The following is a 53,020-nucleotide window of genomic DNA, read 5'->3' on the forward strand; positions in this document are numbered from 1 at the left end:
TAATTTGCTCTCTGCTTGCTTTATATGTTATATCAACATATAAACAAACTAAAAGTGTGCATACATTTTCAGTATGTTTTCAACTGTTTTTGGTTTAATGTCATTATCCATAAATCCGTTGCTTTACCACACCGAGCACTATCAGAGTCTTCCTCACCATGACGCGTTGGACTCGAGCTTTGACAAACTCTACGTTCATCTCCCACTGCAGTGGCAGCAGCAACCAGATACCAGACTGAGGATCCCAGAACCTGCAAATGTTCACCCTTTCCTGCAAAACCCCAAAACGGAGGACAGATTGAAATCCTTCTAATGAAATGTAGCTCTAATGTAGCACTACTATATCAGCAGGTCAGTTTTTCGCTTATCTCTGCATCAGCATGGGTTGGTAGAGAGTTACCAGCAGGCTGGCATTTGTGGTTCTTATTGGAAAACATCAATAACTGCATGATGCACAGCAAGGCAATTTCCTGCTGCCACTCATGCTGTGTGTAGACTTTGAACTTTGTCTTTGGCTTTACTATCCTAAATTCTGCTTCACCTCAAACATGTAGGTCATGACGGTTCCTTTGCCTTGGATGTAGATGCTCCCGGTGCGGTCATCCTCCCTGACTGCTGACTGGCTGTTAGCTGGACTCTGCAGTTGACTGGAGCCCTGAAGGAAAGCTTTTTTACTCAGTGCACCTAAGCCAAGTGTCTCCAACAGTGGATAAAGGGCAGTTCCTGGTACTATATGATGACTGCTGTCACTCTTCTTCCTCCACTCTTCCATTTTTCAGCTGATCTTTATGGATTCATATACAGTGTGATCAAAGAATTTTTAACATCTTTGAATGACAGTAGCTGGACAACTTTACTGAATTTGTAGTGAACCTAATTCTCAACACAGACCTCATTGTTGGCGGTGATGAAGTGTCCTTGACTGTACCACTCATTTGGAAATGGCTGCAGCTTCTGGCAAAGACAGAACAGGTGGGTGTCACACATGAGAAATAAACCGGATTATATGCAGAAAACCCAGAATAAAAAAAATATACACAAACTTTGACCTCCATCAGTTGCCTAAACATAAATTAAATGACCAAAATCATATTTCCTAGAATGTGAAGTTATCTCTTGCTTGATTTAGATGTTGTACACTATCACCATGAATTTAGACTTCTGTGTGTGTTCTATTATCCTGTGTTGCAGTCATTTTAAAACGAGATATATTAAATGTAGTTATTCCTTGACTTTATGGCCAAGTTGGTTATAAGTGCCAGATATTAACCCTAACCCTAACACAGAAAAAATCATCTCCAGAAAATACATTAATCCCACCCAAGATAAGGAATAATGGATAATAACATATCTAAGTGGGTGGTGACTTGACAGTTGTGGATGGGAAACAAAGAAGCTAACTGGAAATGTCTGAGACAAGAGCAACCGATGGACCACCTCCAACCTGGTCTTGTTAATGGCACACCACACATTTAAAATAATGTTTTCAGTCAATCTAAAAGTGGAATGTTAAAAGTTATGTATAGTATGCGAAGAGGAGAGGACTGGTTCCTACCTGTGACTCATCCACGTAGACTCTGTTCCCATGATGACTGAAGCAGCTGTAGAGCGTCCCATTGTTGTGGAGGAAACTCTCAAAATCAAGAGACACCTCTTCACTCTCTGCCACAGTTTCCTGTTGACGCCATTTGTAGCACAAATTGTTGGAATTTATATAAAAGGTTGCCAAAGTTATAACACATATGGCACATAGATTAATGATGTTAAGATGCTGCTCACAGTCACAACCGGATTCTGAGCCAGCTGTGTTGTTTCTTCTTCTTCCTCCTCTTCTTTGCTATGTGTGTTGCTCTCTTCACTCTTCAGAGACTGCACGTCCACAGTGTGGCTGTCAGGTTTTGCCACCTTTAGGTCTGCCTGCAAACAGACACAGGTACGTTGTTCAAAGGAAAAGAACTAGTCTCCAACCCAGACTCTTATTAAAGTCTCAGTTAATGAGAAGACATTTAGGACATCCATACCTGCAGGGTCTCGTTGCTCCATCCCGCAGGTGTGGAGGCTCTTGCGACTTCGGGTTCAGCCTCCGCGGCCTCCAGCCTGCGGGGTTCTTCGCTGACAGACGCTCCGCTGCCCATCCCGACATCCACAGACAGACACAAAAAAATGTCCCGAGGGAGAGGAGAAGAAAGAGAGAGATGGGGGTGACGTCAGAAAGATAGGTGAGAAGATGTAATCTGACACAAAGAAGCTTAGGTTTCCCATTATTTGCCTGACATCTGAAAAGAGAGCTGAAATAAAGGTCCTTTTTGTCATATCTGCTCTAAATCTAACCAACCGTTTTGTCTGTGCTGACATATTTAAAGTTTTACGGATGTCTGAAGACTGTCAGTCATCTAGGTCATTGTAAATCTAAAAAAAAAAAACTGTATTTCTGGCACAACTTCAACTGTTACCAAGGTGCATGGAGGAGGAAAAGAAATTGTAGAGAGGCCAAGACTTCAGCAGCACTTGTAGTGTATGGAACCACTTTATTGGGCCTACGCGTTTCGGCTGAAACACGTCGGCCATGACCCAGATGAAGGCCACAAGTTGAAACATGTCGGTCTAATAAAGTTGTTCCATCGAGTCTGCTAGAGTCTTGACCTTTCTACACGGTATATCTAAAAACAAAGCCAAAACAAAGGCACCTGGTCTTGATTCTTCCTTTATTTCAAGTTGCTCACCTGAAACTCCCCTGTCACAGATTTGATGACTCTGAAGTAACCTAATTCATAAAATGACCGAACAGGACTAAACACTTAAGGGACTCATGTTGATATAGTTTACAGAATTTAGAGGTCTTTTGTTGCCAATAAAAGCGATCGTGCCGTTGCAGATAACTGGTAGCGATGACATTAGCCCAGTTTTGTAGCGTATATGATCATGATCTAGACTTGATTTTCAGCCTCATCTAAAAATAAGAGATTGCTGAAACTATCCCTTAAACAGCGTGTTCATGTTAAACGAGGAGATGCCTTCCTTGTGCCTCGTTCCTCATTGTTCCATTCAAGCGAACCATAAAGATGAGTTAACACGGTTATTACACGGACAGTTATCGAGGAAACATGAGCATGCCATGTAATAGTTTGGTGGTAAGAAGAGCGATGGTGTCACAGAGCTGAACACCAAAGGATGACGGTTGATTACTGATACTAATATGTGACCTTCTGATCTTAAGACAGCTACTCAGTGGACATAGCTGTCTGAAGGACAGATGATAACACAGGCCAGCAAGTGCACATTACGTATACCCACAGCTCTACATTCATGTTTATTTCTGCTTTGCAATCTCCCAAAGTCAATTAAAAAAATGAAAAGTTTAAAATCCCATAAATATAGCTTTAATCTCTGACCATACAACATTTTAATTGAATTGCTTTTAAAATTACTGTTGAAAAGTGAAGATGTAGAGTTAGAGTTAGGTTTTTTCTTTAAATTCTGTTTTTATTTGGAAGGCAGGAGTGAAATACAATATGTGTATAAAAGACTATTTCCCCTTCCATTTTTCAGGAATGAAATCCAAGGTGTGTGTCAGATCAGTCTCCAGGGTACATAGGGGGGCGAAAAATAGTCTATAGTCCAGTCCTCCTCTTAACTAAAACTAATGCTCCACATCCAGTGGGAATATGGTATTAATGGATCACTGTAAAATAACTATTTGTGACAAACTGTGTAAAGACTTCTAACACTGTCTCTAACAAATAAAACACGCTCCCTCTCTCTCCTGGGGCTGCATGTATGGCCTCACTCTAACTCTGCCACCACATGTGGCCTCTGGTCCTTCAGAAACAGCATGAAGGCATTCTTAGTAGATAATCGAAAGAGTGTGTGCAGCTACAAACAGAGACCCGACACCTGTGTTCACATGTGTGTTAGTTTTACTTACTACATCATCCACGCACAAACACACACAGAACAGGTGATTAGATGAGCTGCAGTGGTGTCATCTGACCACCGTGTGGCAGGATTTACCTTCTCTTCTAACTAGAGTGACCGGACCAACTGCTTTTGTGAACATGCTGAATGAAAGTAAAACATTTCTGGACAACCAGCGCCCAGGTAGAAAATCACATCAGTGGTGTTGAAAGTATGTATTTATGTGAAGGTCAGGTGACCACAGTGCAAAAAAAAGACATACAAACTGCAAATTCCAGTGGTGGAGTGGATTTTGTCAAACTACATTTTTGGATGCAAAATATTTTCATTCCACTAATCCACTAATCCAGCACCAATGGGTTCCTGCAGCAATGCGTCAATTCTGTCTAATTTTAAACTGTAATCAAGCTTGATACAGGATAACCTGATGTACACAGCTTTGTGTCTTTTATCCCTACAACTAAATGCATCTGGGTTACATGAGCGCAAACTCAAACATCTACTTCTATTGCTCTTGAATGTGCTATTTGAACTGAAACTGTTGGATCCAGCTGTCAGAGAGGCTGAGAATCGTTCTCCTGCAGTGATGCTACTGAACTTGCTGTCAGCTTGATGAAATTGTGAAGCGCGTGTGGTAAACCAGGGTCTTACTGGGTCTGGAGGAGCGGCAGCAGCAGGGAGATGGACTGCTGCTGATGTGGGGTCGAGATCCCTGCGCCACTGATTCTGTGGAGGGAGATGGAAGAGACGCACACACACGCACACACACACACACACACATGCACGCACTGTGTGTGTCTTTTTCAAACACAAAACTATTGTGATTTAATGGGCTGTCCAACGAACATCTCCACATGAATATATAATGTTTGGACAAATACTGTTTGCTTTATATTGTGTAGGAAAATTCCCCCATGAAGAAGAAAGTCATGACTATAAAAATCCTGTGTCAGGTCTTGTTATTTCCATGCTGGGTACTGAACATTTTATTCTACCTCATCCATCAGGTGTAGTTAGCTTACTACACCTGACTACACTAGTTACTCTGCAGACCTAGATATGTATGGTATGATCAGGGTATACACTACGATGCATTAATCTGCCCAGCAATTAATTGGTATTTAAATTGGTATTTGACCCCCAGCAGGATGCAGCCTGACACAGACACACACACAAAAACGCTTTAGGAACAACACAAAAAACATGAAGAACAGCACAAGGTGTTGACCTGGCCTCCAAATTCACTAGATCCCAAACTGATCAAGTATCTGTGGGATGATCCACAGAGGCCCCTCACCTCAAAGGCCCCCACCAACAACATCCTGTTACCAGACACCACAGGACACCCTCAGAAGGCCCATGTCCATTTTCTGATCAGTCACAACTGTTTTGGAGGCACAAGAGAGACCTACACAATAATAGGCTGGTGGTCATAATGTTATGCTTGACAGGTCTAGCTATAGGATGTTTATTTGTATAATGAAGTATTTCTACACTAACACTAGTGTTATCACATGTATTGAGTACATTTTAGAAGCAGGCATATTCAAGTATGCTAATTTCATTTTCTACTGTTACATACGTTTCAGATTTTTACCTTTTCCTTTAGCTAGACATTTATTAAACAGCAGATTTTACATGTAATATGAAGCACTCTAGCAGATTAATCAGCTATTGGGATAGTTACATGAAAGTATCAGTATACTATAACCCTAACCCTAATTTTAAAAAATATAGTGGATTTGTAAAATAAAACTGAAAAGGAGAGTACCTTTGGTTAAAATGTGGATTGTGGTTTTTCTGACCAGGAGAGGTCCACCATGCACTGGATGCATGAAATATGAAAGATGTGCTGACAAGTAGCAAAGCTCATGAAATTTACAAAAAGTTGACACACATCAGTGCTGAAAAAAATGTGTGCATCTTGATTACACAAAAACAAACAATGAAAACATTGTGTGCTTGTGTCAGATGCATTATACACTGCTCAGTTTAGGTCTAGTCTGAGAATTTTTGACAGGATTTGACAACTTTGGAGAGTTTAACTCTGTTAGACGCCCTTGCTGTGCAAACACAGTGGAGTCAGCATATTTCATTTACACAGTGCTAATGCCACTCAGACTATGCAGCATTATGGACAGTTTTGTCCATTTGAGCAAATCTTTCCTCTTCATCTGGCCATCATTTTTGGCTGTTAGTGGATATGGCACATTTCTTTGTAACAACATCTCTCTCTACACAAAGTTTGAAATTTGAAAAAAGAATTTCTAATAAGTCAACAGAACACTAAAAAATAGTACATTTTGAATCTGATGCTACATAAAAATCATAATGCATCAAAATGAATATTTTAGATAATCTTGGAACAACATTAGTTTTATGGAAAATAACTCACTTTTGTGTTTTGTTTTTCATAAATAACAACAGTGACTTCACATAATCAAACGGGCATTTAAAGGTTCAAAATCCTAAAAATGTTTGAATGTTTGGTAGTTTTGTAAAGTGCTGAAGTTGTTAAAGACTTTTTGGAAGTGGGCATTGTTGTCCTTAATGACTCAAGAGGGTAATAAATTAAACTGACCCTGAGGGTTAAGGTGTATCCATCCATCATACAGCACAGTGCATTTTGCCTTATGACTCATGGTGCTGTGAATAGTGCTGTATCACACTATAGAATATTCTTGAACAGAGACCTTTTCATTTTGGGGTGAAGCCTTTAAACAGGTTGAATGTATCATCTTTACCAGTTTACTGTATTTTCTGTTTTAAACTATCTGCATTAGGCTGCTCTTTACTGCTGCTCCTCCAGTATCCAAATGTTCTGTGCTTGTCATGAAATCTGTTTCCAGAACAGACTTCAGGTCACACAGACGTCTGAGCAGCTGGTGATACCCAGCAGATATGTTGCATCCCAGTCTGTCTGTGATGTGGGCATTCAGTTCTCAGTGATGCCCCCTTTTCTGTGGAACAAATATATTCTGTATAAATTATCCTTATATCATTTGGCACTCAAGAGTTGAATGACAGCGGGTCGCATTATGCCTCTGCTCAGGCTCCACAGCGGGCCAAATTAGAAACAAAACACAACAAAAAAGGAAAGGAAGCAGGTTTCCCCAGAGCACAGTCTGAGAAAATTCCACACCATTCACATAGACAGACAGTATACTGACAGAGCCATACACTCACTCACAGCCAATCAGCTTTTAGTTGCTTTTATCAAAGCGGTCTCAGAACATCTGCTGGTTCTCTGCTTCGGTCTCTGCTCCTCTGTCTGTCTTATTCTCTGTCTCTCTATTTCAGCTGTGTCTCTGCCAAGTCTTGATTAATCCAGGCTTGGCATCCACAGCTCCTTAAACACGGATGATGCTGTAACTCCGGTGGTGGCTAACTCATCCGTATATCTAATGACACGACTAATGTTTTTTTTGGCCCAGACATCATTAAAATGTTCAATTACATAATAATAATAATTCAGGGGCACAGCTTCACTGACTTTATTTTGGAGAAACTAATAAATGAAATAACATTAAAAAAGGACAAAAACTGAAAGTAAGATATGATACCTACACTTATGTGTTTAAGTCAGGTGAAAAGTCAAATTATTTTAAGATGAATGGTTACAGTTGCTACCACATGCAAGATGTGCTGGAAGAGGCATGCTATTAATACACAATTCCACATTATCATGTAGGCATGTGACGTCTTTTGCACATTTGGACCATTTCAGGATTGAGACACCGGAATCTGATATTGGCCACATTTAAAAAAAATTATGTAAACAGGAAAACAAAAGCATCAGATCTGAACAACAAATTCAAATTTGCTGCAACCAATTAGGATTGTATCACAGCACAATACGTATTATAATGCAATTTGGGTAGTTTGCCACTACCCAAATTGAGGCATATGTAGGCATGGCATAAAAATGAAAGGAAAACGCGCTTCTGAAAACATCAGCATGAGATATTTTGGGCCTTAAATTACACAAATAACCAAAGTAACCTATGATTACTGGAGCTGTGAAATGTATGAAGGATTTTTTAGGCTCTCTGATTAATACATTTCAATGTTCAGCCTGGTGACAATTGGGGAAATCGATGGTGTTTTTAAAATGCACTGGAGTGTTTGTTTACTGTTGACTTTTATGTGAAGTTTAATTCCCCGTCAGATTTAGATGAGTTGTCACGTACAGCAATGTATTAACATACGACAGTAACAGGAGATACTGTCAACAAAGCATTTTTCTTCTGTATGGTAAAACTAACCTGTCTCTTGTCCCAGTCTGTAGTGAGTCATTTTCCAAAGACATCTGGTATCTGCAACTATTGCTGATTATGTGCAGATACTGGACAAAATCAAAAGTAACATAAGTAAACAGTGATGCTTAGCTTAGCTTAGCTTAGCTTAGTTTAGCTTAGCTTAGCTTAAAGACTGAATCTGGTTCTGTCTTGACTTTAAAAATGACCACTAAAGCTCCCCAGTTAACTGATTTGTGAAGCAAACTGTAGCTCTCTCTGAAATACATTTTTTATTTTTTTTAACATTTGTGATTGCGATGAGACAATGATGTGCCATACTTACGTACAACCTGGCTCAAGGCTAGCAACAAAAAAGGAGACCGCACACAACATTAGAATACAAAAGGTAGTTTATTCATCTAAATATTCCTAACCATGAGGTGTATAAGCACAGAATTCAGTTGTCTGTGTAATGACTGGTGTAAGTATAATGCATTGTGTGTTGTATGGTGCAGCAAAGCAAGCAGTAAAAGGAGGTAGGTATGAGAGGAGGCCCAGAGAAAGAGAGAGCCCAGAAGGGCATCACGAACAGAAAGATCTTGTACAGAGAGTGTACAAACACAGCAGACAACAGTTTAAACTGCTGAGAGGCATACAGTATGCAAAAGATTTATGTGAGTACTTATAAGGTCGCTGAACAATCCACAAACAGCTGATAGATGTTTTAAGTAGTTCAGCTTTTAAATTCATTGAGCTCTACAGTCACAAAAACAGTTGTTTGTTCTTTGGTTGTCATACCATAGATTGCTTGGAACTGATCAAGATCATTTTTAAAAGTTTGTTTGTCAGCTTCCTCACCAGCCCAACCAACCTGCACTAACCGGACAGACCAACCAGATTCAGATTTAACTGAACCAAACTAGTTAGGTGTGAAAACCTCCTCAGATTCCCAGTCCAGGTTACCTGCCCTCTTGGCTGCTTTTCCAGAATGAGAAAATCATCATCACAATAGCTGGTGACTGAATCACTGAAAACGGTATGTGGTCTGGAATCTGGCGGGTGTGTGTGACATAGGGCTCTGTTCAGAACATTAACATCTAGCAATCCAGTCGCAAGTAGCCAGCCTTTAAGCACCCGTGTTCACATCTGGGATTAAAATGCCTCTCTGTGTGTCCCCTGTGTGTCCCCAGCCAATTCTCGATACTGATCTCAGTTTCGTTAAATTATTATTTATTATCTCTGCCCTGAGTTTTGAGACCTGCACATAGCTCTGATTATAACTAAATCCTGGAAGTTTCAACATGCACTGTTATCGCTGATAATGAAGGTAAATACAGACACTGGTGATTGAGGAAATACACTTAATGAGACTCCTTATACTGTACATCAACATGATAAATAACTACATGCTGTCTTTTAAACACACTCTGTTTACTCTTTCTTGAATAATTTCATTTCTTAATTCTGGTTTAAGTTTTCTTATTCTTTAGGTAGGTAATAGCTATAATGGCAAAATATTGTACAAGGCTCTCATTACTAATAACAGACATCCCTCACAGTGCTTTTACCTATTCTGGTGATCATTTATAATAGCAGTTGTGTGTTTTTTCCAAATGAATGAGGCAAAATGCACTTATGCAAGAGCAGCCCTGTTGAGTAGGTGATCTTTAATGTGACCCAGGGTCCATTGTGTGTTCACACTACCAAAGGAATGGGATCAAATGTGTCCCCAGACCACCTCCCAATGTGGTCTGAGACTGGATCAGTCAAATGCAAATCTTCCTGGGTGTGTTCACACCTGTGCTTGCCACTTGCGATTGGATTGCCCAGGATGGATGTTAACCCCTTGACGCCAAGTGTCGCGAATTTTACCATTCATGCCTGTTGTCTAATTTGCATCATACCTAAAATTATATCTAAACAAATTAACAATCTCTACTTAATTTAGCATCAGCTTGAAAGCAAAAACACAAATAATTAAATTGCAAATCAATTTAGGCGTTAAGGGGTTAATGCAAGGTCTGAACTAGGTGGTCTGAAAGTTAACAGCTCAAACCAGCTGTCAACACATTGAAGTTGGAAAGTTATGGCTAAGACTAAAACCTAAAACTACTGTATTCTTGTGTCAAGAGCCACAGAGAGAGTAGGGACGTCATGGGACTCATTGACAATAACAGGGAGATTTGTTGACAATAATAAAAATGTATAGACGGCATGTGCGTTGATCAGCAGTCACTTCTCCTCTTTATGCTCAGCTAAAGAAGTCTTTGGAAATGGCCTCCACAAAGTTGGGAGCGGACATTAGGATGCCGATGGTGCAGAGGATGGTGAAGAGGGAGAACGCCACCAGACAGAGCCGGTCGATCACTGCTGCCGCAAACTTCCACTCGCTGCAGACTGTCTCCTCCTCATCCTGGTTACGGAAGCGCCTTGCAATGTATCGCACCTCCTCCAGGATATGGCTCAACTCTGCCTCGAGTGTTGAGCCCCCAGCTGCTCCCCCTACTCTTCCTCCAGCTGCGCCACCCATTCTCAGCATGTCCTCTTCACCGCCAACAGCGCCTCCCAAGAGCCGCGAGCAAAGGAGCTCTGGTTCGGAAGGCGAGCCATAGTGCAGCCCCTCCACTCCCCGGAAGCCGACATAGAGGAGGTTTCCGCTGGTTACCTGTGGGTGATGTCGCAGTGAGCCCTGACTGACACTGAGCTCCAGGCTGGACAGGCTGCCACGCTGATGTTTGCCGGCATTGTGACACGCCAAATGAACCTTTGCTTTGCCAGGACATCGCATCCGCAGGAACCAGGCGCACCAGTTCAACAGAATCACACGGATCTGAGGAAGAAGACAGGGAACAAAGATAGTCAAAAGTTACACTGAGAGCGTATTTTCATGTATGCATATATAAAAAAAAAGACAAAGACACAGCAGTCTAGTAGCATAGCCATGTTGCGACAAACAGGAATACCCTGCCATTTAGATGTCTATATGGTCTCCAGGCCAGATGTCCAGACCAACTCATCTAGCTACTTTGAACCCACTAAGAGTAGTGGTTCTGCTGTCTCTAAATGTGAGGTCACAGATCCCACTGAAAGGACGCTTTTCACCTACATGTAACTCCAATGGCAAGACCCAGAGCCTTGTCACGTCCTTCAACTAGAGAAGGACTTTCTCCTCACCTGCTGGGGACAATATGAGCACCAGTGCTTCAGGTATGGAGGTGCTGATCTTCATGCCATATATACTGTAACCTGCCATTTTAATGTTCTTTCAGACCACAATACCACCATAGAATGCTTGAGAGGCAGATTAAAAATCTCTTTTCACGTGATCTTAGAACTAAAACTAAGGCTTTTATGGTTTTATGGCTTAAAAATGATCTTATGCTGAAAATACAAGCTTGTTTTCAAGTGAAATATACAAATACGATAATATACAAAAAGATGCTTCAATCCAACCAGCAGACCTGTGTTTATACAGAACAGATGTGCATGTACATGAGAGCTATATGGGCCCGTGTGTTTGTAGCGGTAGAGCAGTGATAAAATGATATGTGTGGCTCCTTCCTCTCAGAGGAAATCTTCTCCACCAGTCCAGTATTTCAGTCCACACTATCACACTGTCACTCATTAATTATTTAGCCGTCAAACTCAAACTGTCGACTGTCTGAGAGCCTGAACGTCAGTCAGACCTTTAACACTTCACTGCTTCCGTCAGTCACTTATGTGCCTTCTCTGGAGGAGGGTTTAGCTCACTAATATTCACCAACACCTAATTTGAAGTTTCTTACGTCATTTCTGTTCCTTTCCTTTATTCACTTCAGGGTGTACATATAGACTTCAGTTTCTCACAGTTAATTTTTTGTGCATTTCCGTTGAATTTCCTTTTGATAGTGGATTATTAAATCCCCTCAACACCCAGTCTGTACCAGCATGTCCTTAAACTCTGTCAAGTCTTAGCATGACCATGTACAATTGCATTTTCTTTATCCTTCAAACACCACAGAGCAGCATGGGCTTAAATGATGAATAACCTCAAGACTGACAAGAGAGAAGTTCAGTCAAAAAAGTGACTTGGAAAAGAGATTCTGTTGATCGTTCTGTCTGCATGACAGAAGTCATGCATGAAATTTGCATTACTTGGTGCAAAAAAGATCAAGAAAGACATTTCTTATGTGCTGATTTTAAAACTGTTTTAGCCATAGTGTCTGCCATCAAGGTCCCCAGGACTATGCTGTGGCTGCTGGACTCCACTCTACATAGAAGGAGACAGATTTGTCCTTTCAGCCTCACGGCTTCACCTTCACAGCTCAACAACCATAACCCATCCCTCCTTTTCCTCAGTAGGAGCTGTCGCATTTGAAACACACGTCAGAGCAGGACAGTCACCTCCACACACTTAACCCTGACACACACACAAGCGCACAACCACACACACAAAAACAATCCCCTCCGGAAATCTGAGCAAGAGTAAAATACATTTCATTAAAGGGGGCTCTAGTTTGAAGGTCAGAGCTGTGTGCGTGGTGTGTGTGTGTGTGTGCTCTCGTACAGCTATCCTTTTGAAGACCAGTTTGAGATATAAACCACTGTAGTGAGGACATTTTGGGAAAGTGAGGACCTTTTGGCTGGACCAGGGATGTTTGGAGGACTTAGTTTTAAGATTAGGGTCAGAATTAGTGCTTAGAGTGCGTGTGCATGCGCTGGTGGCTAGATGTGTAGAGTCCTTATCTTTACGCTTCAAGCTGTTGTAGAATAAATAAATAAGCTCTCAGAGTGAAGACTGACACCTCTCGTTCAAAGCTCGTTAAACTGAGCTCATTAAATACCTGGAGCCCATTAAAGCTGAGCTGGCACAATGTAGAGGCCATGGTAGACTTTCCACAGAGATATTAAGATGTAACATAAGTAAAGGAGAAGAAGAGGAGGACGGCTGACTGACCCACTGTGGCATGTTTCCTCCATCAGGGTCGTGGTGATGATACTGCAGAACCAGAACTGTAGCAATGACCGACAGACCCACAATCACCATGGTGGTAGCAAAGTACTGTGCTGCAAGACAACGTTTAACCACAAGAACCTTAATGATGCTCAACTTGTATGGCTGAGACAACACACATGAGGCAGAATAAACAAAGGACTAATGATCTGTTACTTCAACATTTTTGGTATTTTCCTTATTTATACTTAGATAAACTTTACCAGTCCACTAGGGGAATTGCTAAACAAGGGTAATTGCTATTATTTGCAGTGTTACAAGGACTTACTTGGCATTTTTGGCTTTTAGGACTACAACAATATTTTATTTGCACTGATTATAAAATAGTCCCACTTATAATTATAATGCATGGAGTGTAGAACTGACTGAGTTTACTAACTTAACTGAAGACTTATTAAAGACACAGTTGCATGCTGGGAAGCCTATCATGTTTGTTTCAACTCAACTCTCTCAGTGGAACAAAATTCACATTAGAGCCACTGATGCATAAACAATAATTTCATAAATAGTCCAAAAAACTCAAAACGGGACAATTTAGGTTGAAATAACTTTGAAACTAACAAAATATACATATTTATGTCAAGAAGAAGCCATTAGATGACTCTGTAAGTTTCATATTGTGGGAGATATACAGTAAGATGTGGGCATGATGTCTTCTTCGATGAAGCTATGCAGATAATCCGCAAATTAGGACAATAAAACCTAACTGCTTTAACTTGAGTGATTTCTTTGTTTCATGACTAATAAGCTTTAACCGATTTGACATTGTTCTGGTCCAGGACATCCAGGGGAATACTCTTCCTCATATGTTAATATGATGGTGGGTCAAAAGCTCACCTATGAGAGGAACAGAGTCTGATGTTGCAGGCATAATCTCGGCTACCAGCAGCATGAAGACTGTCAGAGAGAGCAACACTGTGATGCCTGCAGATAGAAAGCAATTATTTACACCTTTAGGAACAGAACTTCAAAAATTGTGAAATCCACCCTTGCAGACACAGTTAAGCTTTCATTTAGGGTGACCAATTCATGCTACAGTATCTGTTTGTAAATTACAGTATTTGCAAATACTGCCATCACACCATACCATTCGCTTTCGACCAAAGATGGTTCACAGAATTACAGCTCCTAATGAAAATTCTGATGAATTCTGACAAAAATAAAGGCTAAATAGTGTTAATTTCTAAATGGTACAATGCCTTTTCCGGACTGAACACAATCACATCAACTATATTGCACTGGCAAACCCTGAAAGTTGGACAGGAGGAGGAGGTTTCAGTCAGGAGTAAGGTTCCCTCAAAAATGTGTGAAATCACAGAAAGAATGGAAAGAGAGGAGGCAGTATTTATCTGTGCTCCATTTTTTGTTGTTGAAACTTAGGACTTAAGTGCAACAAGAAAGGGTCTGTGCTATAAATGTCAGTGTGAGATCACAGATCGTCAAACACAATCTTGTTAAAACACATCCATAACTGCCAGTAGTTTCTCGCAGGATACAGATTGTTTTACGCGTCTGTGGATCAGTCAGCTCACTAAAGCCTACATCACTGTGCGACATTATTATCTCCCAAATCTATTGAGAATTCAGTTGCCTTGTGGTAACTGGCTCGTATTTATAAAGAGTGTTTCTACCTATTGGTACTCAAAGTGCTGCATAGTCACGATGACATATCTACCCACTCACTGACAGAAACGCACAACCATTCACACACAGATAACATTAAATCAGCAGAACATTTGTACATTTATTTAGAAAATAACAAACCTATGCAATGTCACAGAAAACCAATGTGTGACAAAGAAAAAAGATCAAAATTAAAAAAAATCATACGACTGTAACATAAATGTGCGCACACCTGCACTAATACTAAGCTGAAGAATCCTTTGATATGATTACAGCACTCAGTCTGCTTAGATAAGAGTCTTGAATCAGTTTGACACATCCTGCTCCAGATCCATCAGATTTTGAGGCCATCTGCTGTGCGCAGCCCTCTTCACATCCTCTCTGTAATATTCAGGTCTGAACTCTGTCTGGGCCATTCCAAAACCTTCATCATTTTTCTTTTGACGATTTAAATGTATGCCTTGGATTATTGTCGGGCTGAAAGATGAATGTAGTCACCAGAAGGTTCTTTTCCAAAACTGAGTGGAATTTGGAGCTCTGCATTATTCCCTCCACCTGAAGAGTGTATGAGAGTATGGTGTGCTTTTGTTGATGCGCTTTTTTTGTTTTTGTGCCAAATGTACTGTTATATATATTTTTTTTTCCACATGGGCCAGGAGACAAGATAGAAGTTTTGGCAAACTATAGTCAGATATGGACATATTATTCACTCAAAAAAGCTACCATCTTGCCACCATACCTCCCAGACGAGACTGATGAATAGAGAGATAGTTGTCACATGTGAGTACCAACCCGTACTTGACAGAAAGAAACACAGCCCCTTTAATGTGCGCCTCATTATACATGCTGTATATTTCAGTCCTTATCCTTAAAGGCTCATTTACCAAAGATATTGTTTTTTTCAAACACTTCATGATAAGGAATTATAGATAGTTTTGAGTTTCAGTTTTGAGATTTGAGTGTGTAGTGGGCTCACTATTGCTTCTTGTGGCCCTCTACTACTTACTATATAATCCATATATACACAAACCCATTTTTAAGATTTCCCCTAATTCAAAATGATTTGACCAGTTTCTGTGGAAGTCTTTGAGGATACTGTAATTTACCTTCAGAATAGTTGTCTGGAGCTTGGTGAGAACATAATCAGTCCAGTTTCTACACACACAAAGTTGAGTTCTCACCCAGGGAGATCTTCTCTCCAGAGTCAGCAGGCAACAGGAAGACAAGGAGTGCGAGGGTGGAGATGAGGACACAAGGAATCAGGAGGTTGAGCCCGTAGTAGAGTGTCCTCCTCCTCATCACCACAGTGAAGGTCACGTCAGGGTACGGCTCCTTACAGCAGTCGTAGAAGCGCTCATTCCTTCTTCCAGGAACCTCTGCAAAGAAAACATCAACAATGAGGTCTTACCCGCAGAAGATCCCTACGGTGATCCCTAGCACTCGCATTAATGCTCAGTGTCTTTACTTGGGCTTACTTGGGCTACTCTCTTAATCTGTGTTTGAATCCGCCAATCATCTGGGGTCTTTCTGTACAGTTTGCTTGTTCTCCCTGTGCCTGCAGGTGTTTTCTTTGGGTACTTCACAATATAAAGAAATGCATGTTGGGTTCATTTGTGATTTTAAACTGGCCATAGGCATGGATGTGAGTGTGAATGGTTGTTTGTATTTCTGTGTTAGGCCTGTGATAGACTGGGGACCTGTCCCGGGGACCTAGGATAGGCTCCAGCCCACCACGGCCCTTTACGGGATAAGAACTTATAAATGATGGATGGATGTCAGTATATTTGCATTATTTTGGACACTTCTAAGGTGGGTGTAGAGATATCTAAACTCTAACAAAATATGGTAACAGGTAGCCTAGTCGCAGTGAAAATGCATTTGGCACTACAAGTTGCTATAGTTAGGTTTAAGTTATCAATATATATTTTGGTTTTGTTATGTTGGTTTGTATCTGTTCTTATCAGATTAATAACTGATACGTCCCCTACCCGGGGACCATATATTAAATATGGGCGGCTGTGGCTCAGTAGGTATAGCGGGTTGTCCACGAACCAGAGGGTTGGCTGTTCGATCCCCAGAATGTGCCACATGCCAAAGTGTCCTTGAGCAAGACACTGAACCCCCAGTTGCTCCCAGTGCGTGGCACTGGTGTGTGAATGTGTGTGTGCTTGTGTGAATGAATGGGTAGATGCGTCTATGACTGTAAAGTGCTTTGAGTACCAATAGGTAGAAAAGAGCTATATAAAAGCAAGGCCATTTACCATGTTTAGGATATCATACATAACAAAAAGGTTTCCCCAGCAGATTGTGACTCAGTATTACTATTAAGTGTGGTATACTGGTATAAATTGAACTGAATCTCACTCCAACCCTGGACTGGTATACAGCTCTGCATTCCTAGGAGGGGTATCCATGGCAATGTCAGGAATGTTCTTCCAGAAAGGAACTCGTGTAATTGGTGTTTACAGTTACAGTATTGTAACAGCCCATCTGGAATAGGGCTACAACTGGGATGGTAGATTATCAATGAGCTATCTTGAGCTAAAATTTCAGACGACTAAAAAAAAAAAAAAAAAAAGCGGTTCAATCCCCGGAACATGCCACATGTTGCTCCCAGTGCTTGTGTAAGCCAATAAGTGGATGTTTCATTGTGGCTGTAAAGCACTTTGAGTACCAGTAGGTAGAAAAGCTCTATAGAAATACAAGACCATTTACCATTAACAGAACATTTCCTTCAAAATGTTCCCTCCTAAACACTGCATATTACATCCTGTCACATCCACTCCTTGTCCTGAAGGAAGGACTATTTCACCTGAAATGACTCAGAAAAGGTAATTTATTCCTCCACAGGAGAAGTATTTAAACATCAAATCTTCTTTCATTGCTGCTGCAGGGATTCGTGAAGCTGCCTGCTGAGGAGAACTGACAGTAATGAGATCTGCCCAGGTTTTATTAGTGGAATAATAATCTGTTGCCACAGTGCGTGTGCCAGTGATAGATTTGTAAACCAAATTTCAAAACTTGATGAATTCAGATAAAGTTAATAACAAAAATCTGAAAATAGTCACCTGCCTTACTCTCTGCGTTAAATGTTTTAACTGTTTCGGTTCTCCCTGGACAACTCAAATAACTTCCATTTAAACACAAATGTAATGTACAGATGGAAATTAGCCTCAATACAATCCATGATAATGGAATAAACTAGAAGATTTGATGAACATAAATATAGCACAAACAATGCTGCAGCATCCATTTAGTCAGAGTACCACCAGATGGCCTGTGGCCTTGGCTTGGGGCAGATCCTGAGACAGGGTGGAAAGTGGAAAGGTCAGTTTCAAGATCAGTTAAAATGAAAGGAATGTCTTAGCCTAGTAATGGATTTAAAAACAAACACCTGTAGCACTGTCCAATCCACAGCCACGAACTGTGAAAGCAGAGAACCAAGTGCACTGTACCATTTTAGGCAAAGCAACGCAAATACTGTATAGACTTGACTTGGTAGGTGTGACACAGTTTAGACAACCATAAATCGTGTGAGTGTCGCATTGTGCTACTGATTTTATCAAAACGAATTAGTCTGAGGCAGGATTAAACAAGTATTTGCAAAAACACTGTATAACACTTTAATGTAAAATATATTACCTGAAAATGAAGTCATCAGAAAATCTTAAAAACTAAAACATTTCCACAAATTAAGCTTAAACACATAGCTACAGGACTTTTCACCTGCAAGTCACCAAAAATTGAGGCTATTATTGATTCAAGTCTCTTGCCAGTTATGGCGTCACCTTCAACAAATAAAAGAACACTGGGCTTCATGCATGAGTGTGAAGATGAAAAAAAAAAAAAATAAATCCTACTTGTGACCCAATATGTCCTCATCCACTTGAGTATTGCTTTAGATTTTAAATTGGATGCATGTGCCAAGAACTTTGTCAGGAGGACACGCCACAATAAACCACTATAATGTGCCATATGAAAATCATAAATCACTGCAGTTTGACAGGTAATGTTAAATTCACGCAGAAGAAAGTGAAAAGTGAAAGAGAAAGGGTAGAAAAAAGAAAATAAGCCTTCCTTCTGGAGAGATAAACTGCACTTTAGCTAGCACTACAGTGGTGTCCAGACAGGCAATAACAATTAATGTTGTATGTGCGAAAAAAATGTATAATCTGAGAATAGAGAACAAAAAGCTACTCTGTACTGTCATTCAAACTATTGCAGTCTTTTGTATTGTCTAAATTCCCATAGTTGCAAGATCAACATTTCAAGGGGATTCAAATCTGGGTTGTTTTCCAAAGCCATTCCATAACCCTGAATTTCTTCTCTTTGAGACATTCCTACATGAATTTGCTTCTATTCATGACCCTGCTGAAATGTTCACTTCCAGTTCAACTTCAACGTTCAACGTCTCATTTTATCTCTAAAAACATTTTGATATGATGCCGTATTCATAGTTCAGTGACTGCAGGTTGGACTTCAACAGCTGCAGAGAACACCATAACTCAGATGTCAGAGTTAAAACAGGTTCTAATTCCAATTCTCTAGTTCTAATCTGATTCTTTGGTACAGTATCTTTGAAGGTGTGATAAATGAAGGAGTGTACATACTTTTCCCATGAGACTGATCTGTTTATTTAACATCTTTAGTACTGAGGGTGCACACAGAAACCAGCTGATATTCCTTGACCATTTTTGCTCCAGGGAAGCAATGCCCCACCATTCTCTTGTGATATTCGATAAAGCTAAATCCATATTAGACACAACTGATATTCAATGGTTTTCTTTCTGGTCATTTTGCTGATTAATTACTGGATGAAGTGGCAGGAAAAAAAAACTTGGATGCTTTTGCTGTGGAGTGCAGTATGCCTGGCTGCACTTCATTTGGCTATACGTTACTACATTGCCCACTGCACTGGCCTTAATCTTTGCTGGATGAGAAGGAATGGGAAGTAAATGGGAAGCATGCTGCTGAGATCTTCAATTAAATTCCCTTTCAATGGCTCATTGCCTGAGCAGCATCTCTAGGGGAGGTTGGTATTCATTCTCTGCTATCTCTCTTTGCAGTTCATACTCTCTTTCAGACAGTATAAACAGAGAAGCTTCCTTCAGCTCCCCAGAGACTGTAGACAATCCTGCACTCATAATTAGTCTCCAACAGCAGCTCTGTGACAGAGTTCAGAATATGTCCTCTACTGGACCTCTGATCAGCAGAAGTGTGGTAATATGTGGTCCTGAACCATGTTAATACAGAGACATGAAGAGGTGCACATTCTTCTCAAGAATTCAGATCCTTTATCCTGTGTTTCAGTCAAAAGAACCAGGAATATTTTACGCCCCAGAAGTCCCTGGTGGGCATGGTAACGGTTCAGGAATTTGCTGTGCTGAAAATCATTCACTGCATGGTGATTTAATGCTTCAATGTGCTTTTATGAATATTTCTGTTTAGGTCCCTGGTGTCATCATGAAGGTAATAGGGCCTTGTGTCCCCTGACAGCCAAAGCATATCAGGTTTCTGCAGCACATACTCATGCCCCTTTGCTCTAAAAAGTTTAGCCAGAGTTTAAACAGGGAACCTGAAAGCCCTTTTACACTGGTATGGGTCACAAAAAAGAATAGAAAGAGAAGTTTGTGTGTTGATTTGAAGTTAACGGATTAAATGCATTTTGCACTTGGATTAATTTGGTTATTACAAGGGAGAAATGGTAGGGGACAAGCATAATACTGCATTCAGATGTCCCAATTGGACTTCTGGCAGTTTAACAGACACAAAGGCACAAAGCATAACCAACATGCCCAAAACCTGAAAAGTGGACTGGAGATTTACACTTGAACAAAGTGTTTATGCTCTCAGATGACCTGTCTGACCATGCCTGAAACACTCAAGGAGCTCAAGGCCATGCAGGCTCATAAGATGTTTTCCCTAAGAAGTGTCAGTTCTACAAGTCATCTATAAAGTATGTTGTGCATGCCCACATTGTCCATATAAATCCAGACACAGCCTTGCCTGGCTTGAAAGAGTCTTGTGGCTTTTTTTGCTATTATCAAAGAAAAGACTTCGGTTCTCAGTCGCTTTAACTGAGAACAACCTTACTAATGACCTTACTTACTGAAGGCTTTAGGTGATAGACACACAGAAGTTCATCACATAGGAGCTGAAAGTGGCCTCAGGTTTCTCTGCATAAAAACTGGATTATGCTTGCACTCTGGCTAACTACCTTGGAGTAATGTGGGAATTAGTACAAGATGTGTGTTTCCTCATAATCTCATTCTGCCATCGTTGGATGAATGCAGGGTAAAGCCGTGTGTGATATTTCCTTAGACTGATTTTTGTAAATGCAGGAATAAAGAAGAAGGCCACTATTAACTTACTGTATGTAGCATGCTTGAAAACACTTCTTGGATGTTGATTGGGAAGGAAGGCACGGTTTAGGCTAGCTTTGTCTGGCAATTTGCTGCTTTCAGCCTACAGTTGTTTGAACCTACTTTGCTGTTGCTCCAAAATTACAAACCATAACGACAGACAAGACTCTCCATCCAGTTTCCATGTAATGCAGTATGAACTGGCTTCAGCACAAACAATACAACATGCAGCATATGTATGCTGTGTGCATGTTCAGACAGCCTTTGGCTTTCAATCAGAGTGGCAGCTTGATAATATAAATGTCATTCAATGGTTACGCTTTGTTGCATTTTCTGGCATTTGTGCGTGGCCCGCATAAGTAAATACGGCCTGCAGGTGACAGTGAGCTCAGCAGCAGCAGAATGATTTAATTAGCAGCAGATTAATGCTGAAGAGTGATGTGAAACTTCACGGCAGACGGGCTTGGCTGCCTCTGAGCTGCTCACTTCTCTGAGTCTCCCGGTACAGTAGAGTCTGCAGGCGGCTGTGTTCACATTTAACAAATACCATCACTGTTGAGGAGAAAATTTTGAGGAAGAATGAGGATTTTTTGCGACCATCTTCCTTTTTTTTTCCAAGTCCAGAGAGATTAGACCCCTCCTCCCCCATTTTACTTTTATTGTAATTCTTTGGGCTGGTTTGTCTAGTCCTGATCATAGACGCTGTCTTTGAGGATTGCCCAACGTTTAGCCCCTAAATAAGTTTGTGGCACTGAGGTCACAGTAATCACATTATAATTGTGTGAGCTTAGTGTTTTATTTTTTGTAAACAGAGACGATTTAGATAAGTTTGAATTGCACTGTGTGGCCAAATGTGACAAAAAGGTCCATAGTTTTAGGTTGTTGACTGCAGGAATTAAGGTGATGATCAAACCAGGTTACGTTTTCTTCCAGTCTCTGTGGTAGATGAGGCTGTACCCACTGTGGCCTCAGATGTCGACTGCTTGCTGAGTGGAATGGAGCTTGACTGACGGATTCCAAATACAGTATATCCAACTATCCGACAAGCAGCTCTGAAGTCCACCGGCATCTTAATGTTCCCATGGATGAATGGGAGCTAAGCCGAGCAGTCCCTTTCCAAAATACTGAGGAAAGTCTTCCCAGGAGAGTGGTGACTGTCGCCCATAGCTTTGTGATCACATTCTTTTGGTGAAATACACTATTGTGCATACGTTCTAATTAGTCTAGCTGTCACATTTATTCTGGTGTTGTATGACCAAGAGCTATGTGTTGATGTGTGAAAGTCCTTGGGGAGGACTAGACACACAAAATGAATGTCTTTGTTCAAGCTATGGTTTCTTGTGTGAAAAACTGCAGTGTGTCTTACCCACGAGGTCCCATTCTCCGTTGGCGATGTAGCCTGTGACGTCAGCCTCGATCATCTGCAGATCCAGCGACCAGCCTCCGTACGTCCACGAGCCGAACTTCAGGTCACAGCGCTGCACATCGAACGGAAACCAGCGCACGTCAATGTAGCAGGTGCTCTTAAATATTCCTGAAATAAAAACAGACATTCAGACGAATGTTTCACCGGTTGGCACCCAACCCAGTGGCAGCCAAGCCCGTCTTTTGTGAGTGACGTGCGAGTTCAGGTTTGTTGGTGCAATCATGAACACAATTGGAAAAAAAGGGACGAAAAGAAAATGAGATGAAAAGTAAAATACAATATCAAAAATGGTGTACAGAGAAAATTAATGATCCTTCACTTTATTCTTTTACTCCATTTTTAAACCATCTGTCTTCTCTGAACTGTATGTGTTGGGGTGTCTCGTCTCTGGTCAGTAGTGGGTAGTAATTCTTTCCAATAAAATATTTTAAACCCTTCTTGAATCTTTCCTATACTGTAGTTTTCCCCCAAATATTTCAGCTACCTCAGCAGTCAAATACCTGGAAAATACCAGTTAAGTTCCATGTGGAATGCATGTGGCTCTGGAAAAAGCTGTGTAAAAAAGTATATTTTGAGTTGCTGAAATAAAGCTATATAGATTGTGATGAAGGAATGTTTTTCTTTTCTACTATAATGTACACTTGTGTCAGCAGAGTCTCCAACCACCTCATTAAATCACAAGGTTATATTTTGGGTGGCTATAAAAAATGTGTTCTTCTTTAAATATTTTTCACACGGTATATGAACCTTAAATTGTCACTGAGAAGTGGCAAATAAAACCTCCAACGTACAAAGAGAACGATGATTTGGGAAACAGAAACCATGCAAATCTGAACACAGAATTCAGAAATAAGCATCAAACTAAAATAACTTGGCAGAGGATGAGCTCTGAGGACAAACTGTTCACAGACAGATTATACAATACCTGTACAGAGGGATAACACTTTTTCCCCACATGTATACAAGAAAACTCAGGGATACTCAGTCTGCTCAGCAGGAACATATTTTATGTTTCTACTAATTCTGCGGTTGCTCAGCTCGGAAATGAAATCTGCTCCCAAATCAGCCAGCACCTGCTTCCCCTCACAATACCTCCTGATAAAACCTGAACTCATCTCATTCATTACCGTCCCTCCTAACAACACCCCAAACTCACACTAATCAAAGTCAGCTGTCAGTAGTAATAGAGCTTTTACGACTTTTACTGCTTATTGATTTCTGATCAGCCAATTGCTTTCCCTCTTTCTCTAGGCATGTTATGGTCTGGCCCCTCCTGTTAGGTTGTGCTTTTTGTCTGATTTGCATCAGCAGCCAAAGAAGTCATGATGAGTATCAGGTCATTAGTTAAGACCATAATTTCTCCTGACATCCTTCTGTTGACCTCATGACCTCAAGCTGACTCTTCCCATCCCCTCAGAAAACCTTCCACCCTCACCTTCATAAAACGACCATCTGCAAGCCTACATTTCTATCAGGGCTTGATGGAAACATTCATCAGAGCCTAGTGCTCTAATGACCCAAGACTTCAGTTTCAATGTGTGAACAGGGGTGAAACTCCTTAGGGACAGATGTTAAGACTGTGTTGCAAATCACTGGCAGATTATATCCCATTCCACCACCTCTGTTCAGAGAAGGAGTTTGCAGTTTGACATAGATTGATTCCTTTACTCCTCTTTTAAAGCATTTGTCTTCTCTGGCTAAATTATGTGTGCTGTTGCCCTCTAAGGGGTGTCCTTGGTCCTTCAGGTGCAGGTGGACAGCTCACACCTTGAGACTGAAGTTATGCAGCTGGTCATTAACAGACTGGTCATTAACAGACCTCAGTCATACAATTTTCTGATGGACACTGCCCACAGACGTCCCTATCTAAACCCCAACTCCCCTCCAGTCTTTTAGAACAGAAGAACATCTTCAAGAAACCCCACAAGTCCAGTTGCTCTTGTTTCAGCTCTGTTTTTGGATATCCCTTTGATTTTATAATATATTGCAAACCCAAATAGGCTGAGCCAAAAGTTAGATTTCTAGATTTCTATTAGAAGATCATTCCATACCCCAGAGATGCACATTTGCAAAATTGTCTCAGTCTTGGTTTGGACATTTTCTAATATATGCACGAGCTTAGAAGCAATAGAACCTTCACCTGTAAAATGACATCTCTGAGCACTGACCCAGTGCTTCACTTTATCCATACTATAGCTTTTCTTCGATATTTATCAGCTATCTCAGCAGTCAACAAATACATGGAATATACTTGTAAATTTCCTTTGTTGCGGAAGGCTGTGGCATGACTCCAGTAAAAAGCTGTGTATATGTATATTTTGAGTTACAGACATATAATAAAGGAATGTAATAAATGTATTTTCCTTTTACAAGGTGTCTGTCCAGTGTTGCATTGATGACAATGCTAACATGCTAATTGTTAAGCAGGTATTATGTTTATATATTTCATACATACATTTCATACTGGGTTTGTTTGCACGCTAAACGTCCAAAGTATTGGACAAATTGTTGGAAAAAATGTTGACATAATAATGGTGCTTGATGAAGAGTCTGAGAGTTATTACCATTCATCCTCTCTTACATAGAATATCAGTAGCAAATTTATGGTTGTTGAAATAATTCAACCGTGATTCACTGTGACATGAAAACCCTAGACAGACCTCTTTTACACAGAATGTGTTGATCTGTTCAGTGTGTTCTCCAGTTTGTGTTCAGTTGCCTGTATGTGTGTGCTACCTGGTGGCAGATACTGGCAGTAGCCGGTGGAGTTGACGAGGATGTTGGTGTGGAATGAGGCATCAAACCTTTCATCAGCACTGTGGAAGGACAAAGATACGTTAACAGTGGGTGCTCCACAGTGGCACGTAGGAACAGAGCATTGAACAAATCATAGTTTATACTGTAACGAGGTACGTCACTAACCTCAACTACACCTAAATCTGTTCTGAAGCCTGGACCAAGTCTTTATTGGTAAAATGTTGGTTGTCAAAATTCCAGCGTGTTTTCACTTCCAAACTGTCCTTGGTTTACAATTTCTACCTGCTTTCAAAACGACCCTCATTTTCCAACCAGGCAACACTTGAAGACAACTTAATGTCATTGTGTTTTCACAAACAAACAGATTCCAAAGTATGTAATCATCTCTGCAGTGCTCTGTCTCCAACAGTATTTGTCTGGAAAACACCTGTTCTGCTGTGTGCTCTTTTGCTAAGCCATACATATAAATATCACGTTCATCATCACAGTGAAGGTAATCTGCTGATTTGCATTATACCTGGTCAAGTAAACCATGACTTCTTAATGTTATTTAATAATATTTGTGAATTGGAACAGAGAATAATTGTACCCTTAGTTTCTCATCTGCTGTACACAATAGGTCCTCATCTGTGGTATATAATACCTTCGCTCCCACATAGACAGCATCAGCTGGCACCCACAGTAGTGCCCAGCGCTCCTAGAGGGCAACCCCAAAGCTTACAGAATCTAGAGTTGCAATATGCTACTCTATCACTATGCAGTGATAATGTTCTCCTTGGAAGAAAGGCAGGAATTTGGTGAATGTAAACCAACTGTCTGGATGTGCAGACGTGGCGTCTTTGATAAAACAAACGTAGCTTTACTGTGCTCTCCTTGTTGTGTCCTCCTAACCTGGAGAACTCACCCAAACAGAGCTCTTTAGGGCTTTCATTTCTGTCTGGTGAAGTAAATGGTATAACCCTTATACTTGACCTTTGTGCAAGGACAGGCTTTAACACGCATTCCTCACCTCTGGTCATATAACAGGAGGTGAGGGACATGACAGTAGGAGGAGGAGAAGGACTAGACACTGGAAAACCTGTGTGCAGAAGCGCTGCAGCTGCAGGGCATTTATTTTTAAAGGGAGTATCTCTTTTTCTTGGCTGCTTCACACAGACAAAATGTGCTTCTCTACAAAGGATAAAGTTACCAATCAAGGACTGTGATGCCACCTAGAAAAAAAACGATCCGTAACAGGTAAAATTGCTCACTGTCCTGGAATACTGGACTTGTTTGCACGGCCATTGAAGGTCATGGTATTGGTGTGTAACTCTGGGATAAGAGTCCTGTAATACGTTATCAGGACAGTGAGGTGGGCTTTTTTTGTATCCTCATAGACTTTAAGCATAACACCTGTTCTTTCAGTTTTCAGGAAAATCCTCCATGAAGGGCTGAACCTTAGTGAAGGAAAAATACAGTGGGAGACATCCAGACAGTTTTTCCTAGATATCCCCAGGTAAGAGGCCAACCCTATGCCTCATCTTTATTCCGGTTTTGAGCTTATATTGCCAATAGTGTGAAAAGTGGTTCCTCTGTGGTGAGAGATGCTAGTTAAGACTCAGATTGCAGACAAGATACTTGTTCCAGGCCTTTCTCTGCAGGTTCTCTTGGAGGAAGACCACTGAGGAGAACCCGAACATGTGGCCTGTGAACCGCCATTAGACTCATCAGACAACAATAGCATCCCACAGATATGTCAGTATGTGTCAACATTATATATTTTATCCACAGGGAAATCCGTAGGTAGAAGATTTGTTGACTATCAGACAAAGAAAGCTCAGAAGTTAATCTAAAATGAGTTTGCTAAAAAGTTGACTCAATAATAATTCAAAATCAGCCCCTGGTCCCGTTCACCAGACTACTCTCATTAAAGGCAGCCAGGTCAATATTCCCTCTGAGAAGCTGACCCCCCCCACACCGCCCCCACCACCAGCATCAAACTTTGCTCCTAAATGCTCCTCGGTTAATGAGCTGTAACGCTCGTCAACATCCAGCAAAGAGCCTCCCACAGCCAGTACCTCTGATGTGCGTGTTAACAGAGAGGTATTAATCCTGGCAGGGCGAGAACCTATCTTTAGCGCCAGTAACAGGAGGGAATTAGCTGAATTAGCTTGTTTACTGAATCAGAACAAATTCTTTCAGGGTGTCCCACTGTGAACTAAAACATACTCAACCCACTAGGAGGCAAAGCTATGTCATGTTTATTGATTTCTGGTGAAACATTGTGAGTCCACCTTGAGACAACTTGATCCTGATGTTCCTACTCTTTTACGACCTTTTACATTTAAACTCACAAATGCTAGACCGACCACTGAACTACATATTAAAGATCAGGGGATTTATACTCTGGAGACTTTTACAGGGATAGACATTTAGCAATACACAACATGTAACTTCAAATAATGCTACTGATTATCAGCTATATTTAACAATTCATGCTATATGTATTTATGACAAGCTAACAGTCAAAAACTGAATAACAAATCATTTAGATGGTTGACTTTAGAAATATCTGATGGCAATACAATTTCCAATTAATTTAAATAATTCACAAAACACTATGTATGTACTTTTGTATTTAAACAGTATAAACAACTGGCCTACCCTTTGCATGGATTTATTCTTCAGTGAAAAAAAAAATCTTCATCTCAAATCATCGTCATTAAAAGTCAGCATTTTGTTTTCTGATTTAAGAAGTATTGTTTAAAGAAGATTTTTTGAAGATCTAAGTTAATGATCCAAAATGTCATTAACTTACATAAACCACAGCTTTCAGTTTAAATAGTGACTGGATGCAAATTTAGAGCACACTGTTCATATTCAGCTGTTGATTTGCAGCAGTGAGGTTGAGTACCTGTTGTAAAGCAGGATGTCCGGCCTCCAGATCTGGCTGTCAGGGAACCGGACGTTGGTTACACCTGGATAGTCAGATATGTTCCACTGTAGGTAGAAATCTGTCCAATACTGCAACACACACACACACACACAAGACACATATTTGACACATAGCATTACTGATGTACACACTAGCTCTGTATTGGACACATAAAAATAGACCAGAACTCAACTTGAAGGTAATATGGTGTCAAACTCCTTTGATATTTTTGTTGTTGGTGACAACACATCAGCTATTTCTTTCCGCGTGTACACTCTAATCTTGGCAGACCACATTACAGCTACCACACAGCTGTCACATAAAAGTGAAATGCAAACAGTATCAAGCTAAATGACTTTGTTCCTTGTGGCAGTTAGAAAGTGTTAATGACATTTTTTATGATATTCTTCAGTGCTGGGTGTGAGGTTATCCCATTATGAATATTCAACAGTTACAGATATGTTTGTGAACCTCACATAAGAAAATAAAGACAACAGAAATTGGGTCTCCATAAACAATGTGACAACAGTAAAGCTGTTGACCAGTATTATCGTCAAGTCAAGTCAAGTCAAGTCAAGTCAAAGTTTATTTCTATAGCACATTTAAAAAAAACCTCAGTCGAACCAAAATGCTGAACAAGCAGACCAAATATAAATAAATCAACAATCCCCAGTCATCCTGTTCAACTTGGACTGAAGGCCAGTCAGAAAAAATGGGTTTTCAGCAATGCTCCAAACTCTGGGCAGCTTTGAAATAAAAGGGTAGGCTGCTGCACAGTTTGGGGAGCACCACAGAAAAGGCTTTATCATCTCTGTGTCTGAGCCTAGATCTGGGGAGGCCCAGCAACAGCTGATCTGCTGACTTCAGCGCTCTGGCTGGAGTGTGGGGACGAAGTAATTCTGACAGGTAATATGGTGCCCAGCCATGCAGACTCTTAAAAACAATTAATAACATTTTTAAATGAATCCTAAAATGGACTTGAAGCCAGTGTAGGGAGGCCAGTATTGGTGGCAAGTTTTTTCCTGTTAAAAGTCGGGCTGCAGCATTCTGTGCAGCCTACAGGCGGCGTATTGATGACTGGTGCAGCCTAATCTACAGAGAGTTACAGTAGTCTAAGTGAGATGTAATAAAGGTGTGAATTATCCTCTCAAAATCCTGTGGGGGGAGGTAGGACTTCACTTCACTCAGAAGCCTTAATTAAAAAAAAAGCTTTGTGAAAATCTACATTACACGGCTAAGTCTTATGTAACAGCCATTGTTAGCTCTGTGTTTTTTACAAAGCCGTGTGAGAGAGAAGAGTGTGCTGCCAAGAGTGATCAGGGCTGTGTTGATGTCTCATTTGCATACACAGCTCGTCCTAGTTACATTACAAGAGGCTCGTTGAGATCTTTGGTCTGTGTTGGTAGTTTGAGGTTGCAGGGTTATAGGTTGCACACATCACTTTCCATCTTCTTTAGTTCCTGAGTAGAAATGTTTTTTGTTTTTTGTTTTTTTCCCCCGAGAGCGATTTGTTGAAAGAAAAGCTGTGGTAGTGGCTGCAGAGATTCCCCTAAAAATCACGAGACAAAACTCGAATTCTTGGTTGAAACAGCAAAAACTAAGGATGTGATGGCTTCTCAGGTACAAAGTGCTAAGAAATATTATCTCAAACACATTTGATGGTTTGAATTTCTGTGTACGTATCATAACTTTAGAATTGTGTGATGTAAAGTACCATAAAGTGAACCTTTGCTTCATCTATTTTCAGCTATCTCACTTTCAACTCACCTTGAGGAATGAGTGTGTTTATATGCAAACCAATTTCTATTTTGCTGCCAATTAAATCAATATAATCCCTTAAGAAGCAAAAAAACTAAATAAAAATCTGGCCCGCATACAGCAGGCAATTATGAATCCATGTAAAACTAATTATTTCATAACAAATTTGTGTGCATAAGCATATACCTACCAAACATAGAACACCAAACTTGTCATGATGTTGTGATTAGTTTTCCTGGTTTTCTGTTTCCTGTTTTATTTTGTTAAGTTCTTGATTTCCTGTTGTGTGTTACTCCCTGTGTTTTCCCCTTCTGATTAGGTCATTGGTTTCTCCTTGTGTGCTGTCTTAATTTGTGTCACCTGTGTCTCATCATCCCTCTGTCTCCTGTGTGTATATATAGCCCTGCCTTGCCCTTTGTTCTCTGTGGTGTTGTACTTGTCACTTCTTGTACCTGTCCTGTACTTTTGCCTCGTCTTGTTTAGCTCAGTCTTGATTCTTCTTTTTTGTTTCTCATGGTTTTGTTTCGTCAAGTTAAGATTTCCTGCCTTGTCTGCAGTGCCTTTGGTTTTGTCAGTTTTTTTGTTAATTAAATACCTTTTTGCCTACACCTGGCTCAGCCCGTTCAGTCCTGCATTTCATTCCTACCACCATTACCTCACAACCCTTCCTGACAAAACTTAGACTTTTATGAACAGCCATTGTTTTGAATAAGTGTTTGGTTAAAAGTTCAAATTTTGTAAAACTGGCTAAATTATTGCTGCTTGTGTTGTTTCATTTTTTGTGTTCTTTTGATTTAATTTTCATGTATTTTATTATTATTTTTAAAATAGTTTATATCTGTCAAATGTCTGGGTTCACCTGCACTCTTATTAAAATAGGCCGTGTTCCCTGTTGGAAATGTAGTAGTTTGCAATCCAAGCAAGTGGTGGATTTTGATCTGCACCTACAGCTGCCCTCAAATTCCCAGAGGCAAAGATTAGAAATCCAATTTGAAACGGCAAGTTCTTCTGAAGGCCAGTGACATCCCTGATATCACACAATTAAAGCTGCAACAATAAATCAGTATACATTACATCATAGAATGCCTTATTACATCCATTGTTAATGGATGTAGCCTTGGTCTGGAGGAAAGGTCATCAGGTGGTACCCAGACCTCATTAAGTGTTTCAACCCTAACCAACACTCTCCAGCTGCTGGGTTGGTAGTGGTGGCCAAGTCACTGCCCCTCCCCCTGATGCTTCCAGCTAATATTCTCCCTCTTATGCCTGGAGCTCATTCCCCACCTGTGCCAGTTTGTTGGTGTTGGTAGGATGTCATACACGGCTCCGAGCTCGAACGAGATACGAAAATTCTCTGGACATCTAAACCCCCCCTTCATTCAGAGCTCGATTGGTTTTGCTCTCCTTCTCTCCTCCTCCAGGTTTCAAACTTCCTCCTGAATTAGAGTCCTCATTTCCTTGGGAGTGGACTTTGACCAATGCTGAAAATGGGAACTTCCTAAGCCTTGCCTTGGGATGCAGGGCTTGCCAATGATTTCCTTGATCTTGAGCGAACTTTTAGCTTGGGAAACTGCATTGTGGCAGCCCACTTCCTCCCTGATCTTGTTCTTATTCCAGACTCTCGGATCAGCTGATCTTGGGAGTCACTATATGTTAAAAGGAGTCTGCGCTTGGCACCTTTAAACTCTTCCACAACAGAACACAAGGGAAGCTGCAGCTGACCCAACCTTATGTAGAGCCCAACAGATGTAAAACTCAGGGGTATTCAACCATCTACAAAGGTACTCATTGCACTTCCTTTCCATTCCTTCAACAGATATTAACGTCACTTTGTAGACCGTGAGATGCCACATCAGTCAGGGGAGCAAGCCATGTTCGTACATCAAGCACTTAAATTTTCCAGAGAGGCCAGATTTATCCATCTTTTTCAGCCAATATTCAGCTTGATGTTCTGTGTTGGTGATGTTTTATAAGTGAGGGAGTCATCAAACCACTTCCCAAGGCACTTGATTGGGTTCCCCTTTACACTAAGGTTTGCCCTTCCCTTGCCCAAGTAGCTTGAACTATTCAGTCCTTTTTGTATCACCGAGCACCTTGATTTGTTTGGCCTGATGATCATCTTTGCCCAAGTTGCCATGCTGTCCAGTTCTGCCAAGACCCGCCCTTCTTGCCTGCACATGTGTGGTTGTTGTCACAGTAAGGTTGTCCATGAATGTCCTTCAGCAGTCGGCAACAAAAATGATTGGGTTCATGCCCATGATGAACACGACGGGTGTGATGGTGCATCCTGTTACTAGTGCTTTCTCAATTTTTGGAAAACTTGTTGTGAAGCTGGAAGATTAAAACCTTAGTTTGGTGTCTTCAGAGTAACTGATGATGAGACCCTGGATGTGGTTTGGGATGTAGTTGTGGTCCAAAGCCACTTTGATCAGGCTGGTGGGGATGGATCCATATGCATTTGCAAAGTCAAGCCAAACGACTGTGAGGTATTCTTTTGCTTCTTGTATAAACTGACTAATCATTTTTGTGATCACTTAGCAAATACTGGCAGAGTAACACCGTCAATTAAAATGCTAGACACAGTAAACATGTGATAAACTTTCTAGCTGCTGTAACAGTGATCTTTGGTGCTGCATTTAATGTGTTTATGCTTTGCTCTTTTGTTATGTGTCTGGGCATCCACACACAATACAATCTCTCTCTCCTAAAGTCTACTTCAATGCTGATACTGAGGCTGTTTTTATTCTCAGAGTGAGTCCTTTTTTTCTAGTTTGCCAGGAAAAAACTTCCTAAAGCTGAATTAACACAATGACATTCAAACATCTACACACTTCTTGCTGCAGGAATGTTTTCACTTGCTTAAAGACATTCATTCCTCTTCATGCAAAAATCCCCGCAATAACTCCATCAGCAGTGGAGGATGAGGAGGTAGAGGAGAAGAAGCAAACGCCAAATTAAATTAAGCCAAAACAGTTGGTCCTGGGAGGGAACTGAAAATGCCAAGCCTCTGGGGTTGAACCAACCTTTCCATCCGAGAGGAACAAATTAGGCTGGATTAGTGCATTACCACTTTATAAACATACATTCTACTGGACCTGATATGAAACCTAATTAAATTTGGAGTGCTGCATGAAATGGATTTGAGCAGCGCTCTTAATGAAATCCTATGCGCTCTCTTAGCTCTGCCATTCACACCACAGTCAGTTCTGTCTGACAAAAGGCAAAATAAGACCGCTAGAAATCTGAAGTGCGTAAAGCGTCAAAGAGAAGGAAGTGTCGACTCTCACAGAGCATTAGATGGAGTATTTGTGGAAACAAAGAGAAAAGTTGGCACTTTTAGCTCCCTTCTGGACTGAGTTTTGCTCCATCACAACAAACTTATCTGGGTCAAGTACTGGAGCTGAAGTTCTGCAGTTCCTCTCAAGGAAGAGATGATTTAGCTACAGGCTTGTATTTATTATCAGTATTTACTGGTTTCTTTCCCCAGAGTCAGTTTACAATTTACACTCGGTGTTCCCGGGGGCCTGACCAGTACAAATCTGTAATGGATGGAAGTTGTTCAGGTTTACTTTTCTGTAACTGTAGTTCAAGGGTTCCATGAGAGAGAAAGAGAGAGAAGTGTGGTAGCAGAAGAAGTATGGCATTCTGACAGTATGTCATGCATCACAAGAATACCTCAAAGGAAATGTTTGACATTTTAAAAAAATGCATTTATTCCCTTTCTTAGTGAGACTTGAAGACTGAGACCATGTAATGTGTGCACTTAAACTATAAATCCTCAGGTACAAGGAAACACTTCTAAAGTCACATGGAATGATTTGATTTTACTTATTCGCAAAAAATTATAAATAGGAAGGAATCCACTGCTCACAAATGTCTGACAGTAGATTATCCTATCCGAGCCGGATTTTCAGACTGCTGATGTGTCATTATGGAAATGACTTGGAGTGTGGGTGTTCTGACATGAATAATACACTACATTATTATTGTTTTGCCCTTTAGTTGCCCTGAATCAGTTTGTTAGTTGAGATCCTGGGCTCAATAGTTCCTGGAACTATTCAATCATACAAGTATTATTTCATTGTCATTTGTCAACAATTTTTGTTATTTACTACAGTTGTTTCTGACAACAGTTTTAGAGGATTAGTCGTACTGAAACACACTTAAACATAAGAACACAAAATATTCTATTAATACTGTAGTGTATCTTTTAGAATGCGCCTGTATGGATCAGCAGTAAAATATAAACTTCTGAGCACAGATAAAACACAATGTGTGAATAAAATGAGAGGAGAAAGGAACAGAAGAGGTATAAATCCTCTCACTGGGAAGAAAACTTACCAACTGCAGCCAGATGTTAGTGGTAAGTACTTGATTCTTCTCATCCTAAAACAGAAAAACAACAACAATTGCTCTTAAAAGGTAAGTGGAAGTGCTTCTACAAAAGCTACTAAATGTCAAGAACCTTTTCCCAAAACAGAAGTTAACAACAAGTGTTCAGCCATGCAAGTCATTATCCTGGAACCAACTGTGTCGGGAACAACCACAAAGGCAGCCTGTTACTTACAGTACGGTAGCTCAGCAGCTGTTACCTCACAAACCTACTCCTGCTTTGGGATCACACCAGCTGCAACATACTCTGACCAAACTCATATTCACCCCGATTTAACCCAATTGTAAATTTTCGTGACTGTACCTTGTGCTGTTGCCACGAAGTATTTTCTGCTACAGTATGCCACACAGACACACACATACAGACGTGCACGGAAGGTGACTAGAATAACTGCCACACTATAATGGCTGGTAAAAACATGAATACAATTCATTCATGCTTACTTCCACATATTTTACAATGTTCTTTAATCATTTGTAAGAGCTCCTTCAGTGGTAGCTCTGAGTAAACACCACAAAAGAAAAGAAAAGAAAAAAAAACCTCAGGAGATTCATTTTAGTGTTCCAGTCATTACTTTAAACATGGTGGTGAACCAGCAGAGGGGAAGATGAATATTAATAATGTCAGTTTGATGCATGTCCTGCCTGCTCTCAGGCAGCCAAGTGTATGGGGAGAATTAGAAGGTGGGGATGTAAGCAAGTGTCTGACCTGCAGGAGGAGTGTTCAGAAGGAAGGACATTAAAAGTAAAGAACACAAAGGTTTAATAATTGATCGACCTTCATTTAGTGTCTTACATTGACATACATTTTAGTATGTCAATGTTTGAAAAAATAAGTGAAAGACATTGCAACTACTGCCTTTTTCAACATAATTTAAAAAACAAACATTTGATAGTATTAAGTAGAAATCTATTAATAAAAGTGATACACTCACACAAAGATATATATTAAATTGATATTTTGTAGGTATTTCCATAATTGAAATAAATAAAAAGCATATCTTACACAAGGAAAAGGTTATTGTTTATTATTATGCTTTCAGATCCATAAATGAGAACCTCCTAAGGGGCCAACACAAATTGAGTCTCAGGAACAAAAAGGAACAAAAAGCAAGGGATTTATAAATATCTCCAAATTATGTGAAATAAGTCCCTACACTGGAAGGAAAATTAGCATGGATTTTAAACAACTGCCTGTGTGTCGAGGACCAAAAGCGACCATTCTGATGCAAGACATACGGTGGTGGAGAGCGCTCAACGCACTGCAGCTTGAGAAAAGACGTGTTAATAGACAAAACACAAGCAAGATTACATTTCATCCATTTGAGCCAACAGCAGGTGCACTGAAAATACTCACAAAACAAGCAAACACAGAAAGGCACTAACAACGCGCAAACAATAATGGAATGGTGAGTGGAAATGAGCATAAACAGAAACTTCAGTTGTTTTTCTGCGTAGTATTATTATTATTATTTTAACAACAGAGTCTTAAGAAGCATTTTGCTTACTGGCTGCCAATTCAAATAACTGGTCATTTTCTCTAATTTACATGCCACAAATCCTTCCCAACACAATGTTATCTACCTAGAGTTCCTACCCTCTTCCTGGAAATTAGTGAATTTAAGAACTGAAAGTTAACATTATTTAACTGATAACCAATAAAAAAACTAACCAAAGTGATAAGTGGTCATGTCAGCAAAACATTCCAACAGTTAAACTATCTTATCCATTATGAACTTATGTACTAATGTAACAGCTAACATAACGTTAGCATCATTTTGCAAGCTTAGTAGTGTGTTTTGTCAGATTATTTAAAATTGTCAGCCAATAAGCAAAATGCTTCTTAAGAATCAGGTTGTTAAAATAATAATAATACGCAGAAATAGAACTAATGTTTCTGCTCATTTCCACTCAGTAGCAGCAAATGTCAACAACTCCAAAAGTCATAAAGCTTTGAAAAGCAAGTGTGTCTAGTCCCGGGCAGTTCATCACTTCATGGGTGTGTGTCTTTGTATTTTTATCGAAGTAGCACTCACTAAGCCATGAAGCTGTTGCCTGTTGGAAACTGCATTGATGTGCAGTTTGCATATGTATGGGTTTGTAAAGTTGTTTTGTCCCACACGTAGAAACATCAGCGTAGCAGCAGAGTGAAAGGAAAGCAGAGCTGAGCTATTCTCAACCTCAATCTCACCTGAGAGCCACAGACCAGAACAATCAGCAAGCCAGAAAGAAAGCCCAGTGGTCTGGATATAAAACTCAGAGGCAATGAGGCAAAACAGCAGCAGCTGTGAAACTGTGCTCAGCAGCGGAGATGATTCCAGCTGATGACCACCACCACTTCCCTCCACACAGACAGGCTTTTGCTGGCAGAGCAGAGGCTACAGATAGACACAGAGCATGATGATGTGGCTTTTTAAGGTCACACTGAACAGAGAGCTTGTTTACATCTGGACTCTTTGGAAATAAGCTTAAAGTTCACAACTAATAAAATACAGTTTGATATATTAAACATTATCACCCTCTCCAACTAACAATTAATCCGCCTTGTGCCCTGTACTAAATATAATTCTACAGTATGTTTCTGAGACAACTACATCAGGAGTGATTTTAGATGTTTGGAACAACCACTGAACTACTTTTTACATCGCTGTACTTTGTACATCTTGCCATAAAGATACAGTCTTATACTTCCACACCTGCCCATTTCACGATATATTCCAAACACTGCCGTGCTCCGAGGTTAGGAAAATCTTTTGTTTCATTGATGTAAATTTGCTGGGACTTCAGGTCCATTAGATTGCGTTGTAACTATGTTTCATTGGTACAACATCCATAAAGTAGCAAGCAGTAAACTATATATTGACGAAAGACATAGTGTAAAAACACAAGGTACCTGCTATGCCACCAAATGAAGGCACAAAGACAAGTCTGATATGGCTAGAACACATTGATCCCATCACAAGATGGTCTCTCATTTTACACAAAATTTGTCCTGACATTGCTAGGAGTCAATTAACAAGTGAACAGTCTCTGTTATTGTTCAACATATAGTATATGACCAGATGACTACATTCCTGGTAACTATTGTTACCATGGTGTACTGGAATGTCCCTGTTTAAGCTGGATATTTTAATACTTGAGAAGCAATAAGTGTGAAGGGAGCTCCCCTTAGTTCCATAGCCTACCTTAAGATTTTAACAAAGACTGAAGCTAAAAGTCTAGTGCAGACTTACATCAGTAAATCTGCCTTTGAATATAGGGGTCTCTAAGATTGAGGACGTGGGACACTCAGTTTGAACTGTACTCTGTGTATCAGACAAGTTTCATCTGAGAAATATCTAAAAACTAAGCTAAACCAAAGGCAACTGAACTTTGTTGGGGTTGTCTTCGCCTTTGTTTTAGCTTTGTTTAGAGACAGCAGTATATCTGCAACTTCTTAAAAAGAACAGCAATAAAACAGAAGTCCTCCTTGTCGGTTCTAAGTCCACTCTAGCAAAAGTTTCTAACTAATTATCGATAACTCCACTGTACTTCCCTCCCCTCAGGTCAAGAGTCTGGGTGGATCTCCGGAAACCCACATCAACAACGTGACTTGATCTGGTTCCTGCCACCTCTACAACATCAATTGACTTCACCATCCCTAACACAGAACGCCACAGCCATTCTTGTCCACACCCTCATCGCCTCACACATTGACTACTCCAACTAACCTCCTCAGCCACCCAGCTTATTGCCCTACCTGCCCGACTGTCCACCATGGGTTTCAGAGCATTCAGTTGCTCAGCTCCACACCTTTGGAACACTCTCCCACCTGACATTTGAAACATAGACACATGCTTCAAATCCAGACTCAAAACACATCTTTTTAAAATAGCTTACTCCATTTAACCCACTTTCCCTCTTATCTCATTTCTATGTACTTTTAAATATGTATGTTTTATTTTTATGATGTTTTATGTGATCTTGAGTGCTTTGAAAGGCACCCACAAATAAAATGTATTATTATTATTATTATTATTATTATTAGTAGTAGTAGTAGTAGTAGTATCTGAGAATCATTCACATACAAATGGAGGGAACAGCCTGAGGTCAGAAGAAGACAGTCTATAAAAACACTGCTGGAGATGGAAAGCTGCTTCTGTATAAGACTGAATCTGGATCTGTGTCATTATCAGATATTAATAAGGTTCAAGACTCAGCAACGATTAAATATTCAAACGCTGTGAATGCTGACAAATGATGAAGTCTTCTGAAAATGGATAAGAACTAATCACACTAATACATAATGCAGCAGGATAGAGAAAACACTATGATAAGTGAGGGGATGATAAACTCTAAAGATTCCAGGAAAGATGAGACAGAGTAATGATGACATTCTGTCACAAGGTGCTGCAAGTAGCAGCCACACTGAGCTTGTTGGAGGTACAGTAGTTCTGTTCTCACAGACGGCAGTAAGAGCCTATTTCTTGCAACTTTTCATCTTATCAAGCTGGACAATACCTTGCACCATGTCATCTTATTGTGGAGAATACCAGTTGCACTACAACACAGGCTGTGACACTGTTGGTTATATGCTGTGGCTTCAACTTATTGGATTTTCTGTTCTTTATGAAATACTTGTGAAATACTACTGGTGAATTTAGGATCATTGATGAACTCCGGACTGAATTCTTTGCATCCAGCAGAGTTCAGACTGAGTCACTGATACTGATCAAAACCCCTATCGTGCCCACACGAAAATATATTCTGTTTATTTTGTGGTGGGAACAATGTGAGAGAATCTTTAATAACTCCTTTACCAATTAGCAGGTTTAGGGTGCCGCTGTTATTGTGTAAACTGTGAACTGTGTGATAAAGTGAGCTTCGCTCTAGATTTATGCCACAAAGGCATAATACACCCACAAAGTAATACGCCAGAAAGAGACATGCTTCTGAGACGTCTATTCTCAGCACTTTGTCCGACACCACCTCCCAACTGTTAAATACTGTGTACTCAACACCAAAATACCACACAGACAGGCAATGTGAATTTAAAGTTCATGTAAATATCAGTGCTTCTTCTGGGAGAAACTGAACAAAACACAAGCTCCTGTCTCTTAGAGACACTGCCCCTCCCCCCACAGATACACACATATACAAACACACAACAACGCAGTCGTGTTGCTATTGCTGAGGGACAGTTTTGGAGAGGCTACCTACCCTCTTAACTCTATGTGGGCCACCCATGAAATGCTTGGAATTCAAATGGTTCAAATTCATAGTCATCACTTGGCTCGACAGTAAATGCTGTCTGTATGGCAGATCTTTTTAGTTATTGTTTATTTTGTAATAGAACAAGAAATTTGATAGACGTCGGCACTTTATTCTGTAAACCAAATACATGGGCTTTTTGTTTGGATTTAATAACAATCATTTATACTGTACTGATCCCACATGGGGAAATTCTTTCTCTGCGTTTGACCCATCCATGTGTTCACACAGTGATGTGTACACTCGGGACAGTGGGCTGACTCATGTGTAGTGGCCCTGGGAGCAATTTGGGGGTTAGGTGCTTGCTCAAGGCACCTCAGCCATGACATGCGAGCCTTTGACCATTTGGTCCCAAAGCTGCTTCTCTAACCACTACGCCATAGTGTGAGGTTGTTCCATTCCAAACCTACATTGTCACAAAAACATGTCAATACACTGGCCCGCTTCAGACAGGGAGGGGGAGAGACAGGCAGACAGAAAGAAAGGTTATTAATCCTACTGTTGCCTTTAATATCAAACATTAAAATAAAAAATAAACTGTTTTCTACATAAACTGTGATCAAAGGGATGGATGCAGACAATGTGTAATGTGTAACTCTGAACACGTTCAGACTGTTCAGAGTTACACATTACACGTGATGGATGTTATGTGTGTTTCCGTGTATTGTTCCATATTTGTACACGTGATGGAATGGGATGCTACTTGCATTACGGACTATAACATTTTAATTTTTTCTGTACTTCTGGTTTCAACTAAGATTCAAAATAAAGGTTGAGCTGCTGTGGAAAATCCATGCACTGAGTGGGGAGATAACTCCAGAGTTCATGAAAACAAAACTTCTTAAAAACAAAGATTAACATTCAAGCAATAACCTGGTGTAGTCACACTCAATTATTTATCAGAATAGAAGTCTGGTAACACACCATTTGGATTACAATATGGAGCATGTTTCAACCAACACAGATAAAAAACTGAAAAATCTCATGTGATCAGGATAGAGTGGTGGTATTTAAAATACATTAGCATATTTGATTTGAAGAGGTTGGTGAAGAGTTGTAAAATCATCCTTCTTCTTCCTAACACACAGGCACACTCCTAAACTGCAGTAGAAAGGTATGAACTGCAGACACTTCGTCATTTGGAAATGTTCTATCGATATGACAATTCTAAAATAATTGTATTTATAAAGATTTTTTATAAATACAAAGATTTAATTGTTGTCTTTGATGCAACAAAATATTCTCACAATTAGAATATCACATTAACAGTTTCATTCAGTTCTTCATATCTGTAGACAAACATTTCATGCTTTTCCACCATGTATTAAAACAGTGTCAGCAGTAAGTACAGATGATTATCAGCTGGTTAAATAAAGGTGGGGTTGATTAAAAGATGAATAGCCTTCTGAAGTATGCAGCAAATGTGGCAAAATAAGATAAATATACACAGACAGAATCCAGATTCTCAAGATTATCATCATCCATCTTTATGTGCATGTACAGGAAACTTTGATCATTCTTATAATTAACTTAACTTAAACTCTTTGTTACATCTGAGTGGAAAGTGATAAGGAACAATGGTTATTAAGGGTGATACCTTCAAATTCCAACTGTGGCAGTACAGTTGGTTCATCGTACACTCTGGATTCCTCTACATATGGGGCCACACTGTGTGTGTTGTCAGATGCTGTCATAGTGGAGATGAGGAGTCCTGCAGTGAGGGAATGCCATGCTGAGGCTTGAATGCATTAGTATTTCAGTTTGTCTGAATGTATTCACTCATATACATTCAGACAGTCACTTACACACACATATAACACATGCAGATAAATAGTGCGTTGTCTGTCTCAGCTGTGCTGTGGCAGTAGCATGCATGTGAAAATCATTCATTCATTCATTCATCTTCTGTAACCGCTTATTCCTGTTAAGGGTCGCGGGGTCTGCTGGAGCCTATCCCAGCTGTCATCGGGCGAGAGGCGGGGTACACCCTGGACAGGTCTCCAGTCTATCGCAGGGCTAACACAGAGAGACAGACAACCATTCACACTCACACTCACACCTACGGCCAATTTAGAATCACCAATGAACCTAACCAGCATGTCTTTGGATGGTGGGAGGAAGCTGGAGTACCCGGAGAGAACCCACACAGACACAGGGAGAACATGCAAACTCCACACAGAAAGGCCCAGTCGACCCATGGATTCGAACCCGGGACCTTCTCACTGTGAGGCATCAGTGCTAACCACCTCTCCACTGTGCCGCCGCGTGTGAAAATGTCTGATAATATTAAAATGATACCACTGACAAAAGTCATTGTGGGTTGGGACTGAAGACAAATATAAATCTTTGCTGCTGTCACAGGAAAAAGCTGGTGCACTCATTATATTGAAATATAAATACTCCTGCTATGCTTAGATACATGTAGCAGGGAGAAGGGGAGTCAGGAATAGGAAACAACACAACTTTAGTGAAATGACCTAGCCCAAAGTGTAGAGGACCCTGAAGAGTTTGATATTTAAAGGTACTATAACCTGTCAGTATTTGGTGGTGACTTGTTATTTAAAGATTCACAAAATTAAACAATAGTAAAATTAAAAGGATAATATTGAACTCTCAAGGGCCTGAAGGAACAGAAGCACCATGTCAAGTGTAAATGTCAACCAAATGTGGATGTGAATCATTCAGGCAAAGCAGCAGCAGAAGTAATCAAACCTTAGAGCTTATGATACTCTTATACCACTTTTGACTGAGTTTGTAACTTACAATTTAAAAAAAAAAATGTGCAGGCCTACTTAAGAATCCGCTGATTCTATCTGGTTCAGTGGGTGAGGCTCAACCAGGTACGCCTTTAGTCTTTCTGCCAGGTGGAAATGCAGAAAGGCAGCTGATTTTGGTAAAAAAAACAAAAAAAAAAACAAAAAAAAAAACAAGGTAGAAGTAACCAAAAATAAGGAGGGACAACCAGAGCACATGGGCAGGGAACAACAAAAAAACGCAGACAAACTGACATGAGACAAAGGCAGAGGCAAGGCCGTACAGTATATATTTATGGAGAACTAATTGGAAAAGACAAAACAGGTGAAACTAAGGAGGAGAGGAGCACGTAGACACAAAGCAAGACAGGTTAAGTGCAATCCCGAGTGTGGGAAAAACTTAAACGCAAATAGACAACCCATTATAAAATTATAAAACAGGAAATACAAGAGAACCAAACTGGATAACAAAAGGTACCAAACACAACGTCAGGATAGACGACAAACTTAGCACCGTGACAGCACCCTATGTAGCATAATCATGTTTTTATGGAGTCCAGAGTATGACCAGAGTTATTAACTTCAGCTAACCTTTGTTATGACCAATGGCAGATAGGAAGGGAAAACAAAGATGTCATGCTGACATTCCCTCTGAGGTATTGATTTTGTGCTCACATTTGACACTCTGTTGAACCTTTACTATTCCAGTGACCTACCAGTGGAACAATGGTTGCACACACAGGCGGATTTAGGTATGGGTGACATGGGCAGCCGCCTAGGGTGACAAAAAAAAATAAAAAATATATATATATATATATTTGAACAATTGTTTCATTTATGTGATCACTTTCTATTGCTCTGAACGCTGCGTCCAGTCAGTTTAATATGATTTCACTTTGAGCGTTGAAGTGGGCACAACTTTCTGATGAGCAGACAGTCTTCTGCTTGCTGGACAGAAGATCTCAGTCACAGATGCCAAGTGGGATGCGGACAGGGGCGTTTTTATTTCACATCGGGAGTAGGGGAGAGCTAACCTATCAAATAGTGGACCTCTACAGTAGACTAGTATGTACTGAAAATGATACCACAAAACACCATCAAATGAACCACAAATGAATTAATTATTTATACTGATAAGACAGGACTATCATTTCCCAGACATAATTTTCTGCTTTGTGTTAAATAAGGAAGTTAATACAAAATCACTATGTACACCATTAAGGTGAATTGGTTTAGCCCTAACTCTGTACTGATGGGTAATGTAGTGATTCTGCACTGACTCATTAACACCATGGAGTAGAAGAGGTCAAAGCCATCAGGTGCCCAGTTTAGAAAAAAGAGAAACAAAGGTATGCTACTGTCATCTATTTACGAGGATGGTGATGATATTATGCATGTAATAATGAAATAAGATGGATAGCAGACCTATGTTAGCTTGTTGCCCTGTTGTTCACTATACTCTTACACAGGGTGACAGTTTCTCTTTCTGTCGGCTAAAACTGGATATATTTCAATTTAATAATGCTGTTACAACCTAACACATGATTTATTTTCAAACTTTTGATATAACACCACCATGAATGTTTTCCATGCTGTTGATTAGGCCCTGGGTTCATTTAGGCCAGGCTGGTTTCCAAATAGACTAGAACTGCCTCTGGCTGTATGTCTACACTATGCACACAACTGCAGTCTGCAAGAGTGTACCATGACACATAAGGTTTTTGTGATTCATATAGTGCAAACCCTTTCAGTCAACACTATTGTCAGACCAAAAAGCAGAAAAACAAAGTTGGTGAAACTCAAGTATGAAGCCTCATAGTGCTCCATCAGTCAATTTCTGTTAAATGTTCACTCTATCCAGTCCAGTAAAGTATTTATTCTGAAACACACAATTCCATGAGTAGATCCACAAGGACAGCTGCTGCATCAGCTTATTTGCCTAATTTTTCAAGCATTCTCAGACATAACTTGAATTAACATTTAAATACCAGACAAACCTTGGTATCAGAATAGCATCGGCACCCTGAGGTTTTCATTGACACCTCACCTCACACTGAAAAGGAGGTTCCATGCCCTGTCCACAGTCTATGATATCCAATGACGTTCTTCACCGAAAAGAACCGGATGACTGTTGCCTTGTGTGGCCAATGAAATTCTGCCACTAGCAGTTACAGTAATTCTGACTGGATAAAACATTAGCATGTTCCCTGTCAGTGTCTCTCCAAATGGTTCAAGAACAACTTTCAATTTATTTTGAAAGTTTAAAAGAATCGTTAATAACACACTAAACCCCAAGTTGTTTGGTACTTGCACATGAACATGTGTGTGCTTGTGTGAACAAATAGATGTTTTCTATGCAGATGTGTCACTGCATAGAAAAGTGCTTTATAAATACAAGACCATTCACCAACAAACTCCAGAAGAACAAGGACCAACACTAACACAGCAAAGCATTTTTTAAACTGCTCTTCACTCTGACTGGAACATGTAGAGACTCCAGTGATTGATATGAAACCTTTCACATAGTAATGCAAGACCTTTCTTTTTATCATTTATGTACAGTTGTATAAATCCCACTTAAGCCTTAACGTTTTATGGAACTTCTGTGCATAAGGTACACAAAAACACACAAACTCATGCCCATATTTTCTAATCTTACATAATGTATTGTATATTTACACTTGCATACCGTCTTTGCCCAGTATTTTCATTATGTACTGTATACAATGTTTATACGTCCCGTCTGTGTGATGCTACTGGATACCAAATCTATCTATCAGGAGATTCACATTCCTTCCTTAAGCCTTTTTTAAAAATAAAAAAATATATTATTTGTTTAATTTGCTTAAACACTCCTAAATTCCCATATAACTTTGTATGTTCTTACCACATCCATGATCTGCAGCAGGCTGAAGCTGAACTGGACTGTCAGGCTGTGGGAGTCATTGTTGACTGGTCGCTCTAACGGGTTGTAGTTCTTCATCAGCTCCTTGTAGAGACGCCGCTGATACATCCCCTGCAGAGAGGCTGGAGAAAAAAATTAAAGGACGTCAGCACAGTAGCTGGAAGTAGAATGTATTTGATTAGGGCTTCAATCTGAGCATGGGTGCTACAAGTGTGTCCTGACACAATTTACTGGCTATATATCTGTTCTAAAATGTAAGTATAAACCTTATGGCTGGTGTTCAGTGGACTTGCCCTACCTCGCTATCCAATTCACATTAATAAAACACCATTGTTTACAATAACTGAGCTCTCTGATAGGTTACCATCACAGCAAACGAAAAGTATATGAAAGCAGAGGATTGTGATCAGCTCGTGTCATCTGGCTCAGCTGCTCTTACTGTATGATTTGAATATGTAGAAAAACAAGAAACTGTTGAGTTGGCCAGTGAGTTCTGTGTGATTGTTTGAGACTGGGGTTGTTTTAAAATCTATTTTATCTATGTATTTATTCATGTACAAATGATTGTTTGCTGCGCTGTCGTGGAGCTGGTGAAGAACATGGTTTCTTGTGTATGCAAATACTATGAGAAACGACAGCATAGTTCATCTTGAATCTCGAATTTCATGCTGCATTCTGATTGGCTGATTATAGCAGCACTTTGGTCGTGGGAACCGTGCTGAAGGCTGTCTTCCACCTCCAGAGCTCTAAGTCTGCTGTCAGTGTCTCAGAGTGAGATTTAGGTTTCACTGCATTTCTCTCACAATTGTCACCTTTCATCTCAGTCAGCCCTTAATCGCGACAGAGAAAAGAGGTTTTATGCGCACTGGTTACGTCAGCCTTGGTAAAGTTGACTGACAGGAGCTGACCAGCAACACACATACACTTGTCAATCCCAAGGACATGAGTACTAGCCAACAGAAACATTTCACCTTTTAGCGCTGGTTTTCTATTTCATTCATTTTTCCCTTTAACCTGGTTGCTACGGCTGGTCATAGTAAATGCAACTAAAAAACAGATTGGTCCACACAGCCAGCTATTGAGCCATAAAAACATGAAAGCTATTTGCATTCATGCAGTGAAAATATGTTGGGGAGTATTTTTTGCATTTCATCCTGTGTCACTAAAAAAATCTCCTTAAATGGGCCACACCGTCGGTCTGATGTTTCTATATCCATCAGATCAGTGTACAGTGAATTACCCAGTGACAACACATATGATTTAATGAGTCCCAGTGTGCCGTAAGGCTGTGTAATGGCCAGTGGACTGCTTTGGGGAGATAAAAGCTAAAAACTTCAGTTCAACCCTTAAAATTGAAAGGCTGTGGGTGACTTATAGAAACAGAGCTTCTTTACAAGGATTCTTTACACTGTGAAGTGTCTATTTTCTGTTGGAGTCTCTGCAGAAAAGATCACAGCTTTAATGGTATAGAGCATGAATACGGTATTAAAGTTCAAGGTTTTCCTTTAGAGGAGTTAACACTCAGACAGAAAAAGTTCTCTTCTTTTTCCTTGTGTGTCTTCTGCTTAAAAAGGCATGTACAGCACAAATTCTATGCAACCAATCTCTTCCAGCAGTCATTAAACTGACTGAAGTAGTGATGTGATCAGACTAGAGATGGCTCACCTTAAACAGAGAGAAATAACCTTAGTTAAAAAAATGTTGTGTATAGTATTTCACGTTGTATGACCAGCTGGTTAGAGGAGCACTTACATTTTGGGAACTGCAGGCTGTTTTTGGTCTCTGAATCTGCTGTCGGTGGACGTGTCTCAGAGGTGAGATCTAGGATCCCCGTTAGCATCAACACACAAAGGTTTCATTACATTTCTCTCTTAACTGTCATCTTTCAGCTCAGCCAGCCCTTATTTGAAATAGAGCAAAGGGACTCTGGTTTCATCAGCCTTGGTAAAGATGAAAACTCATCCATTTGACTGGCAGGTACTCAGTGAGACCCTGACCGTCTGTGGGGGAGGGAAGCTGAGGAGCTGAGGAGCAATACACTTGTTATTGTGAAACCTAAGGACATGTTTCAGTCTTTAGTGTCACTTAACAACAAAGCATACCAACTTACAGCCGTCTCACCGCTTTGTTAAAATTTATGTATGATTAAAAAATTGACTAAATTTATAAATCAACTGGAATAAAACATTTTCCAAAGTAAATATAATACAGTTCTGACAGTCTGCAGAAGTAGGGGCTTGCAGAAAAGATAGTGGTGGGCTAAATACTTTGCTTTGACTAACTGTGTCTAATGTTGTAGTACTGACATTGAACATGTAATATTTAATAAAACATTTATATATATTGGAGACATTTTTCTTCTATAGTATTTCACGTTAATTGATTTTATTCATTTTCTATTACTTTGCAAAGGACCTGTCTCAAAAAACTGGACAGTGCAGTTATTATTATTGTAGACCATTTTAGTCATCTTTGCCACTCTGCTTACTATCTGTAAATAAAACAACCTGGCTGATATCATGGCAGGGAACAGGCCGAGCTGTGTTTTTTGTGTGATTTTTTTTTTCTAGTTCAAAACCATCCAAGAGAGAATATAAAGGCTGCTTAAAGGATTAGATTAGGTTTTAAGGTACTGGAATTAGGTTCTTGTTAAAAGTAAGGAGTTCACTATCTAGAAGTGTGTGTTGCTAAGGATGGGTGAGGGAATGGATTATGTCAATGAGTGTCCTCATAGCAACAGAAAGAACAACATGAGTGTGTGTGTGTTTGGGTTGTGTGTGTGTGTGTGGGTCGAGCCTACCGTGGATGAGACAGCAGAGCGTCAGGACGTGCAGCATGAAGATCCGAGCGTCCATCCTCAGCAGCAAGCGAGTCAGAGATGAGAAACTGACTGTGAGTTCCTCCTAAATCAACGGCAAATACCAGAGAGAGAGAGAGAGAGAGAGAGAGAGAGAGAGAGAGAGAGAGAGAGAGAGAGAGAGAGAGAGAGAGAGGAATAGGGAATTTGCTCAGAGGGGGAGATGGGCATGCTCCTCCTCCCAAAAAACATCCAGACACCGAGGAGAGAGAGGGAGAAAGAGTTGTGTGTGCATGTGGACTTGCATTATCAGGTGGTATCCACAGCTACATTGTGTGTGCTCAACTTCCTTTCAAGGTAAATACCAACCCTCCACATCTCAAGGTACTGGATGAATTTAAAAGAAATTGATTCTTAGAAGTAACACCCCGATGAGTGTGCGTGTGTGTTGTGCTAAGGATGCTATTCACATACTGTATCTCAATATTTGTTTCATTCAAATAATACAAAAAGTGAGGCTAAAAGAAGACTGCATCCATATATACAGTGGACTCCACTGAAAGCCATTTAAAATACCTCTCTCCCTCCACTGCCTCTGCTCTGGTTGCGGTTACTGCTAAAATCTTGACAACCAAATGTATAAGGTAAATGGTCTTGTTTTTATATAGAGCTTTTCTACCAACTGGTACTCAAAGTGCTTTACAGCTACAATGATATATCTACTCATTCACTCACCCAGGCACACACACACCAGTGCCAAGGGGACTGGGAGCAACGGGGGGTGCGCAGACACTTCAACATGTGACATGTTCTGAGGTTCAAACCACTAGCCCTTTGGTTTGTGGACAACCCGCTCTACCTACTAGAGCCACAGGGTATGACATTTTTAAAATACTGCGTACAGTTAAAGTAGCAGTCATCAGTTAATAATTGTCAGTTCAACAAAAATATCCACAGTAAGTGCGCCCTCAAGCTTGTATGGCTCCTTTATCAGACATATCTTCCTGTAGGAGTTTTCCATAATTGTCCAGCAGCTTCTGACTTCAGCTTGCTGAAACTTCTGACCACTCTTCATCAAAAATTCCTTCAGCTGCAGTATATCTGAGAGTTTCCTTGCTTCAGCTGCCTGTTTCAAATCCCCCCACCACATTTGTATGGGGTTCAGATCTGAACTTCTAATAATCTATTCCATTACACTCCATTTCTTCTTTTTGAGCCATCCCTTGGTGAATATGTCAATGTGCTGAGGATCATAATCCTGCTGAAAGATCCGCTTCCAATTTAACTTCAACTTTCAGACGGATGAGCTCACATTATTTTCAAGCACTCTTTCACGTGATGCTGAACTGCAGAGGCGCCAGTTCTCACCACCAAGCTTCACAGCTTCTAGAGATTCTTCTCGTGGTCTCTTCCAGACATGCCTATTGTTTCTTTTTCTGTCCATATTCCAAAAAGCTTTAGCTTTGCTATGATGTTCCAAAAGGAACATTATAATTGGCGTGCAATCTGGGACCTAGCTTTTCATTTCATGGACTTAAAGGTGAGATAATTGTAAGGGTATACTAACTTTTTCTACGTGACTGATCTGTCTATGCACATATTTATATTCTTAATTTATTAAACTTGTGAAATGCGTAATTTTATTGAGTATCAAATTGATCTGGCACTGTTTTGGAATTCTGCCGAATCAGCAAGTATGCAACATGTTTAAATCTAAAGTCCATATTTCAGTTGAGCTCAAATTGGACCCAGACTTACTACCTCATAAACAATCAAACAGCTTCATGTAATGTATATTCTTCTGAAGCGATTAGCCTTGGAAAAAAAAGGTTTCACAGGTGCACAGTCAACTTCAACGTAAAGTTGGCATATTTCACAAACACAAATTATCTTTGACAGGTCAAAGAAAAATCTCTGAAGTGTGAAAACGCTTTCAGAGTCCATTCACACGTTGCTGCTGACTGCACAGCCTTCAGATGAATACATACTGAGAGACATCAAGACCTGCCAGAGTTCAAAAGGATGTCGATTATTGATGCGAAACATGCATGTTGTCTCCAACTATCCCCAAAACAGTCTCCTGCAATTAGTTCCCTGCGTTCTCTGGAACATTCTGAAGCCCTTTACTTTTAGTCCCAGAGAAACTGTTACACAAATGTTTGTACTGGGAGAAATGCTGAAACCATTTTTTTTTTTTATGTTTAATATTAAAATGTTCAGTGGATCTTACGGGGGATGCGGTTCCTCAGTATACAGACTCCATAGTGTCTCAGCTAGAGGTGTGCTTTATTTTGGGTTATTTCTGTTAGTTTTATCCTCAGAACAAAAAGTCATGGTTGTCACTGAGGATTTTATCTTCTGCATTTGTATTGTGTTGACATGACAGCAATAACATCACAATACGGACAGCATCCACAGACAGATGGATTTAAATTCATCATGCTTCATTCTCAGCTCAGGCATTCAGTACACTCTGCAGCTTATTACCAGCACTGCCTGAGGTGGTAATGACAGGTCATGTTTCAGGTCAGATGCTGATGATTTCTTAGTTGTGTCTGCTGCAGCAGTTGCAGCAGTGATGAGCATACTGTATGCAGGACCTTTTAAACTTCATCTCTAAAAGATGTGACTGGCACTTTCTGTTGAGATGTTGCTATTAAAGCATGTCTTTTGTGTTAAATAAGCAACATTCAATTTTATAGTTTAGAAAAAATATTCAATTGTTGCTTTTTATGAGTTTAACTGTCAGCTAATCTCTTTGAATGGAATGACCTAAAGAGTCACTAATTGTCATCAGAGCTTGATTGCAATGTTGCTTCATATATATTTTTTATTTTTTTTGTTTACTACTGACTGCAGGTACAACAATACATTTCACTGTGCATTGTACTATGTATAACTGTGCATGTGACAAATAAAACCTATCTATCTATCTATGTGATACTGTCTTCCCCAACAGAAGCTAATGGAAAAGCATACACCAAAACACCAAAACACCAAAACACATACAGTTAATCCTCTTTATGTGAAATATCTTGAACAGCTACATATGAGACACTGAGCGAGGACCACCCAACAAACACAAAACCAAAACTAATAAACTACCTACAACAGTTAGAAAAGCCACCCTGTGTATTTATGGACCACCCAAAATACACAAGGAGCCCTACTCAGATTCATCGTCAGCAGCATAAACTCTTCTTATGCATCGCTAAGAACCTGGCAACCATTTTCCTCACCACACTGAAAACTCTCAGGTCTACAAGTCCAGTTACCTTTCTTTTACGTTTCTGGATATACCAGGATCTGGAGGACTACATTATATTTGCCTACTGATTGCCAGCCGAGAGTGGACTACAAGTACCAAATAGCACACGTTCCACCACACTTGACAGTTTTGTTTACCACTGTGGTCATGGAGACACTTTGATTAACTTTAACCAAAAGAGAAGGCTTCTGTCAAGTTGAACACTTTCTGATGCTTGTTTTAAATCTCAAGTGGTGGCTCTAACTCCTCGAGCAGTTAGCTGGAAGGTGAGACATCAGTATCCCTGAGTGACAAGTTGGGGTTTGTGATGCATTCAGGAGTCATCACATGAAAGATGAAATGTACCATTTAACTCTAATTTTCTTAAGGGCTTTCCCAGTAAGGACAACTACAGGTTCAACTCAGTCAGCAACCTCTTTTTATGACTTCACAAGTTGACGCGGATCCACTGAATGCAACACTGACACCTACATATTATAGCTCTTGCGCTGCCTTCCCATTGACCACAGGCTGCTCTTCCTCTTCCTGTCTTCTCCGTCTGTTGAAAAATCCCAACTGAGAGGAAAACAGACCAATATTTATGGCTAAACATCAACACCAACAATGTTGAGAAACAACATTAGAATGCAACATGAATATGTTAAAAAAGGTCTGACAATTTTTTTGTCCATCCTTTGGCTGATAAAAGATTCAGAAAGTTTGCCGCGGGGGGGGGGGGGGGGGGGGGGGGGGGTGCTGGAGCGAGGTAATCGGGTGAGAGGCGGGTTACACCATGGACAGGTCGCGTATAGAAAATCGAATTGTTGTCAGACATAAAACCGTGAAGCGGCTGGCGTCTCAGTGCAGGAGAAACAGTTTGTTAAAAGGTGTTTTTTATGATCAAAACCTTTGCACTTGCTTTTTAATGGCTCTCTACTGCCAATGATCTTTTAGTGTAAGCATCTGCCAGAGTACTTAGAGTTCCTTCCCAGTGAGTCTCAGATCAGTAGCAGCCACCAGCTCTGACATGAAAAAAGAAATATCCGTAAAAGTAAGCCTTTGCGAAAAATGACTTAAAAACACTTATCATCATTGACAGATACAGGTACAGGTTATTTCACTGATGACTAAATTGTTCAATGTTCCCACACATGATTAAGATAAAACTACAATATTCAACCTTGTTCATCTTCATCCAAGTGGTCATAGGCTTATTAAGGTCAAAGGGTCATGACATCATTCACTGTCATCACTGCATAAAAATGTTCAACCAACTCACTTACAACTACAAGTTCAAGTCCAATGTGAAAGCTTTTCTCTGCTAGACGGAGCATAATATACACTCCTGAGAAATGGTTCAATTAGGACTGAATAATGACATTGTTTTCTTAATGACTCTCTCCATTAAAGGCATTACTGCAGATAAACAGGCGGCTGGTGCAGGGAGAATGGACGTGTGGTGTCAAACGTTTCTATCCGCTGCACATTCAAAGCCAAACTGTATTGATACTGCTCTTTATTTTGTGGTATTTCTTTGGGAGAGTTGTAACGTCAGTATAAAAATTCATGGTTGTTGCTGAGGATATAACTTTCTGCAGTTTATATGTTAGCAGTAACACTGCAGCACGCACAGCATCCAGAGACAGATGGATTAAATTCCAGCATGCTTCCCAGCATTCTCTGCTCAGCA

General features: G+C 40.2%; 1 protein-coding gene across 1 annotated transcript; it reads right to left on the reverse strand.

The window, feature by feature from the left end:
* Positions 1-10,360: 10,360 nt before the first annotated feature.
* LOC311495896 (neuronal acetylcholine receptor subunit alpha-7-like) lies at positions 10,361-48,141 on the reverse strand (the record flags this gene model as incomplete). Its single annotated transcript, XM_084555544.1, has 10 exons — positions 10,361-10,983; positions 13,090-13,199; positions 13,984-14,070; positions 15,951-16,145; positions 22,498-22,665; positions 25,294-25,373; positions 28,208-28,317; positions 34,328-34,372; positions 45,269-45,408; positions 48,087-48,141. 10 exons carry the CDS (start codon positions 48,139-48,141, stop codon positions 10,405-10,407), a joined length of 1,569 nt encoding a protein of 522 aa, XP_084411670.1. The 3' UTR covers positions 10,361-10,404.
* Between the last annotated feature and the right edge of the window lie 4,879 nt (positions 48,142-53,020).

Source organism: Chelon labrosus (genome assembly GCF_963514085.1).
Source record: "Chelon labrosus genome assembly, chromosome: 11".
NCBI lineage: Eukaryota > Metazoa > Chordata > Actinopteri > Mugiliformes > Mugilidae > Chelon > Chelon labrosus.